A 72089-nucleotide genomic window follows, 5' to 3' on the forward strand; every position below is an offset into this window, starting at 1 on the left:
TCATTGTGTATAGTTTTCCTGGCTTTGGTACAAATATTATTGTCTACATCTTAGATGAGGAAACAGGCTTAGCAAGATCAAGGGTTTGCCCATGGTACCCACACCCAGGGTCAGTGGTATACCACCCCCTACCAATTTGGGGGTGAAATATTTGCTAAAGAAAAAAAATAGGTGGGAAGATAGAGATAATGTGCAAAAAGTTATTAAAATTAGGAACATATTATGAAATTAAGTTATTTAATCAGCTCTGTCTCACAAATGATTTCATTATTATCAACAAATTGGACTAAATTCATTCTTAAGTAGTTTGGTGCTCTCACTATGCACTGCTGTGCATTAAATCAAAAGTTCCATCATCACTACCATGTATCTTATTTCATAGCTCAAGGTTTAATACCATTGCAACATGTTACATGAGATTCTGAACCATCATGTTATCTACACAAGTAAATCAGGCTGAGCCATGCTTTCTCTCAGTAGATTTTCCTATAGGCAAAGATTACATCAAAACTCCTTTAAAACCTAATGAAATAAATGAGACATTGCTTGACAAGTTTTCTCTTTATTTTTACTATTCCATAGTGCTAGAAGACAACATAAAAAATGATGTCATATCTCCAGTTCCTAATGAACTGGAGCAAGCGGGTCACAGCCAAGCTTGCTCTTGTTCTATTCTAAGTGCCTAAATTAAATCGGAGGCTACAAGGGAGACACAGTCAAGAAATATGAGAAATTTCCATCGCTTCTGGTCCTAAAACCTGTTTAGCAGGCCATGTGGTAGTGATTTGACCCTATGCTCCACTTTGATCCTCCTACACTAATTACAGAATAAATCACAGAATCCACCCCTCTGGCAAAAGCCTTTTTAAAAAGTACATTATGTACTTCAAACAACACTTTGCCCCATTTAAAAAAATACTTTCACTTTGCTGATCGTACCTCAAATTTACTTAAAATTAATCCTCCAGATTATTTGTGGCAGGTACATTTTTATGCCATCTCCACCCGTAAAATTTAGTAAACATTTAAGCTGACAAAAGAAAAAGAGGCAAAAGATAGTCCTTGCCCTCGAGGAGCTCACAATCTAATGGAAGCAACAAGCAGCATAAAATGTATACAAACTATATACAGGATAAATAGAATATAATGTAAAAAGGCACTGGAATTAAAAGAGGCTAGGAAAAGCTTTCTGTAAAGATGGGATTTTAGTTGAGACTTAAAGGAAGTCAGGGAAGCTAGAAGGTGGAAATGAGAGCACTCCAGACATGGGGGACAGTCAGAGAAAATTTCTAGAGTTGAGAAATAAAGTGTCTTGCTTTTGGAACAGCTAGTAGGCCAGTGTCACTGGATCAAAGACTATGTGGTAGAGTAAGGTATAATAAGACTTGGATGGGGAGGAGGTGGGTAGGTTATAAAGGGCTTTGAATACCACAGCATTTTGTGTTTAATCCTAGAGACAATAGGGAGCCACTGGAGTTTATCAAGTGGAGTGACATAGACCTGCATTTTAGGAAAATCTGACTGAATAGAGGATGAATAAGAGTTGAGGAGACTGGAAGCAGGCTGACCATGAGGTGATGAGGACCTGCCCTAGTGGTGGCAGTGTCAGAAAAGAAAAGGGGCATATTCAAGGGATGGTGCTAAGGTGAAATTGATAGGCCTTGGCAGAACCCACAAAATGACACAGAGAAGCTAACCTCCCGCTGAGAACAGCCCGGCAGGCCGGCAGGAATCGGCCAGCGCAACGCTCTGGGAGCCGAGCCCAGCACCACACCGAGGCTTTAGCCCCAGGGCGGGCCTGACCAGCCGCCAGCCAGAGGGACTCCAGATCAGCAGCAGCTGTGCCCGTTTCCAGACTTATCAATACATAGATGTGAAGGACAAGGTGAGAGGCCAGTGCAGTCTGGACTTTGGGACCCATTAAGTGGTAGTGTGTGGCTTTTGCCCCCGGGGCAAGAAGCTGCTGAGAGGCCAGCACAGCCAGCCAGCAACACATGGCAGCTTCAGCTCCTGGCCTGCAGAGTGTAGGGGGACCAAGCACCAGTCTGAGGGGTAATCGCTCTTGCTTTAAGCTGCTTGGATCTGGATTGCAGTCTAAGGTGGAGGTCCTGGGGTGTGTGTCCAGTTTGCCAGAGCGTGTGAAGACCTCAGAAAGGGCACCCATCTAATACCTCCGGCAGCTGAGAAAACCCCAGTATTTGGGACGAAAACTCCCCTGTCTGGTGGCAGAGTCCTACTGTGGCAAAAAGCCCAAAAGTCAAATCATTGAGTGGCAAAATGAGCAGGCAAAGGAAACAAAGCAGACAGAAGATTCCAACATTACACTCCTATTTTGGGGATAATAAGGAGCAAGGCATGGAACAGGAGGAAATCAGTGAAGTCAGAACTCCTGTACCAAAAGCTTCAAAGGAAAATACAAGCTGGTTACAGGCCATAGAGGACCTTAAGAAGCAGATAAGAGAAGTAGAGGAAAAATTGGGAAGAGAAATGAGAACAATGCAAGAAAATTACGAAATGGGAGTCAACAGCCTGACTGAAGAAAATAATACCTTAAAAAACAGACTGACTCAAATGGCAAAGGAGGCTCAAAAAGTCAATGAGGAGAAGAATGCCTTAAAAAGTCGAATTTGCCAGATGGAAAAAGAAGCTCAAAAGCTCACTGAGGAGAGTCATTGCTTCAGAATTAGATTGGAGCAAATGGAAGCTAATGACTTTATGAGAAATCAAGATGCTGTTAAACAGATCCAAACAAATGAAAGAATAGAAGGCAACATGAAATATCTCATGGGAAAAACCACTGACCTGGAAATAGATCCAGGAGAGATAATTTAAGAATTATTGGACTGCCTGAGAGCCATGACCAAAGTAAGAGCCTGGAAAGCATCCTCCAGGGAGTTCTCAAAGAAAACTGCCCTGATGTTTTAGAACGAGAGGGCAAAATAGAGGTTGAAAGAATCCATCGATCACCTCCTGAAAAAGATCCCCAAAAGAAAACTCCTAGGAATATTATAGCCAGGTTCCAGAATTCCCAGATTAAGGAGAGAATATTACAAGCAGCCAGGAAGAAACAATTTGAATATTGTGGAAACACAATCAGGATAACCCAGGATCTGGCAGCTTCTACACTGAGGGATCAAAGGGCCTGGAATGTGATATTCCGGAGGTCAAGGGAGCTGGGATTAAAACCAAGAGTCATCTACCCAGCAAAACTGAGTATCATGTTTCAGGGGAAAATATGGTCATTCAGTGGAATACAGGACTTTCAAGCATTCTTGCTGAAAAAACCAGAGTTGAATAGAAAATTTGACATTCAGATACAAGAAGCAAGAGAAGCATGAGAAGGTAAACAGGGAAAAGAAATCATAAGGAACTTATCAAAGTTGAACTATTTTTTTTTTAAAGCAATCGGTGTTGAGTAGCTTGCTTGGGGTTGTGCGGCCAGTTGTTGTTTCTGGGTGTGGTGCTGAGTGTCTGGGCCCGGATTTGATCCGGGTCGTCCCGGCACTGGGGCCGGTGCTCTTGCTTGCTGAGCCACCTGGCCAAAGTTGAACTATTAACATTCCTACATGGAAAAACAGTAATTGTAACTTATGAAACTTTTCTCAGTAGTTGAAGGGATTAGAAATATATATATATATATATATATATATGTATGTATATATATATATGTATGTATATATATGTCTTTATATGAGGATATGCAGGCATATGAATACATATGTGAATGTGTGTATATACGTTTGCAGGTATACATAGATAGAGGGCACAGGACCAATTTAACAGGAAGGGATGATACTTAAAAGGTGAAATTAAGAGGTGAGAGGAATATAATGAGAGGAGATGGGGAGAGACAGAGTGGGGCAACTATCTCATACAGAAGAGGCAAGGGAAAATGGTTACAATGGAGGGGAAGAATAGGAAGGCAAAAGGGAATGGGTCAACCTTATTCCTATTGAATCTGGCTTGAGGAGGGAGGGAAATACACACTAAATAGGGGATCTCACCCTCCAGGAGAATGGGGGGGAAGGGGATGTGAGGGGGGATGATGGAAGGGAGGGCAGGCTGGGGGGGAGGGGAGTTGGAAGCACCCACTTTTGAAAAGAGACAGGATCAAAGTAGAGAATAGAACAAGTGCGAGGTGGGATAGGAGGGAGGGAAATATAGTCAGTCTTTTACAATACATCTACTATGTTATTGTTTTGCATTAGCCGCACATGTACAACCTATACTGAACTGCTTGTCTCCCCAGTGGGGGTGGGTGGCAGGGGGGGAAGGGAATGAATCTGGAATTGAAAGTTTTAAAATCAAATATTCAAATATATGTATATATATATAAAAAAAAGAAAGAAAAATAAGAATAAAAAAAAAAGAAATTGATAGGCCTTAGCAGAAGATAGGATATAGAGGGTGACAGTGAAGAGTTGAAAATGACACATAGGTTTAGAACCTGAGGGACTGGAAGGATGGCATTGCCTTCAACAGTAATAGAAAAGGCAGAAGCAGGGGAAGTCTTAGATGGAAAGATAATGAGTTAGTTTCAAACATGAATGTCTACTGGACATCCAGTTGGAGATGTTTGAAAGACAGTTGGAGATCAGCAGAAAGGATGAGCTGGGATAGTTAAATTTAAGAATCTTAAGTATAGGGGCAGCTAGGTGGCACAGTGAATAGAGCACTGGCCTCAGAGTCAGGAGGACCCCAGTTCAAATCCAGACTCAGACACTTAACACTTACTAGCCGTATGAACTTGGGCAAGTCAACCCCAATTGCCTTGCTTTCCCCTCCAAAAAAAGGGCAAAAATAAATAAATAAAAAGTTAAGAATCTTAAGTATAAAGATGATAATTAAATCCATGGGAGCTGGTGAGATGACCAAGTTAAGTAGTACAGAGGGAGAAGGCCCAAGACAGAACCCTGTAGACCACATGTAGTCAGAACATACAATCTAGATGAGGATCCAGCAGAGGAGACTGAGTAGTCAGAAAGGTAGGGGAACCAGGAGGGATGTCCCAAAAATCTAGGGAGAAGAGAGTATCAAGGAGAGTGTGATCAATAGTTTCAAAGGCTGTTAAGAATGCAAATGAAGAAAAGATAAGATTCTCTACTCAAACTTTTAAAAATAAGATAAATACTTTAACCTCTTCAGAGACACCTAAATTCAAGGTATTAACAAGACTTAAAATAATTTAATACAGAGCTTGTATATACAAATGCTCTAAGTGGAAAACCTATTCATTACAATTGAAATGACCCTTTATCTTTTATCCATTATTTTTTTTCTTCCTCCTTTACAAAGGCAAAATGAAAATATCAGCATGTTCTAGAACTGGGGGTTACCTCATCTTTTATTAGTCTTCTCCCAAGCAGTCCTGTGAAAATTTTTCCTAATCTGCTCTCCTCAAGCAACTTGAGGAACTTTCTTGTCACCATATACAAGCATTAAGTAACAAAAAAGAACAGGATAAAAAAAAAATCAAACCTCTATGCCTATCTAATGAGAAACTTGTATTTGAAATCAGATTTTTTTTTTGCCTTTTGGAGGGAAATTGAGATTAAGTAATTTGCCCAAGATTACACGGCTATTTTTGTGTAGGTGCGAAGTGTCTGAGGCTGGAGCTGAATTTGGGTCCTCCTGTCTCCTGGCCGGTGAAACCAGATTCTTAAGATCTGGATACAATTATGTGACTAAGCTACCATTAGACCTAGTTTTTAGTTTAGTAGATGAGGGGAAAGGGCTAATGGGCCTATGAATTCAAATTGAGAGATTAGTTATAAAAATGAGCCCCTTGCACTTTTGGATGGAAACACAAGCAGGTACAGTTCAACTTTTAGGATTTAGGGCAAGAAGAGTTAACATACTATAATGGAAGTACCAAAATTTTTTATTTAAAATTCAATCATTTTTACCAACACCAAGGAAACATCTCATTTCTCTAAACTGCCATACTTCTTATTGGAATGCGGTTGATTCAAATAATTTTTATTCATAGGGTCAAGTACTGCATTCCAATCCTGCTTAGTCATCTTAGTTGGCATTGGTTAGATGTGCTTCTCAGCACAAATTCCTTACCACTACTAAAAGGAGACACCTTATTAAGTCAACTTCCTTGAATAGGACAGAACCTCTAGTATGCTAATCCAATTGTCTTGTAGAAAGCACAGCAGCAGCATACTGATACCACCTAAACAGTGCACCAAGTGGCTGGTTCTCATCTTAGCCTCACTAAATACCATCTTTTGAAGAAATGACTTTCCTGACATACAAATTATTCCATAATTGATAGTTAAGCCCACAGAGTAATAGCAGTTAACATTTATACTGTGCTTGGAAGGTTTGCAAAGAACCTCACGTTATCTTAAACATTCCTCACAGCCCTGTGAAGTAGGTTTGTTAACCTCATTTTAGATGAGACTGAGGTTAAATGACCTAACTAGGTCAGTGTCTGAGCAAGGATTCGGGTCTTCCTGACTCCAGTCCCAGGGTTCTATCTACTACACCGTCCCCTGCAAAAAACTGTATTTATGAAACAATCTAATCATAGTTTCATTATGTTGGAACTATAGAAATTACTCCTAAGAAAATGAAATAATTTATACTCAATCCACTAAAATTTAAATTGTCAATTCTAAGCAAATCATTTTGTGGTCTCCGGCTTGAAAGTATAAGTTTGCTTTTCCTAATTAAAACCTTTGTGATGAAAACTACTTTCTTCAGTAAAAGTAAGTTAGCAGTAAAGAGCTACTACCTAAGTAGATCCTATCTCAACAACAGTTAACTTGTTATTTTTAGAAAGCTAAAATGTTACTATTTAAGACTTGGTTTACATAATCACACTAAGAAGAATGTTACTATTTATTGTTTTTAATGCTACAATTATGACAAAGCTAAAGGCAAACCCCTAATCTTTAAGTCTTTTAACTGTAATACTCCATAGAAGTATGAGATTCAAATGACTTCAGAGAATTCTTAAACACATGAAATAGTTAACCATCCATTTTTACATTTTTTATTTGGAAATGTTCATATTGATGCAGAGAAATTGGATTTTAGAGACACAAGATATCCATTTATTATAAAACAAGAGACCTGGAAATTATTTACATGATGAAACAAAAGATTTCAGAACTTCTGTGGAATGGGCAATTTTCATGACACCACTTCATTAGTGATTTCAGTCCACGTATTTCCCCAGAATGTCACTATCTCTAAATAAGAAATAGTCCTGCAAATTTAAAAAAAAGGGGTATATTAGTTAATTCTGCTAAGTAACAACTACTTAACTCATTTAAAGTTATATTAAACAAACCTTGTCTTCTATAACTACTTTGGTTCCACCATATTCTGGAAGAAGAACCTTATCTCCAACTTTCACACTAACTGGTTGAATTTCTCCACTCTACAAAATGAAAAAAAGAAAAAAGTCAGCAAAAATGTCTTATTTGCCCCACTCTCACATGAAAGTTATTAAACCAATATATGAAGATACTTTTGTGGCTAGCTTATTTTAATCTGATAAGATCTGTGATTTCAAAACTAGTTCATTAAACCTAAAAGTCAAATGATTTATCTTTAGCAGGAGAGCTCCGCACTTCAGTTACACAAAAACATTTAAATTTCAGAAGCTCTCAGCGAACTTTATACCACAAGTTAAACATTAAGTTAAACAAACTTACTCAGAGGCTCCTCTCAAGTACCCTGACCACAAATCATTTCTTTCTATAACACAACTCAAGAGCTTCAGAATAGTTTAAAAAAAAAAATCTGGTCACAATTTTAATCTACATTCTTATTCAAATTCAAGAAACTCAATTTATGTAAAATAGAGTATACAAATAAATGAAAGGATATGGGCTGAATTTACTACTTTTGTAATTTAGTTATAACAGCTAGAAGTAAGGTTAAGAGAACAAAGGAGAAGGAAATTAAGGGTCCTTATCTTCTGATCAAACAGAAAAGAACAGATTTCAGTAGGGAACAACAATTGTTGTGAAACACTACAATTGGGACTTGGGAAAAGCTTGCTAGCATTTTCTTTGTAATCCAAGTTCTATCCCTAATCAATCACTGGGATCTTGGGCAAATAAAACTTCTCTGAACCCATTTTCTCATCTATAAAATAAGGGGGGGGGGGGGGGGGGCGGCGCTGGGTGTCGCAGTGAATAGAGCACCAGCCCTGGAGTCAGGACAACCTGAGTTCAAATCTGGCCTCAGACACTTAACACAAAAACTAGCCGTGTGACCTTGGGCAAGTCACTTAACCCTAATTGCCCTCCAAAAAAAGGGGGGGCAAAAATAAAGGGGTTCAATTAGACGATTAATTTAATTAAATGGTAGTCTAGTTCTTGAAGTCAGGAAGACCTCAGTTCAAATCCATCTTCAGACACTTGTATACCCTGGATAAATCAACTAACCTCCTTCTGCCTTTCTTTCTTCAAATATAAAATTTGGATAATAGTACCTACCTCTCAGTGGTTATGAGGATCAAAGGAGATAATATTTGTAAGAAACTTAACACAGTGCCAGGCACATAGTAAGTACTTAAAATATGCTACATTTGAAATACAGCCGTAGTATAAACTCTTTACTTAAAACAATTTTTCTAGAAGAGTTGTGGTTCTCCAAGAAATATCAGTCAACATTTATCAAGAGCTTATTATGTTCTGAGCACTGAGAATAGCGAGGCAAACCCCAGGCCCTGAACTCATGGAGTCCAGTCTTTAATGGTGGAGAGAATATGCAAAAATTGTACCAAGAACTATGTAGTGGAAGGTGGATCCTGAGGGTAGGGTGAAGAGACTGAGAAATGCCTCCTCCAGAAGGGGATATCTGAGCTGAGTCTTGAAGGAACAAAGCAGTGTACTCACAGAATCAAGTGAAAAAGAAAGGGATCCTTAATTTTGATTAAGATCAGTAATGAGAAAACACAACCTTCTGGGGCTATTTCCTATGCAGTGACAATCTAGACATAGATAGTTTTTTTTTTTTAAGCAATCGGGGTTAAGTAACTTGCTCAAGGTTACAAGGCCAGTTATTTCTGGTTGTGGTACTAAGTATCTGAGGCCGATTTGATGCCCAGGTCATCCCAACACTGGAGCCGGTGCTCTTACCGGCTGAGTCACCTGGCCGCCCCCATAGGTACTTTTCATTAAAGAAAACTGTACACGGTGTGTTGAGCTATGTAATAACACTCTGGTTATTATTATTATTATATTAGCTAGCAGTCCATTCTCTATGTTTGAGCATTATAAATTAAGTTAGACCAAAGAAGCTAACTTTTATTTCTCTCATAGTAGTTAAACAAGTAGTATGGATTTACCTTTCCTTTAGATCCTGATCCAACAGCTACTACCGTTGCCTGCAATACTTTTCCTTGAGATTTTTCTGGAAGCATAATACCTCCTTTGGTAACAGTTTCAGCTGCACTCCTTTCAACCAAAACTCGGTCAAGGAGGGGAAGAAACTTTCTGAAAGCCTGCCCTGCCTGTGGATAGAAAAAAATTTGAAATTGTTTTCTTTAAAAAACAAAACCCCCGGGTCATTTCTCTTTGAAGGCAATCAAAGGAGTCAAACTTTCTGCTCAGGTCCCCCCCATTCCAAAGCAATTTCCCGGGGCAGGGGAGGTGGTCTCCCACTGTGTATTATAGTTCTCCCCTCATCACCACTCATCTGAAGAAGGCACGCTGCCCCCCCCATCACAGGTCAGAATGGCTACCAGGACGACCTACAAATTACACAAGGTCAAAGCTTTTCATTTCTCTCTAGGTGATAGGGGAAGAATGGGGGCGCTCTAGGGGTACAATCTGCACCCCATCCCGCCCCGCGCCCGCCGGACAAGGGCGCCGCGGGCCGGCAATGGGCTGCAGCCTCCGATCAGAATCCGGACCGCCCGCCTCCAGCGGCCCAAAGCACGTGCGCGGGGCCAGGGTCACCGGGCTCGCAGGGCATAGAAAGTCGCCCCCCCCCCCCCCCCAGCCCTCTCAGCAAGGAGGGAAGGAAACGGGGGCGGGGGGTAGCTCCACGTGCTCCCTGAACTGGGGGCTCCCCAAACCCAGTTATTTTTCTAAATCACTTTACTCTCTGCCTCTAAAACAAGAGCATCGATCTCCCGGGGTTATTGACTCAAATGAGAGAACTAAGTACAACGTTTTGCAAAGCTAGGGCGCTATGCACACACTAACTACTGTTCTACACCCTCACAAGTATCTTGGTGCAGTTTACAGCTTTTGCGGCTGAAAGCTGCACTACGACTTTCCAGAACTGCCGGTATCGTTATTGTTAAGATGACTGCGATTGCATCGGTAAAAGGACCTGTCCACTTGCGGTTCAAATAACTGTCAAAGGCCAGTCGGGCCGTGAGGCTGCCAACCTGCCCTGGCGGCCCGGCCCCGGGAGAAGCGGGGTACAGAAGGCCTCGGTGATGGCCGTGGCTGCCGCATTTCAAGGAGGCCGTGAGGGCCGGACTCACCATGGCTCCCGCAGTGCCCCGCAGCTGTCGCTCTTGTTCAGTGCGTTTCCTCCGTACCTCCCTGGGCACCGGTAGACTGGCGGCCCCGTCCGTGAAACACGTGAACTTCGTAAGAGGGACACTAGCTGCTACGCAGGCGCGCCCCCGCCCCCTATCTTGCCCAAGTCTTAAGTACGTGGGAGAGGGGAGGCCGCTACACGAACTGCTATTCGTCCTTCAGGCCGCTACTCAGACCCACCTACGGGAAGGGGAAACAGGAGATCTTTCTGGGCTTTTCTACACGGCGGGACTCCGGTAAAATAAATCCCTCCGTACCTCCAGGAAATGACGCAACTTCACCCTTGACCCACAGCTATAGTGGCGCGTTCCAGAAAGTTCTGGAAAAGTCGGGGTCCCCGGAACGAGCCTAAAACATTCCCTGGCGCTCTAGCTCCTCCTTAGCCTGGCCCGGAGTGTAGGGAGGGGCGGGGCCCGTGTATGGCTCATGCAGATTTCAGGGCCCATTGGGGGCGGTTGGTAGGGGGTGGAGGCGCCATCCGCACATGTGGTGCAGTGGAGGGGCGGGGCCTGGGACTGGGACTCTTTGCCGTGTGCGCCCCTTACGTGTATCCCTCACTCGTTGCTGGCGATCTGCACGGTGCGCTTGTCCGCCTGCCCCCGCAGGTATACTAGGGTCTGTCTCGCGCTTCCCTTCCCCATCCCCGCCCTGCCCGCCCTGTTTCTTTGTTTCCCCGCCGGCGAGCTTAGCGCGTGGATGGCGGAAGAGAGCCCTTTCCCCGCACGCGCCAGCCTCCCAGGGCCTCTCTTTAAATGCTCTCCCCTCCAAGCTGGGGGGCGCTGCTTCAGCGCGCGGGAGGGCCCGGACCTGGCTGCGGGAAATGGCGGCGGCCGTCGTGGAGGCGCGACCCTGGCTGGGGAGGAGCAGGGCCGGGGTGGGATCGGTGGAGGCTGGCGGAACCCTGCGGTTCTCTTTTCTTCCAAGCATCAGGCTCCGGGCTATCGCGTTCCGGGGCTAGGCCCGGCTCCTAACCTCGGTGCTTCTAGGCATCTTTTCTTTCCGGGGGACAGCGGAGGGGAACGGGGGAGGAGGGGAAGCTCCCGTCCCGGGGTCATGGGGGGGGTGGGGCACGGGCCACGGCCGGATCTGCAAAGGAACAATTCTAGTGGGGGGTTTTTGGCAGGGGGCAAAAGAGGGTGGTCGGCAGCCCGGGTCCGTGCTGCTCTGTTCCTCCGACAGCAGGGGGAGGAACGATGGCATCCTTGACCTTGTACCATGTGTCCTGATGGAAAGACATGTGGCCGGGCGTGGGGAGCTGGCGGGCCCCTTGCTCCCGTAGTCTCAAATGTATCCTCACATTGATACTGTTTCAGCAGTTCGGGTACAAGGAGACATTTCCTCCTGATGGGCATTTTGCTGTGTCAGGGATTTTCCCTCTAACCCCTTACCATTGCCTTCACCTGGAGTTTTTCTTGTGTTCCTCTCGCCTTTAATTCATTCTTGGGGCCTCTTGAAAACACGTTACCAGTTAGTGCAGAAATGAATGATTAACTGGTTTTCACCTGAGGGCCAAAAAAGGAGTGCCAGCTTAAGTGGGTGGGTCTTAATGGTTCGGGGGAGCTGAAAGCCCGTTTTAGGGGCCAAGACTAGTGTGTGGCTTTAGATGTAGCGTAGTCAGGTCCTCACTGGTGGTAATAGCAGGAATAGAGAAATGCTTTCCGAAGACCGGGAAGCTCTTGTGCAATGGGGTGCCTACTGCTTCATATTCCTTTCAACAGGTGGCACAGTCGAGCCACAAGGGAATGTAGAGTGTTCAAACTGATTGTTTAATTTTTCCAGAAATGCTCCGGTTGTCTACAGTTATTCGTCAGATAAGGCCAGTGGCTAGGGCACTGGCCCCCCACCTGACACGTGCTTATGCTAAAGACGTCAAATTTGGAGCAGATGCCCGAGCCTTAATGCTTCAAGGTGTAGATCTTTTAGCTGATGCGGTTGCCGTTACTATGGGGCCAAAGGTATCAGTATCCTTTCTCCCCTACCCCCTTAAAATGGTTTTGGATTGAAGAAGAATATATGATATGTTTTATATTGTCAAGGAAGCCATGAGTAAGGTTTTACATTAAGTGGGTAACTACAAGTAAGCATTTTTTACTGAGTTGTTTAAGTCAGGTAAGACCCAAAATTACCTCAGCCAGATTTAATTAGGTGGCTTCCTCTTGGTTCTCAGTTTTTCCATTTTCATGATTTTATTGAACTGGATAGGAGTCATTTGCATTACCATGTAACACCAAAGCAATTGATAACTCCAGGCAAAACTAATCTGCTTTGTCTGCCTGTCTAAACTTTTACTCATATCCTAATAGCCTGAACTCTCAGGGTTAGGGAGTGAGGGGGAAAAGTATAATAAACATTTGTTTGCAGGTTCTTGCATTTAAAGAAAACTATTTTGCCTTTTTTTTTAAGCCTTTGATAACATTGATGTAACTTGAGTGTGTGGTGCTGGCTTCAGGAGATGGAAGTGGGATGAGTGGAAGGACAGGTTATAGTCAAGATTCTTAGTGGAAAATGTTTTTAGTTTATAGGAAATCAGTTTTAAAGGATGATTGTAATCGTAGGCAGTTATTCAAGTGGATAGAGTTATTATCTTGAGGGAGACTTTGATTTTATTGTTTAATAAGTCCCAACTAAAATTTAGAAATTGAATTTAGTATTACTGTCTAAAGGTCCATATAATCAAAAGTGAGATAATTTAACACTCATGGAGAAGAGGGCATGGCATCATAGCATTTTCACGTATTTTACCATTAAATGTTCTGCCATACAAAAACCCTTGCAGTTCGCAGAAGAGTTACAGGTAACTAAAATTTGATCAGTTCTGGTATTAGTTAAATGCAATATAGAATGTACTCCTATGATTCCTCTACATTAATCATGAAAGGCCAATATTCTCTCAGTCATGCAAAGAATCTCACCTAGGCATGAGTGATATATAACACTAAGATAGCTGGAAAGGACCTTAAAAGTCTCATCTAGTCCAGCACTTCTTAAACTCTGGGTTGAGACCCACAATTTAAGAAGTACTGAAGGGGTTGAAAGAGGAAATAGTTTAAGAAGCCCTGAATTCCAACCCCCTTTTTTAACAGGTGAAGGAACTGAATCCTAGAAAGTGAAGTGACTTCTCCAAGTGATTCCAAATATATAGGCCAGCAGAGCCAAATGGGGAGCCTGCAAAACTCCAGTGTAGCTGAAACCAGATTAAACTGTAATTGGGAAATATTTAATAAAATAAATAAAAATACAATGTAGATAATATTTGTTTGTAGTTTTCTAAGTATGTTAGTGATCCTTTTTATTTAAATTTGATCTCACTGATATAGGCCATAAATGGCAAAGTTAAAAATCTGCCTGGTTCTTATTACTTTGCATCAGTTCAGGATTTTTCTGCCTCTTTGAACTCTTGTGTTTTTAACCAAATTAATATTCTGTTACATTCATATACCACAGAGGTTGAATTTCTGGCAGTTTCTTGATATTTCTGGAGCTGAATTTCTTCCCCTTTAAAATGAGAGTGTTGGACTAGATGGTTGACCTGGGATCATAGATTTAGAGCTGGAAGAAATCTTTCAGGTCATCTAGTTTACTCTGTAGGACAAAAAAACCTAGTTCTAAAGAGCTAAGATTTGAGCTCAGATCTCATATATCCTAGGGCATTTTCCACTATTTCCAGTTTTAAGACTAGAAGGTAATAGTCTTGAAAGTAGGGGTTGTTTCTTTCCTTTAGGTTGTTATATTTCAAAGGGATAAAATATGAATGGTTTGGGTAGGCACCTAATAACCGTGTTTCCCCGATGATAAGACGCTGTCTTATTATTATTATTTTTTTTTGGACAGAAAAACACCAGAGGGCTTATTTTCAGGGGAGGGCTTATTTTAATGAACATTGACAGCAATTTTAATAAACAGGTAAATGTGAACAAAAAAATGTACCTTTATTCAATAAGCAAATCACTGGGGAAGAACAGGATGACACGCTCACTGCTGCAGCTCTGAGCGCAGCATGTGTTTCACGGCGGGGGGACGGGGGACGGTGCATACAGAGGGCTTATTTTCAGGATAGATCTTATTATCAGGGAAACACGGAATTACTAAATACACACTTGGATACCACCTAGTGGTACTGTCCAAGATTTGTGTCTTTGTGAAGCCTCAGAGGGAAGGTCAGTTTGATTGTATGCTGGAGCTTTCCTAAACCTGTTCTTGGGATCCATGATTTGGGATTGAATTATTAGTGAGGCAGTATGATGAGACATTTTCTGGTGAGATATCTAGTACCTTGGAGTGTTTCCAAGTGGATATACTTTTACATCTTGCCCCTGTGATATTGCTCTCCATAGTTCGCATGAGATATTTGTGTTTCTGTTTGGATCTACCTTTGGAGGGAATGCATGTGACTGTCTCATTCAGTATTCTTGTGTTTGTAGGGAAGAACTGTGATCATTGAACAGAGTTGGGGAAGTCCCAAGGTAACAAAAGATGGTGTGACTGTTGCAAAAGCAATAGATTTGAAGGACAAATACAAAAACATTGGTGCCAGGCTAGTTCAGGATGTTGCCAATAACACAAATGAAGAGGCTGGGGATGGCACTACCACAGCAACAGTCCTTGCACGATCCATTGCTAAGGAAGGTTTTGAGAAGATTAGCAAAGGAGCAAATCCAGTGGAGATCAGGAGAGGTAAGACTTCTTATAAATGTTGCAGTAATATTTAAATATTAATGAGTTGTCTGTTCAGGAAAATAGTCATTGACTAATTCACTTGAAAACATGTTGATTTAAAATTTTTTTGGTGCTTTTTGGAGGGGGAAGGGCAGGGCAATTGTGGGTAAGTGACTTTTTGAAGGTCACACAGCTAGTAAGTATGTCAAGTGGCTGAAGCTGGATTTGAACTCAGGTCCTCCTGACTACAGGGCTGGTGCTGTATTTACTGTGCCACCTAGCCGCCCTTCATTTTAATTTTATCTGCAATTCTGTTTTGATTTTTAACTTTGGCTATATTGCATCAGGGCCAAAGTCACAAAAATATATATATAATAGTTGTTTGCTTTTGAATCGACTGTCCTTGAGAAGTGAACTTGAAAGGGAAGGTGGAGCTTCCAGTATTGATAAATTGGTTAGTGTGGCTTGTGATTTTTGTCACTTTTCCTTTATAGAATGAATTTTTTATAAAAAATCAGTTTTGTCAGTGCATAACTATTAAAGCAAGTGTAATACTTTTGGTTCTGCTCAGATTTTAAAACATGCATTGGGTACAAGTTACTTTATATGTGACCTTTTTTTTTTACTTTAAACTCTGGGGCATATGCCTAAATTCTGGATTCTCTGGATTAAAGGGTATAGACATTTTAGTTACTTTGTATAATTCCAAATGGTTGAACCAGTTCATGTAGCTGCCAGAAGTATATTGGTGTGCCTATTTTTCCATAATCCCTCCAGCATTGTGGCTATTTTCATCTTCTGTCATTTTTTTTCTAGTTTGCTGGATATAAGGTGAAGTTTCTGGGTTTTATTTTCATTTCTTGGATCAATCATTAATATTAAAGATTGGGAATTGTTTTTTAATAATTGTTCATATTCTTTGACCACGCATTGATTGAGTCCTTTATTATATATCTTGGTTTTTTTTATTATTATTATTATATATCTTGTTGAAAGTTGCCTTGATCCTTTAAGACTGGCACAGAAACAACTTGTAGGCTTATTAAAGTTTTTTTTTTTGCTTTCTGGAGGGTAGCTGTGCTTAAGTGACTTGTCCAAGGTCACTTGACACAGCTAGTTTTTTTTGTTTGTTAAGTGTCTGAGTTTGGATTTGAACTCAGGTCCTCCTGACTCCAGGGCTGGTGCTCTATTCACTGTACCACCTAGCAACCCCAAGATTTGAATTTCTTACCAGCTTCATGAAACTAGTTGTTGGCTCCAAATGAATATTATGATAACAAATTATTACTCTGTATTCAGGTGTGATGTTGGCTGTTGATTCGGTCATTGCTGAACTTAAGAAGCAGTCTAAACCTGTCACAACTCCTGAAGAAATTGCTCAGGTAGGTATTCTTAGTAAACTGACTCACTGTGGTCACAACTATACTCTATTAAAAGTAAAAGCCAAAATAAATACGTTGCTATCATTTTACTTTACTACCGTGTTTCCCTGATAATAAGACACTGTCTTATTAATTTTTTTGGACAGAAAAACACCAGAGGGCTTATTTTAGGGGAGGGCTCATTTTAATGAACATTGACAGCAATTTTAAGAAACAGGTAAATGTGAACAAAAAAATGTACCTTTATTCAGTAAGCAAATGACTGGGGAAGAACAGGATGACGTGCTCACTGATGCAGCTCGGAGCGCAGCATGTGTTTCACGGTGGGGGGGACGACGTTGCATACAGAGGGTACCGTAATGTAGCGTGTGGCGCAGGGGATGACCTTCACTACAGTAGCAATCTCATTTTCGGGGGAGGGCTTATTTTAGAGGAATCGTTTCCCCGAAAATAAGCCCTCCCCTTACTGTGTAAGATTCCTCTGAAATAAGCCCTATTGAGATTTGCTAGGCCCAAAATGGGTTGGTTGTTGCTGACAATAAAACTTTGCATTTGAAATACTAACTTGAGATTCATTTTAGGTTGCTACAATTTCTGCAAATGGAGACCGAGAAATTGGCAACATAATATCTGATGCAATGAAAAAGGTTGGACGAAAGGGTGTCATCACAGTAAAGGCAAGTTATGATGAGTCTTTATTGCATTGGGCCAAAAATAAAATTCTCAACATGTTTAGTAGATGGTTCATTCTTGTTAGTTTGATTCGGTAGTGTCCCTAACACTTAGTAGGTACTTAGTGAATGCTTGTTTGATAGCCTAATGCTGTCCAGACAAAGTCATTTGGAAAGTAATCTTGTTTACAGTAGTATAAGTAATGTTAGCCATCCTATACCAAGATTTCTCTTAACCTTCAGTGACACATGCATTTTTTGAGTGTCTGGGTAATGGTGATAGCTGTGTACTGAAAGAGCTATACATTTGATCTCCTTTGTGACCAGTGACCTGCAGAGCTAACATGGTTAAGACTAACTTTGATAACATTAACACGTGTTCTCTTGAAACACTGACTGGATCCACTGGTTAGAGGAAAAAGTTGTTCTTTTTTATCATCCTTATATTCCTTTGAGTATTGAAAACATGTTTTTTATGAATTCAGCTCCAGTTAGGCTTGTTAAAAGGAGCACTTTGTGAGTACTTTGCAAATGGCACATCCAGTGGATAACTCTTGCATTCTAAATTTAGTAGTCAAAAAGAAATAAGAATTCCGAAATTATGGGATATAAAGCTGTAAATGATATATTTTTTAAAATGTGTAATAACTAGAAGCATCTTTTTTTTTTGGTATTAGCTTCTGAATTCTGACTTTGTATTTTTGTATTGTGGTAAAATTATATTGTATCATTGGTTCAGCCATTCCCTAATTCTTCATGTGCAATTTGTTATTATCTCAGATAATGCTACTTAGGAATATTTTTTGTGCTGTTGTGTTTTACCTTTTAAGAATGTTCTGAAGATATAATCCGGTTAGAATCCCTGGGTCAAAGGACATAACTATATTATAGGGGGTTTTTGTATGTTGGTAACAGGAAAAAAATTGTTATTACTCTACTGCTCTACCACTAGTTGTAATGAGTGTATTAAGTCCCAGTTTTTTTTTATTTTGTATATTAACTTAAGTCAATTGTTTCTTTCTTCTCTTCCCCATGTCTTTTCTCTCCATTCTTTTTCCCTCCTCCCTTTTTCTTTCATCCCCTTCCATTTCTCCCCTTCCCCTTTCCCTCCTTCCTTAAATCTAATTTTTAATTGCATGTTGTTTTGATTTTTCTCCCTAATTTTGTTTGCTCTCTTTTTTTTTTTTTATTTTTAAAGCAATCGGGGTTAAGTAACTTACTCGAGGTTACACGGCCAGGTGTTTCTGGGTAGATGCTAAGTGTCTGAGCCCGGGATTTGATCTCCAGGTCTTCTCAACACTGGAGCTGGTGCTCTTACTCGCTGTGCTACCTGGCCGCCCCTGTTTGCTCTCTTAATTCTTGTTTATGTTTGTTTTCCACTATATTCATACTTTTGTGTTTTCATATTTTCAGGATGGAAAAACATTGGATGATGAGTTGGAAATTATTGAAGGCATGAAGTTTGACAGAGGTTATATCTCTCCATATTTTATTAATACAGCTAAAGGTAAATAATGTGTGGTCACTGACATTTTAAAGGCATGTATGTACTGTATAATCTGAACTGTGCCATATGTTGTACATAGCTGTGACATTTCTGAAGGAGTATCTTTGCATTTGGGAAATGGGGGGGGATAATACTGGTTAGTTAAAATAGTGAGCTAAGTCATTTTAATTAGGGTAAAGGGAAAGGGTGAAGAAAATGGCAGAATAAATGGGGGGGATAAACTGAGGAGCTGAAAAATGAATTCTCTTAAGTAAACTAAAATGAATTATTTAGCAGTCTTTTCCTAGGGGCATTTGCCTGAGTTAGATCATAAACTGTAACTTAATTAACATAATTTATTACATATCAAATTTATGGGGATAATAGGTAGTCACACTAGATGAGTGGTAAAATTCCTTAGTTTGCTTACATTGGTCTTACATCATACAGGTCAGAAATGTGAATTCCAGGATGCCTACGTTCTCATAAGTGAAAAAAAGATCTCTAGTGTCCAATCTATTGTACCTGCACTTGAAATTGCAAATGCCCACCGTAAACCTTTAGTCATAATTGCTGAAGATGTCGATGGAGAAGCACTAAGTACACTGGTTTTGAACAGGTAATGAGGCTTGGATATTGAAGACTTTACACATGAGGGAGCCATTAACCCAACTGTACTGCAAGTTGGGACTGCCTTTTAAAGTCTTGTGTCTTATTGCAGTTGTTCATGGTTTTTTTCTAATGGTAAAACTGAAAAACCCATAGATAGCAAAAATGCATAGGTACAGAAATAATGGTATTAACTTTTGCAGGAAAGCCTGTTTTTTATCATGTGGGGTCTAATTAGATGTTCATTCAGTATACTTCTAGTTGATGCCTTTACCTTGCCAAATTAATTTCAAGGCAGCCAATTTAATGGTTAATAAAATATACTGAGTAAATTGCTTTAACTTTTTTATGTGTTGAACATGCAAAATACTTGAGTGGGGAGGCAGTTGAGTATAGTAGAAATAATATTAGTGTTAAGGGCTTGTGTTTAGCTGAAATTCATGACTACTCACTATTTTTGTTAATAAATGTAGTATTAACTTTTTTTTTTACTAACAATGTTGTCATTGTAGAGGGGGCAGAGAGCCTTGGAATCAAGTCCTGTTTCTTAGAGGGCTAGCTAGGTAACCATGAACAGGTTATTTAACTTTGGTGCCTTGGGCAGCGCTCTTAAAAAAAATAGACAACTTCATCGATCTCTCGAAATCAAGTCTAGACAAAAAAAAATAGGTTTTCATTCTATGTCATACTAACATTTTGAGCATAGCATTCTGGACTAGAATTTGGACAAGCTAAACATGTAGAAAACTTAATTTGACTGGGACATACCAAATACATTATGTGCCATGCTATCATGTATATATAGTCAACATGATCCTGTTGCTAAAAATGGTCTTGGGTCTTCAGGATTTCAAAGGTAAAGAATCTTCCTAGATTTGCTGGTCTCACAGCTTTGGGGTTTTTTGCCTGTTTTGTTTTGGAGGGGAGGAAGGTGGACAATTGGGTTTAAGTGACTTGCCTGAGGTCACACGGCTAGTAAGTGTTAAGTGTCTGACGTCAAATTTGAACTCAGGTCCTCCTGACTCCAGGGTTGGTGCTCTATTCACTGTGCCACCTAGCCCGCCCCCACAGCTTTGTTTTTAATACCTTGTGGCTAGCAGCCCTTATTGAGAGGAGTAAGAGGCAATAAGTCTGAAGAATGCAAACTGAGTTTTACTGGCAGTCCTAAAATAGTCTTATAACATTTCTGTGTTCTCAGGCTAAAAGTCGGGCTGCAGGTTGTTGCAGTAAAAGCTCCGGGATTTGGTGACAACAGGAAGAACCAGCTTAAGGATATGGCTATTGCTACTGGTGGTACAGTAAGTAAAATAGCTTAATATCAATAACTAGGACTAGGGATACAGGCACACACGAGTTTACATTTAATCAGATAATTTTTTTTTTAAATAGGTGCATCATGATATAGTAGAGCAACTGGATTACTACGGTGTCTTGTACATTTACTTGTACGTTACTACATTTACTTTTAATTAAATTGGACTTGGAGTCTGAAGACTTGAATTTGATAAAGATCAGAACAGACTTTAATGGTGGCAAGATGCATAGTTACAGTAATATTGTTAAATTCTTTTTAGTCTGAACTTGGAACATCACTGGGTTCTTTTAGGTTAAATACATTGATGTGTTCCATGAGTGTGATGTGATAGACAAAAGTTCTACTTAATGAGATTATTTAATAGCCAGCATATTTCATAATTTTTACAGGTGTTTGGAGAAGAGGGGTTGACTCTGAATCTTGAAGATATTCAAGCTCATGACTTTGGAAAGGTTGGAGAGGTCATTGTGACAAAAGATGATGCCATGCTTTTGAAAGGAAAGGGTGAAAAATCCCAAATTGAGAAACGTGTTCAAGAAATTGTTGAACAATTAGACGTTACTACTAGTGACTATGAAAAAGAAAAGTTAAATGAACGTTTGGCCAAACTTTCTGATGGAGTAGCTGTAATAAAGGTAAGTCATATGTGATGACCTTACTCAATCCTGGAAATAGTTTGGAGTGTTTACTGATGGCAAGTTTCTTCTTTCACTGTTAGGTTAAATTGTGACTCCCATAATGCAACCTAGAAAGAGTCTAAATGGGAAATTGGTTAAGGACTCATTTAGTACAGATTGATCAGGAGTTGGATAATGAAGTATCTTATTAGAAATATAAGAAGTTTACTTTATAAATGTTATGTTTTTTTTCTTTGTGCTTTTTAATATGGTAAAATTTAACACTTGAGTTTTTTTATACTTTTAGGTTGGTGGAACAAGTGATGTAGAAGTGAATGAAAAGAAAGACCGGGTTACTGATGCACTCAATGCAACACGTGCTGCTGTTGAAGAAGGCATAGTTCTGGGAGGAGGCTGTGCATTGCTTCGATGCATTCCTGCCTTAGAGAAATTAACTCCAGCTAATGAAGATCAAAAAATTGGTAAAGAATATCCCTATAAATTTGTACTTGAACTGATGTTAGCTGTCTTTATTGAGAATATACTATTCCTGTTGACAGAAGGAAGAAAAAGTGAAGATGTAATTAGGGGTGACTAATATTCATTAGATGATTACAGTTCTTATAGTCTTAGGAAGGGGCTCAGAAGTCAATCCAACATGATACATGAAGAGGGAACCTACATCAAAATAGGAATCACTATCTCCTGATACCATCCCATTTCACATTTGGGGGAATTTTATCTTGTCTTCAGTTGTGTTGTAGCAACTTTTCCCAAAATATCTACTTATTATATTGAAATCTCATTGCATCTTATTTATCTAACATGTTAATAAGCATCTCTATCTGCAAATAAGCATTTGCAGATTTGGTTAATATACTCTATCCATCCATCCATCTGTGTTGTTAATAAAAATTTTGACTAGAACAGGACCCCAAGGCCTTCAAGTTGACCATCAATACATTCGTAGTGGGACTTGATAACTACTAATGTGCTCAGCTATTGTGTTAATATTTTTAAGACATCTTATTTCTTTGGATTGGTGATCATTTAACAATCCTTGAATACTCCTAATTGTACCTTCTAACCCACTTTTCATCTTTATCTTCACAAAGATATCAAAAGACTTTCAGGTGCTTTGTTGAAGTCTAGGTATATTGTTAACTGGCATTCCCCTGGTCTCCCAGTTCAAAAAGGAAGTGTGTGACTGGTTTAGGGAGAGAGGTGTAATCTAGTTTGTATTTTCAGATGTCTACTTTGTTTTATTATAATGGGATATATGTAGAGGTGGCATAGTGAATAGACTACAAGGCTTGAGTCAGCAAAACCTGCTTTTGATCTCAGACACTAGCATCGTGAGCCAGGCAAGTCACTCAATTTTGGGCTTGAGTTTCCTCATCTGTAAAATGATTATTATTAAAAGAATACCTATCTCTCAGGATTGTTGGGAGTAAAAAAAAATGAAATAGTGTACTTTATTTTGTAACCTTTAAGTGCTGCATGTTTGCTATTAATGTATCTGCTCTCATGAACTAAACTCAGTAGACAACCTTTCTTAATAATTTTTCCTTCTATAGGAATAGAAATAATTAAGAAGTCGTTGAAAATCCCTGCAATGACCATTGCTAAGAATGCGGGTGTTGAAGGCTCATTGATAGTTGAGAAAATTTTACAAAGCTCCTCAGAGATAGGTTATGATGCCATGCTTGGAGATTTTGTGAATATGGTTGAAAAAGGAATAATTGACCCGACTAAGGTAAACTAAACTTCATTTTTACCATATATTTCTCAAGAAATAGAGCAAATTCAAACCTATGTAGAAAATGATTATCCAGGTTAATGTTTGAAATATTTGGTTAAGGAAAATTAATACTTTTTTTTCTCCCCTCCTTTAGGTTGTAAGAACTGCTTTGTTGGATGCTGCTGGTGTAGCTTCTCTGTTAACTACAGCAGAAGTTGTTGTTACTGAAATTCCTAAAGAAGAGAAGGAACCTGCCATGGGAGGGATGGGTGGCATGGGCGGAGGCATGGGAGGTGGCATGTTCTAATTTCCTAGAATAATGCTTTATCATGATCTGTGATGCAAGCAAGACTCAAGGCTAATTCTTCGCTAACTTCAGAGAAGTCAGTTGGAGAGAGGACTGAAGTAAAGGCTGATGTTTGAGAAAATCACTATAACCATCAGTTACTGGTTTCAGTTGACAAAATATGTAATGGTTTACTGCTGTCATTATCCATGATAAAGATAATTTATTTTGTATTTTTTTGAATAAAGACATTTGTACATTCCTAATACTGGGTGCAAGATCCATGTACCAATGTTCTGTTTTCAACTTAAACCAGCTGAGGCATTTTTACTATTATTCTGCTAAGTCAGAATTTTAGTATTTGCAATCACTAGAAGGAAAGTTCAGAAGCAGCCTTTCTGTGCAGATGAAGATTAAAATTGTGTACAAAGTAGAGAAATATCCAATTATGTGATGACCTTTGTGTAATAAAATTGTTTAAAGTTAATAACTGTATTATCTTATTTCTATGTACTGGTGGAACTAAAACCATAAGAAAATAAAAACCCACTGACCAGATGTTGAAGTCTAAAATCTGACCAAAATGTTGGTTTCATCTAAATGATGGAAAGTTGAGGGTGAAATTTCATACTATCCAAGACTGGGAGCAGAACAAGCCCTGGATTTGGAGTCAGAACAGAAATTGTTCAAATAATGATCCTTCTACTTAGATGTCATTGGGAATAGTTCATGATGTGAGCCATGAACACAAGGTTCTCTACAGTATGGTCCAAATACCTATGGTCTTAATGCTCCTATGATATTCTAGCCACATTTAATGTCCAACACAACTTATTCTCAACTCTCCCTTGGACTCATTTCCTTTTTTACATGTATTACTAAAACTGCCTGATGATGTAAGAGGACCTAGGTGAGACTCTTGGCTGTGCCCCTAAGCAATTCATTTCAATAATGTGGGCTTCAATTTTTAAATAAGAAGGATCCTTTTTTATTTTGGGGGGGGAAGGCAGGGCAATTGGGGTTGTGACTTGCCCAAGGTCACATAGCTAGTTAAGTGTCAGGCCAAATTTGAACTTGGGTCTTCCTGATTCCAGGGTGCTCAATTGGTACCACCTAGCCACCCCTATTTTTTTTTTAAATAAGGAGAGACAACATGTAGCTTCTCATGTAACTTATGCAGTCTCCCACTTTGAGAAAATTAGCCTTGCTTTCTTAAAGCACTTTATTTTACTTTACCTTGTTTGTAAATACTTGCTGGTCCCTTTCTCTTCCTATATGTACTAAGTTCCTTAGGGTAAGGAAGTGAACTTGATTCTGTGCCTTGCAATGTAACCTGAAATAATTACGAAATGTACAGGTACTAACAACCCTATACCTTCAAACCATAGCAGAAGGATTCAGAAGCCAAACCATCTCACATAGTAGCATTTATGTAGCTCTCTGAGGTTTGCAGAGCACATTTGTAAATGTCAATACATTTCATCCTCAAAACAACTCTGGGGTGTAGGTATTTTGTCTGTTTTAATGACGAAGAAACTGAGGCAGTTAAATCATTTGCTCAGGGTCACACAGCTAGGAGATAGCTGAGCCCAGATTAGAACTTGCCTTTCTGATTTTGGGCCCCATGCTCTCTGCTATAGCATTTAGCTGCCTCGTGCATACATACATGAGAGTTTTTGTAGTGGTAATGGTCATGTAATAGTGGGTTAGGGAAAAATGAGAGCATTTTCTTTTCTATAAATGTAGAAATAATAGGCTATTTTCCTCTACTGCACCAAAAAAAGCAGCTTTCCTTCTCTTTCTATGACTTTTCAGCCTTGGCATATTACTGAAGCTCAGCCACATTTGCTTACCTTTAAACTGAGGATGGTATCAACCTAAAGGAAGGTGATGGGTCCAGTGCTGGTTTCATCTAAATTTTACCAAAGTGATAGTCAAAGAGGAAAAGATTAATGGTATAGTTATTTTCTAAAACTAATTTTTAGGTTTAAGAGCTATGAAAAATTGTTTTATTATGCTCATAGAGTCTAGAACCTTATTGTGAAATGATGGGAGTTATTAAATATGGGGGTATCTTAATCTTAAGCCATCAGAAATGAGTTTTACTTAGTTTGTTCTTATACTATAAAGGTGCATTTATAAAAATAAAGGAATAAGGATTTTAATGACTACAAAAAAGTAAACAAATTGCTTTAACTTTATTAAGTTACCTCTTCAGTGCTTACATTGATTTGTTTAAAAAAATATCAGTTAAAGTTTAAAATACATTATTGAAAATGAATACACACTATAAATAAAAATATGGGGATGCAAACTGCCAGAAATGTCAACCAAACCTCTCAATCTGTTGTCAGCTGTAGTAGATGCAATTTGTCACTCAACAGTGTTGAAAGAACAGCTAAGTCGGTAATTGGGGGAAGAGCAGAAGCTACCAGGAAAGTATCTTAAAGCTCTGGACCACTGACCAAAAAAAAAAAATCAGGCTAATAAAATCACTATGAAAATCCATGAAAGTATGCTACATACCCTCATAAGTAATATTTGTAGGTCACAAAGTTTTTACCATAATGATGCACTGATGATTATCAAATATCCCAGGCCATCAAGGTAGGCCCTATAACAATAAGTTACAAATATTTTGGATTTAATAACTTAAACTTGATATATCATGAATATATTACACAGAGCAGAAATACAACTAATATTTTGGATAAAGTAGTAATTACAATTGCTTTTTCATTTACAATTTGAAATTGTGCTGGGAAAAGTGGTATCAGGATTCTAGCAATAACTACATTTCATTATTATAAGTACAGAACATGCTAATGTACAAATTACCTTGAAGTGCACTTGATTGAAGCAAATAATTCTATGTCTAGTTGCATATTTTCAATGGTGTCATTTTTACACTCTAAGCTAGGTTTAACTACTGCTTTGTCTTGAAAGCACAGTGATGAAAACACTTTTAAAAGTGAACTAGATTAAAATCATAATTATAAGCAGGCAGCACCAGTTCTTTTTTCATTTATGTGTGATGAACTTCATGTAGCATCAGTTCCCGAGGTATATTAGTTTCTGGACCATATAGTTTGGATGCTCTTCTTTCAAAAGCAGCTACCATCTGTTTCACAACTTCATCAAAAAATAGTGTGGCAAGCTGAGAGTGCAGAAGGGAACGAAACTCAAAAGAAATCTGGAAAAAAGTCAAATTGTTTTAGGTAAAATACAATTATATATAGAAAATCAATAAGCATTTGAGTGCCTACTATATGAGAGGCACTGCTAGACGATGAGTATCCCAAAACAAATATTAAACAGTCTCTGTCCTCAAGAAGCTCACTTTATTAGCAAAACAACATGTTCATGTGAGTACATGTACAAAGTAAATACGGGACAGATTTGGTTTAGGGATAGAGTTCGCAGCTAGGGAGGAGGTAAGAAAAGGGCTCATGTAAGAGGGTGATTGAGCTCTGAAGGAAGCTAGGGATTCTAAGGATCAAAAGAGCAGGAAGTGCATTCTAGGCATGAGGTGTGCAAAGGTAAGAGAGGAAATGGAATTTTATGTCTGGGGACTAGCATGTGATTATTTTGGCTGGACTGTACAGGGGCATGAATATAAATAATGGGTAATAAATGTGGAAAGACCAGATAAAGCTAACTGTGGGAAGCTTTAAACATCCAACAGGAGTTTACGTTGATCCTATGGATCAAAGGAGCTATGGACAAGAGCTTTTGTGGGAAGAAGGTGAAAGAAAAGCACTGCTTTGGCAGCCAGGTAAAAGATGGACTGAATAGAAGGACATAAAAAGTAGGAAAACCAGTTAAAAGGTTTTTGCAATTGTCTGGGCCCAAAGTGATGAGGACCTGAACAAGAGCTTATAGCCCTGTGAGTGGAGTGGATTGAGGCAAGACAAACTGTCAAGTGGAATCAACAAGAACTGGCAACTGAATAGTTTTAGAACTATTGTCTTAAGGAAAATCAAAATCTCTTTAACATTTGTTCTCAGTTTCATTTATTATCAACCTTAGTTCATTCTGCGTTTAATATTCCTGACACAACTCTTATTGTTGTTCAGTTGTTTCATTTGTCCCTGGCTCTTCATGACCCCATTTGGGGTTTTCTTGGCAAAGATACTGCAGTGGTTTGCCATTTCCTTCTCCAGTTCATTTGACAGATGAGGAAACAGGTCAACAAGGTTAAGTGACTGCCCAGGGTCACAAAGCTAGAAAGTGTCTGAGGCTGGATTTGAATGCAGGAAGATGATTCTTCCTCACTCCAGGCCTGGCACTTTATTCACTGTACCACATCTCACTTATTTATCTTCCTTTTCCCTCTCTCCTCCCCCCAACACGCCTTCAAAATGTGAGTTTATCGAGTACTCCATGAGTCAGCAATATTTCCTGTGATGGTTCCATTTTTATTCTCAACGAAATTATTTCTGCTCGTGCCTTTAGAATTTTTCTTAAGAGCTTCCCCTTCTTCTTGGGCTAACTTCCCTGGCAAAGCATTATGCCATTAAATCCTCCCTATTCTTCCTCTGAACCCTCTGAAAATTCTAGTATGAATGTTAAACTTCACTCTTTCACTTTCACAACGTCTGTGGAGAGTGGTCCTCAGTTACTCTCCTTTCTACTTCTGTTATTTATTGATCTAAAATCAGCTCTTGGATAGCAGAGTGCGTGACATATAGTATTAAGGGGTTAATAAATATTTATTCATCCATTTATCATCAGATTCCTCCTTTTGCCTTGGAGTTTGTTGACCTGTTTATCTACACAGAAAAGACCAAGTGGATGAAAAATGTCCACTGCCCAAGATCTTACCATGCATTTGGTTGATAACCTTGTTATTTCTAGGACAGTACAGATAAATAATGAGTTTATCTCACAGATGAACAGGAAAAGGCAAAATGGAGTGGAGTACTTTCAATGAATTACAGGTGCACATTTACTGATTACAGTAAAGAAGTAAATTTCTTTCCATAAAAAGCAAAGGCCCTTCTTTTCAATACGAATACACTGATGTTGCTATATGTACAAATATATATATATATATATATATATATATATGGTTGGTTTTTTTTGGAGGAGGAAGGCAACGCATTTGGGGTTAAGTGACTTGCCCAAGGTCACACAGCAAGTAAGTGTCAAGTTTCTGAAGCCGGATTTGAACTTAGGTCCTCCTGACTCCAGGGCCAGTGCTCTATTCACTGTGCCACCTAGCTGCCCTGCATATATGAATTTTTAACATCTGATGCTACTCTAACCTCAACCGCCTCCTAATCTAGTCTGATTTTTTAATAAATCTTGCCCTTCCTATGCCAAATTCCTGTTAGGAGTTTCATCTCACCAAGTCTTAGTGATATCCTTTGGAGAAATTTTGTCTCCCCACCCAAGGATATTCAGTTAACCCTATTAATTTTTGCCCTTGAAGGTTATTTTTCTTTTCCTTTTTTTTTTTTTTGCATTTGTATATAGATCTCAGAGGTCATGGGTTTCCTTCTGACTCTTTTAGGAGACTGTTTAGGGTGAATTACCCATCCCATCCTCTGTTGCTCTTCATTCTATTGTGAATACTCACACTCTGGGAGTGCCAAACCTGTTGAATCTACATGGACAGTTTTCTCTTTCTACTTCTCTCTCAAGATTTTAAGCAAATCAAGATTTCAAGCTGTAAGGCTCACTAAACCCTTCTCAAAAGCCCATCATCTTTCCTATATTTGAAGTCATTATCCAGAAATCTACAACCTACTCTCAAGTACTGTGTTATCCTTGCCAACTTGTTCACTTCTTAAATATGTCTGTCTTCTCAATCACCTATTTTTATCTGGCAAAAATTTGTGCTTCAAGTTCCATTTTTTGCTCTGGTTTTGCTAACCATAATCCTTATTGAAGCTTTTTAGGTTACTTCCAGTTGTATCCTTTGTCCTCACAACAATCATCAAAGATCGGGTTTGACAATTCTTGGGAAGCTCTCTGTCATGATACAAATACATTCAAAATAGCCAACTAGTCTATTTACTTCATTTCTGTTGACTTCACATATCTGACTTTGAATAATTCAAGTACTTTATTATATATACATACAGAAAAATCCACTGTACAAGTCCTTGGATATCCAGGAAGGCCAGGGCTGAAACGCCAAACTGTTTCTAAGTGATTAAAAAGTTTCCCATCTGTGCAGGATGCCTAGAATGATATAAAAGGCATAGTTAAATGCATCCATTTGGTACTGGCTAAGGTTTATTAACTGAAATAAGCATATGGAAAAAGCTAAAACTTTTACATATTAGACAACTGAAGGCAGGATAAGATTCAGTGGATAGGTAGAGCATTCCACTAGGGGAACAAGCACCACCATTCCCCTATTTATTCAGAGGAAATTAGGCTAAATGAATATCGGCACCCTTAAAGGGGGAAAGATGGAACCAGATGTCCAAAGTCCAACACCTGAATTATCTCGCCCTCTGCTCTATCTATGACTGTCTTCCTGAGTTACTGTCCAGCGGCTGGGTGCTTGGTTTCTAACAGCAGAACCTCAGAATTCTGTCTTATCCTACGCACACCCCAGTTTCTAACATACAAAGAGATAAACTATGTCAGAATAAAACTTGGTTTTTAAGTTTGGTTTTTGCTTTCCTCTCATCTAAACCCCTTTGAATCTATAAACCAATGTGTAAAATATGGCAACTTACTTGAATGAAATCTGAAACAAAAATATATTTTATTTATTCAAGTTATGAATTTTATGCAAAAAATGTTAATGTTTAGTAACTAATATTTGAAGTGAAAACCTTCATCCAAGGACAAGATGCTGGAGCTTAAAACATTTCTTTTTGTAAGACTTTTAAAAGTTTATTCTTTTCATCACCTCCAAGTTAATAGCCTGACTTAGTGGTAAATTATTGGATAGACTTTAGGATTTTCTTTAATGATTAAAGCACTATAATTATTATTCAAAAGTCCCATACTAATAGTCATCTTTACTAACAACTGCCTCAACTTAATCAACATAACACAATTTATAAGTTAAAATAGGAAGCTGATATGACACAATGCACTATTCATTAACTCATCCAGAGAAATATGTACTGAATGTTTGCTGCATGGAAGGCACTAGAATCTACAATCTAACTGATGGATTGAGTAGAGCAGTAGTGTCAAATTCAAATAGAAACTAGGATCCTTAAACCATATAAGAGGATCCTCTGTTTGCCACAATGACTTAGAAATTTACATGTTTAAATATTTCTTTTCTTTTTTTTTATAAAGCAATTGGGGTGAAGTAACTTGCTCAAGGTTACGCGGCCAGTTATTTCTGGGTATGGTGCTAAGTATCAGAGCCGGGGTTCAATCCCACGTCATCCCGACCCTGGGGCCGGTGCTCTTACTCACTGAGCCACCTGGCCGCCCCAAGCAATTGGGGTTAAGTAATTTGCTCAAGGTTACACAGCCAGATGTTTCTGGGTGGGTGCTATGTGTCTGAGCCCAGATTTGATCCCAGGTCATCCTGACTCTGGGGCCGGTGCTCTTACTTGCTGTGCTACCTGGCCGCCCCTAAATATTTCTTTTCTTTATTAATACATCAACACATTAAAATCAGGCCACATTTGAGAGTGTTGTGGGCCACATACATCTCCTTCCCCCAAGTGTCTGTCATTTCTGAAGTGGAGGATAAGCCATGCAAAATAAATATAATACAAAATAAATGTCTTAAGTGCTTAAAACAAAGAGATACAAGTATCATCTATGAGATCATTATCAATGGGGAGTGGGAGTAAGAGTGAATGGAGGAGCGAGAGGGAATATATTGCATTTCTTACTGTCTATTTTTATATAAATACAAGGGTACTTCACCTATAACCACAACAACTTATAACCTAAGGAAACACTATCTACTGGTATATTTCATCTGAAATAAAATCTTCAAATATTTCATTCCCAATAGCTTTTGGCTGAATATACTGAATGCTATGGAGGATATTATGAAGATGTTGTCAACTGCTTTCCCTATGTGAACTAGGGAAATATAAAACCACATCCCTGAGATCATAACATAAATAAAAAGATCAGATCATAATATAAACTGAACTTTTGCCTCTTTTGGAAATGTCTGAGTATTTTCAATTTTTTTTGGCTGATGGAAAATTTCAGTGTAAAAGAAATGGCTCAAAAAGTCACAAGAAAATTTCTGGCAGTTCAACTCCCTGAAAAGTATGTGAACAAACAATGCCTCAGGTGTTCTCCTTGATCTTCCTAAATATTTATTACATTATTAGGCAGGAAATTGGACTCAGGTCATAAAACTATGATTCCTCATGATCTTCTGCAGTCATATTCTGCACTGCTGGATTCCCTGAGAGAATGGTGTCATAATTTTAAGGTTGAGAAAAGATTATCAAGGTACAAGAGAAATGTCAAAATCAAAACTCACAACAAATACAATCTGATTCATATTTAACAATCTTTCTAAAAAGATCTACTCTGATGCTTTAACATAATGCAAAAGTAGTCCTGGGTTCTTTTTTTTTAGATTTCTCTTTTTTTGCTTTTTGGAGGGGGGAAGGTAGGGCAATTGGGGTTAAGTGACTTGCCCAAGGTCACACAGCTAGTTTTTGTGTTAAGTGTCTGAGGCCGCATTTGAACTCAGGTCCTCCTGACTCCAGGGCCAGTGCTCTATTCACTGCGCCACCTAGCTGCCCCCCAAATCCTGGGTTCTTAAAGGTCATGCCAGTAGAGTGAAAATTATGGAACTTTTACTCAACTTGACAAGTTTCAAATAGTTTCAAGCCTTCACACCAGTAGAAGGCTCATCACTGCCCAGTGATGAAGCTTTTTGATTAGTACAATTCATCAATATCTACTAAGGCATGGAAAGGCCATGAGCTACATTGGTGGAAGGACTGATCAACACCAAGGCAGTCACCCATCTTTCAAAGTACCCTAGAATTCAACGACAGCCATAACAGTTCCTATTTTGCAAAGCAATTAGGCATAATTGATATGCAATTCAGATCAGTGAACATAATTCTTTTTATTTTTAAATGACCTAACTAAATATTTCTAGAGTCAGCTGCGGGGAAAGGACAGGGGAACTCACAGGAAAAGACACCTACCCGAAGGTGCCTCTGAAGGTGCTTAGATCAGGACACTAGTGGAGGAACCCAGATATCTAAGCTTTTCTACTTCACTGACATCTGCTTTGTCCTAGACTATTCCAGGACATGGCAGATGAGAGCTGTGCCTATTCCCAAGTATTGGCAAGAATACTCTTCAGTCACTGAAGTCTTGACTTACAATAGTATACAACCTTTCACTCTGTTATCAAAGAGTTGCTCCCTTCCCCTGCCTTGGCTGAATGTCAAAGATGGGAGTAATAAAGCATTTGGACTGTAGAAAAAGTACCAAGTGAAAATGTGCTAATTGTCACAAAAATGCAACACATTCTGATTTTAATTCTAATAATTCTGGAAAGTCACAAGATGCTTATCCCAGTAAAGTCCTTTTCTCTGATCTGTAAGTACTTGTCTTGTATCTTTTTTGTATGTTCATAAAGAACAAAGTACACTTAAATGCTTGTTATGTGCAAGGCTGTGCACATAAATCTCATATTAAAACAGAAGGGTACAAAACATTTCTATTCTCCTTTGGCTCTTTTCTCAAGATGCACTTATTTTCTAAATAATCTTCTGCTTTCTTAAAAATGGAATGTTTTCTTTCTAAAAAGAAGCCCAAGAACTAACCTGTTCTCACTTGGCCTTAAACTAATGTTTTTCTCTATGGAACAGTGGTCTTTAGTAGAAAAAAAAAAAAGGTTCCCTACTCCAACTGTATACTAACATCTTAGAATTGGGCTCCTTAGATTTTTTTTTTTTTGGCGGGGAGATGGCAGGGCAATTGGGGCTAAGTGACTTGCCCAAGGTCATATGGCTGGTAAGTGTTAAGTGTCTGAGACCGGATTTAAACTCAGGTTCTCCTGACTCCAGGGCTGGTGCTCTATTCACTGCGCCACCTAGCTGACCCAAAGGGCTCCTTAGATTTTATAATAACAAGATATCTCCCCAAACTTTATTAGCTTTGAGAAAATCTTTTAAAGCTATTATTTTGACACATCTGAACAATAAGAAATGATAGGAGATCCATATTAGGGAAAAACTACATACGTGAGCAAAAGTTACCTTGACCAAGTGTGGCTTCACTAAGGTTACCATAGATGTGTATCGTTCCAACACTGGTGGGAACCCAATTTCTAACCGTGTTTTGCAGTATCCAGATCTCTTTGATATGATATCTGATTTTTTGCACCAAGGAACAAAATGTTTGTAGTCTTCCACACCAGATACTACATCATACATTTCTTGCATAGAATATCTAAAAGAAAGTACAGAATTGAATGTTTTTATGTTAATATTTTAAAGTAAATATAAACAAAAACATATATGAAGTAACATTATGGATATAGACATTAATTTCTGGAATGAACAACTTCAAAAGTGAATTAAGAGATGGGAAACTAAGTAAATAAAATATACTTATGTTTCCAAAAATTGGACTAAAAATCCATGGGACTTAATTTGCTGATTGTGTTGTGACCTTTATTTCCCATTTGTCTATTAACAGGCTATTCAAATATCACTTTAATAGTTACACTTTCAAAAACATTCCCATCTTTTACAAAGGGATAATGGATATCATCACGTTAGTGACAGTCTAGTACCTTTTTGTGTAAAATGTTTTACATTGTGTAAAACAGAGTAGAAACTGTTTCTATTCTTCCTTTGCTCAAATGCAAAATTCTACTTGAATTTCTAAAAAAAAAAAAAGTCATGCATTTTTACTTTACATATTACAAGGTAAGTAGGCTTGTGTTACGTTTTTCAGTTCCTCTGAAGCATAAAGAAACAAAGAACTCATTTCAGTAATCATTTCATTTTCATATTTATTGAAGCTTCTCCTTTCTAATTACTGCACAGAGGGAAAGGGAGAGTAAAGTGAGCTAGTAGTACACAGTCAACCTTCAATCAACTATTGTCCATTCCCTCTACTGCAGAGGGAGCTAGAAAAGACAACTATCATGGGAAATGCTATCTCTGACAAGTGCAAGGACCCTTGACATTGTGAGCAAGTGTATCTTTTTTCCATTTTCTTTTTTTGGAGGGCAACTGGGGTTAGTGACTTGCCCTAACTTAACACGGCTAGTTTTTGTGTTAAGTGTCTGAGGCTGGATTTGAACTCAGGAACTCCTGACTCCAGGGCCGGTGCTCTATTCACTGCACCACCTAGCCGCCCCTTTCCATTTTCTTAGTAGCAATAGCAAAATGCATTCCCTCTTTAGCCCTCCTGCTACCTGCATCTCCCTAACTGGGAGGGGCAAGAAGAAGCAGAGTGGGAAATAAGAATGCATCAGTAAAGAACTGCCCATAAGACATGTCCTTCAAAATGAATCACCGAGGAACTCTTGCCATGAGGACAGAAAAGTCAAATATCTGCCAACATCATATTAACTCTTCAGAGAAAGAATAAGCAACACATCTACACACTTTAAAATAACTCATTAATTGTCTTATTTTTGACATGGATTGCCATAAACACAACAGATGCACATAATTCTCAATCCCTTAACTACTACTCTACTGTGTGGAGGTCAATTCTGGACTATAAATTACCTGCACCATGAAGGCTGGAATAAATAAATAAAAACATAAATATATGTGTGTGTATATATACTACCTTTACATAGCATAGTGGATAGAGTGCAGGACTTAAGAGTCAGTAAGACCTGAATTCAAATCATGCTTCAGACACTTGTTAGATGTGTAACCCTGGGTAAGTCACTTAACCACTTTCAACCTCAGTTTCCTCACCTACAAAATCAGGAAAATAATAGTACCTACCTAACACAGGGTTGCTGTAAAGAAGAAAGTAAATGTGAAATGCTTTGCAAACCTTAAGGTAATAGGATAAATGTTAGTTACTATTATTAATTGATTAAATGCAATACGTAAGCAATGCAACTACAAATATACAAATAATGGACATTAAATGTTTCTGGCTAATGATAACAAGCAACAAGCCACTTGACAGGAAGTCATTATACTTCTTGGTGTTTTGATTTACAGCTCTCTGTATAGACATTTTTAACGAATGCCCTTCTCCTCAAACTAGTTTCTTTTTTTTTTAGAGACAATAAAATGTAGTATAAAAAGCCCTTGAGCTTGGAATGAGAGGCTCTGGAGATTTCATTTCAAGCCCAGCTCTGCTACTTACTAGCTGTGTCATCTGGAGGCAAGGCCCTTCCCTTCTCTGAGGCTTAGTTTCCTGTAAAATGGGGACAATGATCAATGTGCTGCCCACTTCCCAAATGTTTGTGAATTAAAAGAAGAAATGAAGACACTAATCACTACAAAAAATATTCCAACAAAAACAACTTGCCAGCTTTCTTTAAGCTAAAGTACATTAAAAAGTTTTTTTTTCAAATAACACTGTGGGGAACTAAAGCTCTGCTTTCAACCAAGAAGGAAGCACAGTTAAAATAACAAAATATATTTCTAATTAAAAAAATTTATTTGAAGTCCTGGAGTTTTAATTTTTTGTAATAAATCTGTTTGGAGTGTTTGAAACTTTAATGTATTTTTTTTCCCCAAATTAGGGAACTATATTTTTTGAATTCCCTAATACTTAATTTTCCATACCTAATGCTACATTTTGTTTGGTCTTGGAGATAGCAGGTATTTAAAACTTTTTTTTTCAAATTTAATTTTAAAAATTATAAAAAGATATTCTAGTCTAGAGATATTCTAGTCTAGGCCCCTCATTTTGTAGATGAGGAAACTGAGGCCTAAAAGGGGGAATTATCTTAACTGAGGTCATCCCAGTTAGTGTGTCAGAGGAAGAACTACAATCCTGACTTCCAGTACAGTGCTTTTTTCATTATATGAGTCCCTGGAAACATTTTAAAACCACTGAACTAGAGCTGGAGTGTAGCCCCTGAACTTATCCTAATGGCAAACCTTCAGTCCCTGCTAGTTTCATTATTTTATTTCCTTAGAACTGCTGTTTGACTTTGCCTTATTAAGGTCAAAGAAAAGGGAGTTTTTTAAAAAATCAAATTATTACAGTAGGCAGCATGAGAAAATTAAAACTATGTTTTTATAGTACTTTGGAAATTATGAAGAATGTAAGTAAAATGCAAACTTCTTGAAGGAACTGTTTATATTTTCATCTTCCCAAAGCCTAGCAAATGTGTTTTGAACATAGTAGTAATCAATGAACTAAATTAAATGAAGTTATACAATCTAAACAGATTCCTATCAAGACGAAAATACCTTAGGAATTAAAAATGAATGAAACTTTCAGAAAATATTATGACAAAATTCAGAGAGAAGATTCGATTATGTTAAATGATAGAAAATAGAGAGAAATTTGAGTCACTGGACCGCTTAATGACAAGTTGGTGATTTTTTTCCCCTTTTTTAAAAAGGTAGATTTAGTAGGATAATTTCCATCTGTCAGCTCAAAAGTATCAATGATTTATGTGAACTAGTAGTTTTTTCTCTCCATCCCCGCACCCCTTTTGTCAGATCAACAGCTAGCCAATAAATTTCTAATCTGAGATCAGAGGTAAAGGTAATGAATAAAATAGTCTATAAAACAAATAAAGAATTATTTCTGAGAAACTCAAAAGGGAGGAGGAAAACTGTGACCCAGATTTCATAAACATTATAGAAATCTTTATTTAATTTGTAAATTCCTAGGTTTAAACCTTTATCATAAAGAGTACAATGTAATTATACTTTTTGAACGTTTACAAATCACTAAAAATTTTAAGAAACACCTAGAAAATGAAATAAAACTTCCTAGGATGGTTAGCAGAAAAACTTGACAAAGTAAAAATCAGAGAATCTGTAGGAAGCTAAAAGAAGGGGAAAATGAGCTTCTATTGCCAGAGAAGTGACATTTACTTGTCACTTATTAGAACTATTTACTTTATACCAACCCTATAATTCTCCTTTCTGAATATTCTTTTCTTTTGTTTATTAATGGGGCAGCAATTTTGAAGAAAGTTCTTGCAGAGATCTCCTTAGGCACAAGTGAAGTGTGTAATGGAGGCACTTTGGTCATCAAAATACCACAGGAAGCCAGATGTCTGAAAATACAAAAAATTGTCTCATTAGAGTGACTGGACTACTATCAAGAAGCACACAATTAGAACTAGGGTCATATTCTGGAATCATTTGCAACTTTAGACATTCTGAAATATGTAAATATGAAACTATAAACTTCACAATACATTTTGTAAGCTTATTATAAGATTTGTGGGTTGTTGGTTTTTTTTACACCTAAGGGAAACTAAAAATAACAACTCTACTGTAGTCATAAGAAAGAGTATCTGGCACACAGTAAAATACAAAAATGCTTTCTCCCTGAAAACTTGGCTTTTAAGTCAGCTTACAGTCACATGATACACTATGCACTTGCAACAGATTCAGTTTATCCCAGTGTATCCACTTTCTAGCAACTAGAAAAGGAGGAAGTTGCAAATGCATTAGTATTAGATGGATTTGCATTAGATGTATATGAAAGTCATGTTTATGAATTTCCACCAGATATTATCCCATAAGATTTCAACCTATGCTTAATTTATTACATTACAGTGCATTACTGCTATTCCACTAAACTGAATGATTTTTTACAGTCCACAATATATAGACAGCATTAAAAGGGGAGTGTGTATGGCATGAGGAAGGAAGGTAGGATAGGGAGGGACAGACAGACTTCATATCCTTTACATTTTTCTTTAAAACGTTGGACTGCTGGTTAAAACCCTCTCAATGTAAATAAGTATAATTCTTGTGAAGAGTTTAAGATTTATGAAAGAAGACTGATAGCATGAAAATTTTCTCAGGACTGTTTTTCTCAACAAAAGTAGGGCAGTTTTTTATGCTTTTCATGTCTGAAAGGTCTTGGCCACATGTCACAGGTGAACATATTGGAAAATGTGGAATAGGCTTCTGCATGGGAACCCACAATATCTCACAGCTTTAGTTTCCTTATCTATGAAAGCAGGAAGCTGGATTGGCTGATGGATGTCTATGATTATGTACTCAATGATTATTTAAGAACTTTACAAGTGTCTTGTATAATTTATTTCCACCTGCCTTATTGTGATTGTCATCATTCCATGGGCTTTTAAAATTTTGTATGCATTTAACTGCTGCGGCTACTACTCCATCCCAAAAAACATCTGAAATGTCTTCTTGGTCAACAAGTGATATTTTGTTTCCAGAGGATGACATATATAGTATTTTTTTTTTTTTGCTGATGCCACTCATTCACTAGCGGTTTGGTATATGCTCTTCTGTTTCAGCTGGCTCACTTTTTGAGATGAAATTTTCTAAATTCTTCATAGTCTCTACATAGTTTTATTTATGGCATCACCCTTGTGTACGTTTCCTTTTTGATCTTTCCTTCTGCTTTTATTTGTGCTTTTTCTTGAGATTTGTTTTATGGCCTTACTGAACTTCATTTTTTGCACAGGTAAAACTCTTAGCTGCCAAAAGCAAATCAAGGCACTTGAAATGAAATGGGCTTTTCAATGACTAATTTAGTCTTCAACTTATACAATAAATACACAGTGAATGTCACATACAAAATATTATTCTACTCATTATTGAAAGGAGGATAGTCACAAAGCACATAACAGGGCCCTGTACCTTGATACAAGTAAATTAAATAGGAAAAAATACACAATTAAAACTTAAGTGTATTGTGATGCCCTAAAGGGACTAATAGCCTTTCAAGCATGATTTACCAAGATCCCGACTTTCTATTCTGGCATAGGAGAGTAGCTGAGAAACCAACATCTCTCATGAACTTCAGGAACAGGAAGAGGGAGTAAGGAATTTGTTACTGAGTTTTTAAATGTAGTATGTTGGGGGGAATTTGTTATGCATGACTATACACTTTTATAATAGGTTTTATTTTTCTTGCCTCCTCTATGGGTAAGGGGGAGGAAGAAGTTAGAAAGAGAGAATTCAAAACTGAAAATAAAATAAAATTGAATTTAAAAAGTAGTAGTAAACTCTGATAGCAGAGACTTACCCACAAGGGTTTTCGTTGTATTAAATGCTGACAGAAACTGGAGAAAAGGAGTGATCAGGATGGGTTAGTTACTCAGGGAAAGCTTCTTAGAGGAGGCTAAGTCTTAAATCAGTTCATGAAAGAAATGATAAATGCTAATTAGTAGAGAGAAGACTGAAGAACACTCCAGAAAGAAGAATTAGTATGACCAAAGATAAAGGCACAAAACCAAGCCCTCTACTGGGAAAAGAAAGAAGACTTGGCTTCCTTCTGGGGAGAATAAAAAAAGATTAAATTAGACAAGAAGAACTAGCTGAAGGAAGAATGAATATGTGTAAATAATTATATATTAACATAAATGCATATATTCATGAAATATATGTCAATCATGGATCTACCAAAATACCAAAAGTATGTTGCATATATGTTTATATATACATGGAAATTAATTTGGAAGACTAGTTTGGATTACAAGAAAATTCTCATTACATAACATTAGAAAAGCAATTTTGTTATTTTCTTTTCTGCTTTTTGGAGGGCAATTGGGGTTAAGTGACTTGCCCAAAGTCACACAGCTAGTAAATGTGTCAAGTGTCTGAGGCTGGAGTTGAACTCAGGTCCTCCTGACTCCAGGGCTGGTGTTCTATTCACCGCACCACCTAGCCACCCCACAATTTTGTTATTTTCAAGCATTTATTGTAATCTACATTAAACCAACAATTTTTTTTATACTGATCATTTAAAATGACATGAAGGTACTATATCAATTTATACATATGCTTCTGATGTGTTTGAGTGCTCTCTTTTTAAGATACTCTCTGTAGAGAAGAATTTAGGACCAAACAAGATATAGAAAGCATTATGAAACATAAAATGGATAATTTTGATTATATAAAATTTAAAAGTGTTTGCATAAACAAAAACCAAGGATACCAAGATTAGAAGGAAAGCAGAAAACTGGTGGGAAAATTTTATAGCAAATTTCTCTGATAAAGGCCTCATTTTTCAAATATATAGAGAACTGAGTCAAATTTATAAGAACACAAGTCATTTCCCAGCTGATAAGTGGTTCAAGGATATTAATAGGCAGTTTCCAGACAAAGTAATCAAAGTTATCTATAGTCACATAAAAAAGGGTTCTGAATCACTATTAATTAGAGAAACGCAAATTAAGACAGCTCTGAGGTACCACTATCAGACTGGCTAGTATGACAGAAAAGGAAAATGATAAATGCTGGAGGGGATGTGGGACAACTGGGACACTACTGCACTGGTGGTGGAGCTGTAAACTGATCCAATCCTTCTGGAAAGCAGTTTGGAACTATGCCCAAAGGGCTATAAAGCTGTGCATATACTCCTTTGATCCAGCAATACTACTACTAGGTCTATATCTCAAAGAAATAAAAAAAGGGAAAAGAACCTACCTATTCTGTACAAAAATATTTATAGCAGTTCTTTTTGATAGCTAAGAATTAGAAATTGAAGGGATGCCTTTCAACTGGGAAATGACTGAACAAGTTGTAGTATGTGATTGTAATGGAATATTACTGTGCTATAGAAATGACAAAGAGGATGATTTCAGACAAACCTGGAAAGACTTACACGAACTGATAGAAAGTTAAGTGAGCAAAACCAGGAGAACACTGTACACAGTGACAGCAGTATTTTACAACAAAGGAGTATGAATGGCTTAGCTATTCTCAACAATACAATGATACAAGACAATCCCAAAGGATTCATGATGAAAAATACTATCAGCCTCCAGAAAAAGAACTGATGGAGTCTGAATACAGACTGAAAGTCATGTACTTTTTTAACTTTCTTTCTTTGTTTGAGTTTTCTTGACCAAAATGATTAATATGGAAATGTTTTGCATGATTGCATATGTATAACCTGTATCAGATTGCTTACCATATCAGAGAAGAAAGAGGTGAGAGAGAAACAGATCATGGAACTCAAAGCTTGAAAAAAACATTAAAAATTGTTTTTACATATAATTGAGGAAAAAATAGAATATTATTAAAAAAAGACACTCCCTGGAAAAAGCATTAATTCATCAAGGCCTTGGCTATGGGTTGTTGTCCTTTATTCTTGAAGAAGACCAAAGCGACATCACTATGGGGGAGTCAAGGTACAGTGTATCCAACTGTGACTGATCAGACCAATACAAGCTCAGAAGGCTCTACCTCAGGTGGGGCACAAATAGTCCACATGAATATTTGGAGTGGATATGTCTCTAAATTTGCACACCTCATGTTTCTTTTGAGCTACTGCAATTCTGCTTTGCTCACAGAGCACAGATCCTTCTTTGATGAAGACCCACCATGGACTTACTGCTAATACAATAACTCAATGAATGAATTTTATTAAAAAGAATTCATGTCAAATTATACCCCCCAGTACGTTTATAGCTTTAGAAATAGTCATATTCTCCTATGACCCTGACTAATATAAGAAGTTGTCTTTCATCAGATTTGGGACTTCCTCAGTTTATTTCCTTCACCAATGTAAACAACTGCAATTTGACACCTTCTCAGCCATTGTGATTCTTGTCCATTTTTTTCCCATAAATCTTCTACAGAGGACTGATTCAATGTGCTGGAGGCAGACCAAATCAGAGACTTTTAATTTATTGAATCCAGTTCTCTTATTTTCCAGATGAAGAAACTAAGGCCAATGAAAGTGAAATGACTTTTCAAAGGTCACAAAGTATTTCTTATTCTTTTAGCATCTTGAAGGTCCCAATTTACCATTTTGGTTATTCATTTACTGTTTCTTGTTCTCATCACATGCCTAGTCCACTATATTTTCAAGTCATATGTATTTTTGATGCCAACAAGTCACTGCCAATAATGTGCTGCTAATAATATGGCTTTATATCCATGTTGCCTCTTATCCAATGTTGCCCAAGTTATTTATAATTTTAAAAAGTCATTTTATGCTGTTCCATGATTCACAACATATATAGCATCACGATATGTTAAAGAAATAAGCCAGTTTGGTGGCACATGCCTGTGATCCCAGCTAACCAGGACATTGACATTTTGGAGGATCTCTTGAGCTCAGAAGTTCATGCAGGGGCGGCTAGGTGGCACAGTGAATAGAGCACCGACCCTGGACTCAGGAGGATCTGAGTTCAAACCCGGCCTCAGACACTTAACACAAAACACTAGCCATATGACCTTGGGCAATTCACAACCCCAACAGCCCTCCAAAAAACAACAACAACAAACAAACAAAAAGAAGTTCATGTAGCAGGCTATGCTGATCAGATATCTGTATTAAGTTTGACACCAAACTGGGGGTGGGGTGTAGCACACCAGATTGCCTAAACAGAACAAGTCCTGTGCCAATTAACAGTGGGATTTAGCCTATGACTAGGGCCTATACTTTCAGCTTAGATGACACAGGGAGACTGAGTCTTAAAAAAATTAAAATATCTGCAAATACATTTTTTGTTGTTTTTTGTTTTTTTAAAGCAACTGGAGTTAAGTAACTTGCTCAAGATTACACAGCCAGTTATTTCTGGGTGTGATCCTAAGTATCAGAGCCCGGATTCGATCCCAGGTCATCCTGACTCTGGGGCCGGTGCTCTTACTCACTGAGCCACCTGGCCGCCCCTTACAAATACATATTTTTAAAACATCTATTTTTTTTTCAGATGCTATGCTAGATGCTTGAGGTACAAATAAAAAAGTGACAAAATCCTTGCCCTCAGGAAGCTTATAGTTACTACAGGGATACACCACTAAGGAATGGTGGCCAGGAACGTGGTTTAGGCCACTTCAAGAACTGCAAGTGCCAATACAAAACAGACAGCAGAAGACTGTATTTACTCTTTCTGGTACCAATGTCAATATAAATTTGATTAAATTACCTAGAGCAATAGATGGAGAGAGGTAGGGACTGGTGCACAAAAAAATAGATGGCAAGATGCATATGTTGAATAAGCTCCAATGAACTGGTGGACAGTTGAATGAATGGAATGAGATGACATTTTGTAGCTAATGGGGTCACTGTACAAACAAAAATCACAGACCTAGAGCTGAATAGGACCTTAGTGGGGTCATCTAGTTCAATTCCTTCATTTTATAAATGAGGAAACTGTAACACAGAACAGGTTAAGTCACATAGTCAACCCATTATCCACCTGCAGCATTCATCAAAGATACATATTGACAGACTACAGAAATGAACCACCCTTCCATCTACTTAATGATCTAGGAATTGTGTTTTAGATTCACTTTGTTTTTGCAGTGTTCATGGTTAGACCAATTTCTTACATTATACCATAGACTTCTTTGAGGAAGTTCTGAAATGTTCCAGAGCAACAAGTAGATTATCTATGAATCAGAACATTTGGAGAACCTCATCATCATAAAAGCTTCCTGTCTAATTAGATTTTATTATACATAATCTTTATAATGTATACCATACATAGGGCTCACTAAAAAAATTAGTTGGCTAATACATTTCTTCAGTGCAGACAGGTATGTGCCATCCACAGTCACATCATAATACAAGAGTTCATAGCTTAATGAATAGTTCAAATAGTGTCTGTTTCAGTCACACTGAAATTTTGCTCTAAAGCCAAATAATGGACATCATTTCTCCTGGTTTCCCTGAAATAATTATGGAAATTATGCCTTTTAAGTACCTATTTGAGAGAGACTTTTCATGACAGCTTACATTTTACCTTCAACTGGCTGGAATTAGATATCCTAATAATGCCTCTTGAGTTTAACAACCTTCTGACATAATTCTATAAATGCGAATAATTGAGGACTGATTGTCAAGTAAACACATTCATTCAAAGTTGCCTGTCAGGGAAATTTCTGTCAAGTAAATGCTATTTTCACACCAATTTCTCATTTTAAAGTCAGAGATAAATTCCAATGTAAAAATACTCTTAAAAACAAACTGAAAGTTGTCCATGGAGAAGAAATTAAGAAGACCAACAAAAGGTCATACTATATATTGTATACTATGTATTGTAGCTACTAGAAACTGCAAATTCTCACCTAACAGTTGACATTTCCTTTGCAATACTTTTAGCCCTCTACGATTTCTCTCCCCTGATACCTAGATAAGCTATAAAACATTTCTCCTCTGCTTGCTCAGTGTATAGAAATAGAGGTATGCTAAACAAATTTCTAAAAAATTAAATAATTTTAAATCTACTAAAGGAGGCTGGTACCTAAAGAAATACTATTGTGAAGTGTTTCATAAATGAAAACTCCTCTAATTGGATAATGATAATTTATTTCATACTTTGTGAATAGATTTTCATGAGTTGGGGGCAGCTAGGTAGGACAGTGGATAAAAGTGCTAGGCCTGGAATCAAGAAGACCTGAATTCAAATCTAGCCTCAGACACTTCTTAGTTATATGACCTTGGGCAAAACCTCTCTACCTCAGAGAAGGTGCACTGGTATCTGTTATCTGTTTCGGTGAAGTTCCCTATACCAGTGGAATCACAGTCCAGTCAGGGGGATAAACAACAACCATAACAAACTGACAGTGAGCAAATGAATAGGAATTATTTAAATTTCTCTCAAAAGTTTTAACAGAGAGGGAATGATTCTTTGCTGTAGCTATATTTCTAGAGGCCTCAATAAGATTCATATTTGTTTCCCCACTGGGATGAAGTTCACACTTACCCTTCATTTCAAACATAAGCTTTTAATACTTTTACAGTACAAATTTAATCCCAAACTTCCTGTGACCTTGTGAAAGTCTCTTAACTTATGCCTGCCTCAGTTTCTTCATCTGTCAAATGAGAATAATAATAGCACCTATCTGCCAAGGTTGTTGTGAGGATCAAATGAGATAATAATTACAAAGCTTTCAGCACAGTGTAGGCTGTGTAGCACACATCAGGCTCTATATAAAAGTTACTATTATTACTACCTGCAAAACAGGAATCAACATCACCTGCCTCCCTGAGTTCTGAGGATGAAATGAGCCGATTTCAATAAAACGCTTTTACCAACCTGAAAACGTTCCATAAACATACTATTATCAATTATGATCACACATCGGTGACAGGAGACAAAATAACACAAGTGTTACAGGGAAGTCCTTTTGTTCTTTCAAAAACCTAAAAGTCAAAGACGCAGGTGCTGGGCTTTCAAGGTTACTGAACCCGCCGAGGGGCAAAGGGGCTGGGGTTGGCCCGGGTGTGCGGGTCAGCCGGGTCCAGGCCCGCTCACCAGCCTCACCCCTCACCCCCAAGCTGGCTGCGTTTCGTTTTGCAAGCGCCAAAGGGCGGGGGAGCAAAGGGCTCTAACCCCAAACCAGGAAGGCCCCGTCAGGGCATCTGGCAGGACAGACAACGGGAGGATTAGCGGGGCTCCACGTCAGGCTCCTGAGCCGCTGCTGCCCGCCGCCCCGCAGCCCCCCAACCCCGAGCTCCGGCTTCCCCAGAGGCAGCAGAGCAGGGGCCGGAAGAGCCCCGCAGCAAGTTATTTCTCCACCACGACTACACCAGCGTCAACCAAGATTCACCGCACAACCTGAGCCCGCGGCGGGCGGGGTCGTCATTCCTTCGAATTCCAATTCCACCGCTGGGACGTGTACGTCCCGGCGGAAGGGAGGCCGGGCCCGAATGTCCCCTCTCCGGGCCCCTCCTCCGCGTCCCTGCTCCCCCAGTCCAGGCAGCCGCCTCCGAGCGAGGCAGCGACGACACGACAACAACAACGAGGAAGGCTGGGTTTCTCGGCAGTTTTACCTGACGCCCTTCGAGGGGCCTCGCGTCGGGGTTGGGCCTCCAAGCGCTACCGTAGACTTCGGGCGGTAGCCCGCGACCACCCTCTTTAAGGCCCCCGGACCGGTACGTGCTGCCATGATCTTGCCACTGGACCGGTTCACAACTCTCCCCCGGATGGAGCCTCCCAGCGAGCCCGTCAGGGAACTTGGCTGTGACCCTCCCGCCAATCGGCGGGGCCCAAGAGGCGCAAGGACACGCCCCTTTTCGTCTTCCCGCCGGTGACGTGAGGAGCTGACGCAGGCTCACACTCCCCTCAGGGAAGGGAAGGGAAGAGCCTGGGAGGGACACCCGGCATCCTCACTTGGACCAATCAGCGAGCTTCTGTCGCCGCCGAGTCCCGCCTCCTCTGCCCGCCCCTCCAGAGATGCACAAATGGACTCGGGTTTTTAGCGCACACCCTTTCCTATTCCCCACCCCCACTTCCCTAGAGAGTTTCGCGAAGTTTTTTTGATACAGACGCTAGAGTTCGGGTCCTCCCCACCTTGAGCGTGCGGCTGGGTAGTGGATTTGAACTCGACCTCAGACAAAGGGTGTTCATTATGTAACTGTCCCAGCCTGATAGCTGTTGACCAGGGGAAAGAAGCGTTTTCTCTCAGTCTGCAAACATTTATTCAGTACCAGTCATTGTGATAAGTGCTGTGCATGCCAAGAAATGCAAAAAGCAAAACAAAACAAAACAAAAAAAAAACAAAACCCAGCGTCCTTTGCCTTCAAAGAACTTACATTCTGACAGAGGGAAAAAAATCACTTAAATAATCGTGCTTGTACGAGATACAAACAGTGTAAATGAAACGTAATCTCAAAGGGAAGGTTATGAAGCCTTTGAGGAAAGAATAATTCAAAACTACGCTTAAGGCATATGGTTATCATTCGATCCTCAAAACAGCCCGGTGATGGAGAGGAGGCACTTCGAAGCTTACTAACTTCATCTTCAGAGAGGTTAAATGACTTCCCATGGTCACCAAGCATGGCTGGAATTCAAGGCTCAAGTATTTGACTGTCAGATCCTGAAGCGCTGTATACCACACAGTCTCACAGCTGAGTTTCAGGGGGGATAGTCGCAGGTATTATTATCTCACCTGCCTACCTCAGGGTTGCTATAAGGGGAAAAGTGAGGTAATAGATGGGAAAGCACCTTGACAAATTAAAAACACTAAGCAGATGGACGGTTAGCTCCCTGAGGACAGGAGCTCTATGTCTTTCTCATTTTTACATGCTTCTCTGCATTCCCTGAAAATAGGCCTTGAAGGCTCGCAAGTACAGTAACATTCTATTCATATTTCTTAAATATAAAAAGGAATCCCCACTATAACATAACTGAAGACTGCTCATCCTCATCCTGTACCTTATAGTGGGCATTACTTTTTAGACTAGCTGGCTGTTAAGCTATCTTCCAGCTCTCAAATTCTGCAATACCATTAATTGTAGCATGGTTCCTAATACACCAAGACATGCAAATCACACAGGTAGGTGGCCCAGTGGATAGAGTACTCGACCTGGAATCATAAATATCAGAATTCAAATCTCTACACAGACATGTTCTAGCTGTATGACCCTGTAACCTCTGTTTTTTTTCTCTCACCTGTAAAATGAGGATAATAGTATCACTTACTTCCCAGGGGTTTTGTTAGAATAAAATGAGATAATATACAGGTATCAGAGTGGTTAAAGGACAAAACTGGTCCAGGGCTAAAGTAGAGAAAAGCTGGTCCTGTCTGAAGATGTAAAGAAGGGAGCCCTTTAATATAATGTGTATTATCCTTGCTGCTTTCCTGTTAAGAATACATTATTTTATGCAAAGAGTGATACCATAAGCAAATTATGAGAGCATGGAACAGTTTACCTGACAGATCAATAGATAAGGAAAGAATTTAGGACCAAACAAGATATAGAGAGTATTATGAAATGTAAAATGGGTCATTTTGATTTTGTAAATTTAAAAAAGTTTTGCACAAACAAAATGAATACAATCAAAATTAGAAGGAAAGCAGAACACTGGGAAAAAAATTTGCAGAAAGTATCTCTGATAAAGGCCTCATTTCTCAAACATATAGTAGAGAACTGAGTCAAATTTGTAAGAATACAAATCATTCCCCAAATAACAAATGGTCCAAGGATATGAATAGGCAGTTTTCAGATAAAGAAATCAAAGTTAGGGGCGGCCAGGTGGCTCAGTGAGTAAGGCACCGGCCCCAGAGTCAGGATGACCTGGGATCGAATCCTGGGCTCAGACACTCAGCACCACACCCAGAAATAACTGGCTGTGTAATCTTGAGCAAGTTACTTAACCCCGATTGCTTAAAAAAAAATAAAAAAAAAAAGAAATCAAAGTTATCCATAATCATACGAAAAAATGCTCTAAATCACTGTTAATTAGAGAAATGCAAATTAAAACAGTTCTGAGGCTCTTAGATTGGCTAGTATGACAGAAAAGGAAAATGATAAATTTGGAGGGGATGTGGGAAAATTGGGACACTAATGTTGTGAATTGATCCAACCATTCTAGAAAGCAATTTGGAACTATGCCCAAAGCGCTATAAAACTATGCAAACTCTTTGATCCAGCAATACCACTAGTAGTATCCAAAGAGATTTTTTCCACAAAAGGGAAAAGGACCTATTATTTCTTTTTATTATTATTTAAAATATTTATAGCAGCTCTTTTTTTGATAGCTAATAATTAGAAATTGAAGGAATGCCAATCATTTGGGGAATACTGAACAAGTTGTGGTCTATAATTGTAATAAAATATTATTGTGCTTATAAGTAATGACAAGCAGGATGTTTTCAGAAAAACCTGGAAAAGACTTACATGAACTGATATTGAGTGGAGTGAGCAGAACCAAGAAAACAATGTACACAGTAACAGCAACACTGTTCAAAGACCAACTTTGATTGACTTAACTCTTCTCAGCAATACAATGATCTAAGATAATTCCAAAAGACTCATGATGGAAAATACTATCCACCTTCAGAGAAAGAATTTTGGAGTCTGAATGCAGATTGAAGCATACTATTTTCTCCTTTTTTTTTCTGTCTTGTGGTTTTTCCCTTTTGTTCTAATTCTTCCTTTATAACATGACTAATGTGGAAATATGTCTAATAGGATTGTACACATATAGCCTATATCAGATTGAATGCCATCTTGGGGAGGGGGAAGGAGAAGGAGGGAGAAAAAATTTGGAACTCAATATTTTATAAAACTGAATGTTGAAAACTGTCTTTACATGTAATTGGAAAAAAATACTATTAAGTGAGGGGAAAAAAAGAAATGACAAGCAGGATGATTTCAGAAAAATCTGGAAAGCTGAAATGATACAAAGTGCACAAACAGAACCTGGAGAACACTGTACACAGTAAAAGCAATATTAAGCAATGATCAACTGTGATAAACTTAGCTCTTCCAAGACAATCACAAAGGTCTCATGATGAAAAATCCTGTCCACCTCCAGAGAAAGAACTGATGTTGTCTGAACACAGACTGAAGCATACCATTTTCCTCTTTCTTTATTTTTGTCTTCTTCCTTCCTTCTTTTTATCTTTGAGATTGACACAAGCTATACCAGACACCTGCAAAGAGAACAATGGAGAAAAGCTACTTTCCTATCTTATCCAAGATGACCAGAAAACCCAAGAAGAACTAAGAATGATCCAAAACAAAATATCATAGTCATATTCGAGTATCTGAAAGGCTATCATGTGTAAGCGGGATTAGACTTGTTCTGTTTGACCCAAGTGGGTAAAACTAGAAGTCATCAGTGGAAACCACAAAGAAGTAAATTTAACTAGGGACACCTAGCTGGATAGAGTGCTGGGCCTAGAAAAAGACTCATCTATCTGAGTTCAAATCTTGCCTCAGATATTCACTACCTGTGTGACCCTGGGCAAGTCACTTAACCCCGTTTACCTCCAGTTTCCTCCTCTGTACAATGAGCTGGAAAAGGAAATGGCAAACCACTCCAGTGTCTTTGCCAAGAAAACCCCAAATGGGGTCATAGAGTATCAAACATGACTGAAATGACTCAATGTCAACAAAAATTTAACTCAGCTTCATAACCCCTGCCTAAATTTCCCAACAATTAGAACTATCCAGGGAAGGAATGAGCTCCCTTGAGATGTGATGGGTTCCCTCTCACCTGGAGGTCTTCAAGCAAAAAAATGAATTATTACTTGTCAAGTCTATTTTAGTGGAAATTTTTTTAGGATATGAGTTGGACTAGATGACCAATGATGTCCCTTTCAGCTCTACATTCTTTGATTCTGTAATATTCAGGTGCAATAGGATGGTTGCCAAAATGATGCTTGGGTTGTTCTTGTGCAAGGCCATGTAAATAAATAGGACGTCCAGGGTTCATGTTTGAATGGTGTGATGTGAGGGAGGAGCAGCAATTGAAAGGAAAATGAGAACTGGTTTAATGTAATTTATAAGGTTCTATGATTAGGAAGGTAGCTGGACTGGAGCTATCTATGCCCTGCTCCAATAAGAGTTATATATGATCAATTAAGTACTCAGATAAATTCAGGTTCTCTTGTATCAAGCTATTACTCCAAAGGCCATGAACAGGAAGGTGAGCAACAATAAATATAAGGCAGAGAGTGAAGGGAGACAAAGTGCTCCAGAAATATATAAGACAGATCAACCTTGTTCCCCCCCACCTGAAGGCCAGGGATATTATATTTCTACTGTACTTCCAGGATTATCTGGTCCCCTTATGAAGGTTTAGGGTACCTAGGGTCTTTGCAAATGGCTCCAACCTCCATTGATTATGTTCATCATGTCTAAGGAATGGTTCTCTGCACCCAAATTCCATTTAGTCACTAACAGATTAGCTTTTTTCACAGAAATGTTTACTTCAAAAGGTATAATCATAAATATATGAATTTACTCCCCCAACACTGGGAGAGACATAGTCCCTTCCTTTCACCCCACCCCCACTACATCAGTCTCTGGGGAGAAAGAGATTAGGTTTATAGTTTAGCTCTTTTCTCATAGAGGACTATTCCAATTCTGAGTCCAAAACCTGTCTCTGGCCAGAGTCCCAAGCACCTGGCTTCTCTGGGCTTCCATGCTGGGCTGGTGTAATGTAATGCCAAGGAAAGGCAACTTCCCAAGGTTCAAAATACCAGCATAGGTGCTCTCCATTTTATTCAGTGACAAATTAAGAACAGAGAAGATCAAAATATGACATCATTCAAAATACAGCAGTTACTAAGTGTGATTAAATAATCTCCAAGTACTACCCCACCCCAGGACCTTACATTCCTTCAATCAATTACAAAGTCCCAGTTCTAAATACTACTCCACCCCTAGGCTGTACCTTCATTTAGTCCATCACAAAGCCCCTCTTCTCAAATGGAGATTAGTTTCTAATCATAAGTAAAGTACATTCATTTGTTCAATCATAGAACACAAAAAGGTCAAAAGTTCCCCACCCCTGGATCACAATTGAATCTACCCCAGAGTTACAACAAGTTTAAGCACAGCACTTAATACCCAAATGGAGGTCTTTTCTTCATCTTGACAGAGGCAAGTTCTCAGCAATCTTTGTTCCTGGGGAGACAAAGTTTAGCAAGGCCACAAGATACATTGCCAGTCTCTTCATTAATTCATTCTCTGTCTGCAGAACAGTCCTAGGACCCCTGAAAACATTAGCAAAACCCCCTTACAGGATTTCTGTAAACATACAACAAGAAAATCCTTCTTCAGGGCTTCTGAACCAACAGAAAGGTTCCCAGACCCCTGCAACAACAGTTCTGTCCTTCACCAGTGGACAGTATTCACTCTCTGTCTGCAGAACAGTCTCAAGAGCTCTGAACCAACAGAAAGGTTCCTAGACTTCTGCAACAACAGCACTGTCTTTCACCAATGGACAAATCTGGCAAAACAACATCAAAACAGACAAAGTACCAGCATAACAGCCATATGTCTCCTCAGTCTTTGGCAGCTCTGGGTGGCAGGTCTCAAAAGTCCTGGGCAATTCAAAGTGGCCCTCAGCAATCCTCTCAGTCTCTCTCTGCCTCCATGATGCTGCTTCCAAAAAGTTCTTCTGCTTCTCTCTTGTGTCTCTCTAAATCTAAGTCACCAGCTCCTCCCAGTGCAGCCCTCTCTTTTCACATCAACAAGTCCATCCCACAAGTGGGATTAACAAGCTCTGGGTTTTAACACAATCAAACCAAAAACCAAGCCAATACAGGGGAATCTTTAATTGCCATTACTATTACAGCTGGCTGGGTGTACCATTGTTCCCCTTGTAAATCTGGCTCCAACGTCTCTATGGCTCAAACTCCTGGTCCGGGCCCATTTCTCAAAAAGAGTCATCCAGTTCATGCTGGGTACAGTAGATAAGACAGCAAAAGAAAAATAACATTAAATGACTATCTCGGTTTTAAAGATTCAGACAATCAAGAGAGGTTACCCCTCACCCATTCAGTTGGGTACCAGGAGACTGTATGTTAGGCAAAGTGGGCATGCTCAGAAGGCCCCTCAAGATTATCTCCATGTTAGAACTGAGCATGCCCAAAGGAGACTGGGTTACAAATATTTGAGTAGGGAGAGAACACTTTCATCTAGAAGAGTTAGGGAAGACTGCACAGAGGAGGAAGCATGTGAGTGGAGCCTTGAAAGAAGTTAAATCTTGTGAAAACAGAAGAGTATGTGAATGACACAATTTGAGAACACAGAGAATCAGGAGTTGGCATGTTAAGTTTGAGAAATGAGTATAGTGGTTGACATACAGTCCCTGATGTTATATGGCTTTAATTTTTAAGAATTCTGGGTTGTAGTAAGGTTAAAGTCAAGAGGGTGTCTACACTAAGTCTGGTGTCAATATGGTGAGCTCTTTGGAGCAGAGGGTCACCAGACTGCCAATAGAGAGATGAAGCAGACCAGTTCAGAAAAACAGAGAGGGTTAAAACTTCTGTGCTGATTAGCTAATGCTTTGGCCGGGATAGGAAGCCCAGACAAAGAAAAGAAAGAAGGAAGAAAGGTAAGAAACTATTAAATGCTTGTAATAACAATAGTGATAGCAAGCATTTCTGTAGTCTTTTAAAGTTCACAAAGCACTTTATAAATACCATCTCATTTTTTATCCATGCAACATCCCTGGGAGGTAGGTGCTAATATTACCTCATTTTACAGTTGAGGAAAGGAGGTAGACAGAGGTCTATTGTTATATGACTTGCCCAGAGTCATAAAGCTAGTAAATGTCTGGGGCTGGAAATGAACTTAGATTTTCCTGACTCCAGGTCCAGTATTCTATCCACTGGACCACTTAGTTGCCTATTTTGTTGCTTCATTGGGTGCCATTGAGAGCAAGTCCAACAAAGTCACTACACAGGTTTGCCAAATACCACTCTCAATATCTAATGGTCCTATCCTGGTTACATATTATTGCTATGTATTTTTATCAAAATAGCATTATACCAAAGAAGCCTCATAAACAGACAAAATCCTTGTCCTGGAGGATTCTGGTATTTTATGGTCATATAATTATATAGACATTAACAAATACATATGTAGATGGGAGTAATTGGTCTCTAACTACTTGATACTCCTCCACCTTACCCCAGTTGATATAATCACAGCAGTATAGAAAGCAAGATACAGATAACAGAGATATTGAACAATATTATATTAATACATTAACAAAGTGAAAATATTTGTTAACACCCTGTCATTCCAAGTGTGAAAGCATTTTCCTTGATTGAATTGTAAGAGGCAACAACATTGACTGGACACAAAGGTTGGTCTCTCACCTGTAGCCTAAAATGAATATGTTTCATCCATAAAATGAAAATGTTGGACTAATCAGATAATCCCTAAGGATTCATAGGAATTTAACCCCCTCTCCCAAAGCCCATTGGTATGGGACTGTCTCCTTATTGTGGAGGTGAAGGCCCTGCCCTGTGTGAGGGGTGTGGTGGAATTGGAGAGAGTGAGAGAGACAGGGACAGAGCAGTAACTCTTACTTTCACCTGTCCCTTTGAGTTCCTCTTTGGGATTCTTCAGGATCAGTCCCTTTGGGACTCTTAGAGCAAGATTTTTCTAGGAATTTCAGACTTGTCCATTTTCTGAGGATAAGAAACTGCTTAAAGACATAAGTATCCCTGTAATCAAAGGAGGCATTCCTACAGAGAGACTGAATGTTACAATTATACCCATATACAATATACCAAATATACAATTATACCAATTGAATGTATACAATTATATCCATTCCAACTTTGGGTAACTTGGAGGCTATATCCCTGTGGCCTACAATTGCCATAGATGCAAGTTTGGCATTTTCTCTGAATGTGAACTATGTCCTCTAGAAGAGCAAGTCTGGGATACTTGGGTTGGATGGGAAAGTGTGTACCTAGGATCTGCTCTTCAGGTGACAAAGTGATGTGATTGGAAAATAGCTTAAAGGGGATAGCTGCAGAAGCACTGGATACCCTCACAGCAGCACTAACCAATTATAGTTTCAGCATACATTATAGGCCTTCCAAGACTGTGAATGCAAATGATTTTTGAATGAAAATGAAAAAGAAGTATATGAGAAACTATATGGTTATCCTTTATGATATGGAAACTATAGCAATATATTTGCAACATGGAATTATTTGAAGATAGCATAATAAGACTTTGCATTGAAGGACCATTAAGAGAGTATATTTTCATTCTTACATGAAGAATATAAAATCTTCGCGGAGCTTAAAAACAGGAGAATGGGAATGTGAAGCCTTCATGTAAAATCCCTTCAATTAAAAAAAACCTACAGAAAATAGTTTTGTGGATGCCCCCTAGAAAGGTGAGGCCACCCTCTTTAAGTATTTGAGTAGTCTTAGGTTGAGAAAACAAAAATAATTGATTTGGCTCTTGGGTGATTTAAAAGGAAATAAAGAGAAAATTATAGAGAGCTGAGAGTGTCATCATGAATCTTTGAAATTGAGCTAATTGGTAACAATAGGTTCTAAATTTTGAAGTGCTGTTGACTTAATAGCCCTTTGGATTTTTTTTTAAGTTTTAAATGTTACCATTAGTGATTGAAAATCCAGATTTTATTTGGACAAAATTTTGTTCTGAAACTAAATAGGATGATTGTGGTAATTTAGAACTTAATGCAAGCTACAATTACTGCTTGGCTTTACTGTTTGATCATTGCTCAGAAAAAAAGGGGAAAAAATCCTGAGTCAAAATCTGGTCAAAAATTTGACCTTTTTATCTCAATTTACCTCTAACCTGTAAGGGGAATGATGACCCACCTCCCAGGGTTGTTGTAAGGATCAAAATGATATAATAATTGTGAAATGCTTAACACAAGACCTGGGCATATAGTAAGTACTACATAAATGATAATCATTGTTATTATTATTTACTTAGTTGAATATAATCACCCCATACTGGATAACTGTATATTGGGTTTTAATTGTGATTAATATAAAACATTAAAGGTAATAAAATGAATGATTTTCTAGGTAACATCATTTGGAAATGCATTTGACTGAATTGATGTCATCTGACTGGTAATAAATTTTGTTTCATGTTTTAAATGCATGGGATGAAAAACCCCATTAAAAACTTAACCAAGAACACGGAGACTTCTTAGGATAAAAACAGGAAATTTTTATTCTCTTCCCCCATGGGAAGAGGTCGGTTCTCTCCATTACAGATCAGTGAGAGGAGGCCCCAAAATGGGGCAAAATGGAGTTTTTAAACCCTAATACAGCAGGGTCATATTTCACCCACTGTCCCTCACTCCCATTGGTTGGGGGGGTGAGGTTGGGCTGTCCCTGGCTCTCCTTGGCTGGGAAGCAGGGCTTACAGAGGCAGGAAAGGAGACAAACAAGGGAGACTAGGTGGGGGTCAAAAGACTCCTAAAAGGGCTTAATGCTGATTGATGGCAGCAATGAAAGGGGAAGGGTAAAATCGACACTCAAGCCTGCCACTAGATTCCAGGACACAGTCTGAGCAGTTTTCACATCCCATTCATGCATGATATTGTATAAGTTATTATTGTGTTTCTAAGTTTTTATGTACTGTGATTTTGGGGAAACCATTGTATAAGAAATGTGGTTTAGGAAGATAATATAATTGTATCATTAGAAAATTTAACTTCTTTTAATCTGGATACCATGAAATCATTAATTGTTTAAGTTATTAAAGGTTATAATATTTAAAACCTATCAAGTATTTAAATGGGTATTTTTGGAAAGGGAAGAATAATAATTACTTTGTGGGAAAAGAAAAAAAAAAGAAGACCTTGTAAAATCTCCTTATTTGTAAACTTGCCAGACTCCTTGCAACCATCTGCCTGTCCCTAGGAAAAATTAAGGGGATGATCTTAACATGGCCAATGGCAAGATCCTCTTGATTCAGTTTCCTATTGTGTTATTTTCTTTTTGAAAAGGACTGTTTTTTAGCTGATTAATCTTGAGTCTGGCTATGATACCCTGTGAATAATGTGCATCTTGATTGGCTGCTCCAAAAGGTTAATTATGACTCTTACTTGAAATTAAACAGAACTAAGAATGTTGTATCCTATTATACCTATATTAAGTCATTCTTTGCCCTTAGGTTTAGACCTGATGTTCTGATGCTATTATAACCATATCCCTGCATCTTTTATAACATATCTATCTAACCATGACAGATAAAGCTGTAATTTTTTCTAACATAATGAGTCTTATTGTTGCAATACTCCAACACTACTGAGTTACTGGAATAGGTTGCAAGTACAAAAGATCGTACTTTTTCCCTTTAAATTGGTAGTTAAATCCATATCTTAAGCAACAAAGTATCTAAGTTCTTGGGTTTACCACCCCTTTGTTAATAGTTATGGTATGGGGATAACATCTTCCTAGGGGGGGAATTAAGATGCAAAAAAGACAAAGATGTAAAAGTTTTCTAATTAAATAGGGTAATAAATTTTGAAAAAGCAACAGGATCAGACTTTTCTCTAAGAACTAGAATATACAAATACATATAATTGACTTCCATATGCTTCTAATGACATAATAAGTGTTCAAAATTGGATCAAGGGTTTTTTATACAAAATTGTATTGATAAGTATAAACACATTTTAAATCATATTTTTCATATTTGAAGTATCTATCTGATAATTTTGAGAGACAGATGGGCTCATTTTACAAGTCAGGCCCTAATATATTATTTTAAAAAAATTCTTCAGCTTGTGGTTGGCAGTGTCTATATCAGGTACAGAGTTTAGGTAAAAATAGAAATAGCAAGTGGTATGTAATAACTGAAAATCTCTGAAGTTTTTGGTGAATTATGGGTTATTGTTCTCCTTATAGCTCTATTGTTAATAAGATCAAAACCTTAAAGCTTGAGCTGGTTATCAGAAAAGCGAATTATTGTAAATTGTATTGAGTCTTCTTCCTGGCAGATTTTTAAAAGTTACCTAGTATTCTCTGTGTGTGACTTAGAACCAGAGAAGCAAATCTGTTTAGGAAGAGTCCCCTTCAGAGCTGCCTTGAGAATGTGGCCTATTCCAGAATATCCAAGAGATGTTCCCAGACATCTGAGACATCTGGGACATGGAACATCTGGGATCCAAGATGAAAAGTGTTGATTAAATGGACATTGGATGTGGTTTACCAGGATACAAGGAGACTCGATATTAGTGAAGATTGATGACCATCATTGTATTACGTTAGTTTTTTCTTTCATGGTATTTGTTTGCTGAGTTTTCTTGGTTTCTTTGGTGACATGTAAAACTCCCCTTTAAAATTAGTACATTGGTTTTGGATATTCTTACTGTGGCTTGTGCTATGATTTTTCTTATTTTTCTTACATAAACCGATCAGGGGAAATTGTTACCAGCCTTCAGGTCATTCAATAAGTTATAGCAGAGACACAACTACCCATTCCAGGTGACCCCTGATGGCACCCTTCTTCTTGGTGTACTGAATTGCGGGGAAATGGCTTGCTAGCCACCATTAGTAAATGGACCCTTATTGCCCTCTGTCTTATTATTTGTTTTAGATTTTGACTTAGTTGCTGTGTTAAAGCATATTCTCAACCTGCACTAGAAAAGCTTATGTTAATAGATATGGCTGATAATGACCATGTTAAAAAAAATCATAGAATTAGCTGATAAATAGGTGATCCATGGTAGATATATCTCCCATTGATCAAAGGAGGAATTGAGAAAATAAAATTGATATTGTTTCCATTTTTGTAATTGATTCTATTTTGTATCACCACCACCGTTTTGTATAACTGCCTAAGTCATATTTCCTTGTTTTTGAGTTAAGTGCAGAAGGTCATAGGTTTAGAAGTTCAGTCTTCCTCTCTGAGTTAAGTTTAAAAGTTCGGCTTCCCTGTAAATCACTTTAATTAAAAAAACCTGTCATCTCTATGCCACTAGCTGTCCTTGACAAAATAGAGGAAATCCGTTACTTACATTCCACTAGTTATTCTTGCAGGTGGACTAAGTCAGTCAGAATTTTCTAGCAACAAGACCAAAGGAAGTCTTGTTAGCCCCATGTAATGGAAATGCAAATTTAGAAGATCTTCCCTGCCCCTAGGCTAAAGTGCACCTGAAGCCTTGGGTGGGAGGCTTGTTTTTCAGTAGATACTTTTTGATTGGCCAGTGGGTCCAAAAGGTTGTTACATTCTCTGAGCCAGGAGAAGGCTATATAAGCCCTGATGTGTAGCTTTGTTTTGGGACTCACTTTGAGAAGTGTTCTGTGATTTGATCTGAATTCTGGGAAGCCGTTGTTGAGAGTCCCCCGGCTTTGAAAAACCCAGATGTGGAAACCCAGATGTTGACTGGGTATGGATGTAATGGTTGGACAGTTTGGAAAACTGTCTATTTGATCTGTTTCTGTCTTGATAATTCTGTCTGTATGTTCTGAAGCTCGGGGTGCTGATCTTTTTCCCCTGAACTAGGTAAATGATATACATCTGACTGATTAAAGTAAGCTTGTTAACCCATTTTGAGTTGCTTTCCTTTATCAAAGCAGATCCAAGAACCTGTGGTAGCAGCAAACCCTGAGGACGCATTTGGGGTGCTTGCCGCTACACCCCACAATCTTGATTTCCCTCCAATAATATTGTCCCCTATGCCTAAAAAAATAGACATGGCTTTGAAACCAATCACATTTTTTTCCTCCTCTATGATACTGCCTTCAATTTTTTTTTATGCTTCTTTTGTCTATAAAAATGATCTGTCAGCCTTCATTCAAGGTCTTTTGGTTTGCTGAATAGTTAAAGACTGCTTTTATTGGTAACTGCCAGACTTACCAATATGTTGAAGCTGCTCAGAGCTTTGTGCCTCAGTTTGCCTTCTTTTCAATCTCAACAGAACAAAGGATATGCCCATTGATTTGGTAATAGCTAAGTAAATTATGTCGTATAAATGCAAGGGAATATTACTGAATAGACAAATATGAAGAACTGATCAAAGAGTTGTAAGAATTAGATGAACTGATACAGATTAAAATTAACAATTCCAGGAAAACAATATAAATTTCAGGATGGGAGTTAATTGAATAAATCAATCAAATCTTCCCATACCACCTAAAGTAAGTGATAAGCTAGTATGCTGATACATTTAAAGGATAAGAAAACATTTCAGTTGTTCACTAGGTTTAAACAAGTCCTGGATTCCTCTGTAAGTGTGATAGGAAGTCCTTTTGGATTGGCTGGGGAACTTGATCATAATTTTTGGTACATATATAAAACTGGTAGCTTATTAGAATTAGATATTTCCAGTGATCCAAGATAACCAAGAGCAAAAGAATTCCAGCAAAATCTTTGAAGAGGAACTCCTTGGGCATTTTGGGATGAAGGGAGTAAGGGAGGAGAACACGTTGGCCTTTACCTTAGTCTTTTCTTCCTTTCCCCTTGGTCAGAGGAGGATCTTATGAACTTGGAAACAGCAAGAGGGTTTTGGACTTCTGTCTTCCTATCAATATACTATCAGCATCCTCAAACATCTGGTAGCAGGATCTGCATTAGAAGCCAAGGACAGACTGAATGAGATGAGAGAAGCAGATTCAAGATTCTACAAAGAGCCTTAGAGAAAAAACTACATTGTACTTCAGGGGAATGTCTTGAGCAAAAGCACTTCCAGGAGATATGAGTTCTCCCTTTGCACAATTAGGTCTCTAAACTTGATCTCATTTTCCCCTGGACTCTGTATATATTTGTGAGAGAATGTCCCAAACTTTAGGGAAGAGGGAATTTTTTTTTTTGAAGAGGGAATTTTTTTAAAATTTTATGTTTATTTTTAGTATACAACATTCATTTCCACAAGATTTAGAGTTACAAATTCTCTCCCCATCTTTCCCCTACCCACGACCCCAAAACAGCGATCCCACTGAATACCCCCTCCCCCAGTCTGCTCTCCTCTATATCCTCTCCTGTCCCCTCTCCAACTTTCCAGTAGGGCAAGATGGATCTCCATACCCCAGTGCCTGTATATCTTATTTCCCAGCTGCATGTAAAATAATAATAATAATAATTTTTTAAAACATTTGACTTTAAAATTTTGAATTCCAGATGAAGAGGGAATTTTTTAAAAGACTGTATTTCTCTACCTTGCCTAGGCTGGAAATGTAGGGGCTACTCATGGACTACTACTATGATCTGCATGAGAGCTCTGACCTGGGCTGGTTTACCCTTGTTTCGCAATCTGGTGCCCACTGCCCAATCTGGGACTCAGCATATATATGATGAACTTTTCTTTCTTTTTCTTTTCTTTTGGGAGGGCAGTTGGGGTCAAGTGACTTGCCCAAGGTCACACGGCTAGTAAGCGTGTCAAGTGTCTGAGACCGGATTTGAACTCAGGTCCTCCTGACTTCAGGGCTGGTGCTCTTTTCACTACACCACCTAGCCACCCCTGATGAACTTTTCTAAAAGCTAATTAAGTCTAGGGCAGCTAGGTGATACAGTGGATAGAGTGCTGAACCTGGAGTAAAGTAGACCTGAGTTCAAATCTAGATTCAGTTGTTTATTAGCTGTGTGACCCTGGGCAAGTCATTTAACTCAGTTTGTCTCAGTTTCCTCATCTGTAAAATGAGCTAGAGAAGGAATGGTAAACCCAGTATCTTTGTTAAGAAACCCCCAAATGGGATCACAAAAAGTCAAACACTACTGAAACAACAGAATATTATAAATAAGTCTAACTGAATAATTCATATCAACTGATAATCAAGGTAGGAAACACACTTATAGGGATTCAAGACCTATAGCATTAGGAAAATAAACTCTAATCTTGCTGAGGTATCCTTTAGAACTTTATATCAACTCTTAGAGTTATGTATTTGACTCACTTAACACAACTGTTAAAGAAAAATACTATGTAAATTTTAAACTGCTATATAAATGCAAGTTATTATTAAATACCATTATTAAGGAGAATGATAATTTTTAATTAGAAAAGTATAAATATGCTATTTATGTAACCATAGATTATGTGCAAATCACATGCAAAAAAACTTGCAAGCTACCTGTTTCCAAAACTTTGCTCAACAAAATTCTATCCAATATCATGATTTAATTGAATTGAACAAATATGAAGTAACTGACTTTTACTTATGTAAGTGTAAGGCACTGTGCTAGGGACTGGACATACAAAAATGGAAGGGATGTAGTCTCTACCTGCCAAAACTTTATTTGGTAAGAGTTGAATCTTCAGGATTAATATTTTTAGTAGATTTAATACTAATTTTATAAGTGTCTTGATTTAAAAAAAAACTTAAATCAGAGTATAAGAAACTATACCCTTGGAAAATTAGACACATGTAATTGAGTATCATGTAAACATGGCTGCATATCTGACAAATTCGATGTAAAAATTGTATTAAAAATTCATCAACATCCAGAATGAGAGTATTACATCAAATTAGGGATTCATCCACTCAATAATCCTCCCTAAATTTAAGAGATGATCAGACTTTCCTTATATATCCTAGAGATGGATGAGGTAAACAAGTGTACCAATTGAAGATGCCTAATAATCTCTCTTTAGAGGATCCTTGTATTTAGAATTTCTTTTTCCTCTTTCTTCAAAAAAGAATTAATCAACAAACAACAAAGATTTGTTATGACAACTATGTGCCAGGTATTGTGCTAAATATGAGTTCTGTCAACATAAATACTACCAGGTTACAGTAAAATACATTTCTTTTAATTTCCCAGTGTTTCAAATTATTAATATCCTTGGAAAAGAAGTATCTCTTTTGCCATATGTCTTTCCTTGTTAATATTGCTGAAAGCTGAAGGCAAACTTAAATAGATGTTAAAAGATATGACCTTTTAACAAATATATGAAGATCTATCTTAATAATATTATTCCACTCACACACATACCCCTAAACAGAAAACTTCATAATCTTTAGTACTTTAGATGGCACGAGTCCTCCACTTATATGTAATGGGTGACCATAAGGTAGTGTGATTACATTTCTGACAATCCAAAATTTATACATCCATCCACTCAAAATTGCAAATCACAAGGGAGATATTTGTGTCCTTTCTAAAAGTGACTTTGAAAAGCTATACTCTTAATCTAGTCATGCTATATTTGTTCAGAATATTTGGGGTATTTCTTTTTGGGAATCACCTTTAGAGTCTTTTTGCCTGTTGACAGTTATTTGTCCTCTGAGCTTGACTTGAGGGGGAGGAAGCTGAGGCAGCATGGAATGGTGTGTGGAGTTTAAAATTGTCCAACCAACAATAAAAAAAACAACTGACGCTGAGCTCTGAGCCAATGGCACTTTTTAAAAAGGGTCTATGGTCTGTTCTAATGAAGTGGAACTCAGATCTTCCTCATGATCTGAGATGCCCCCTTCCTCCACAAGGGTGGGAAACCTTCGGCCTTGAGACCACATGTGGCTCTCTAAGTCAAGTGTGGCCCTTTGACTGAATCCAAACTTCACAGTACAAATCCCCTTAATAAAATAATTTGTTCTGTAAAACTTGAACTCGGTCAAAAGGCTGCATCCAAGGACCTAGAAGGCCACATGTGGCCTCAAGACTGCAGGTTCCCTACCCCTGCTCCAGAGTCTTATTTTGATAAGGTTTGATACTAGGCTTGATACCTGATAACTCGAGAGGGGCTCTACAAAATACAGAATCTCATTGATTGATAGATCTTGCTCTTCAGGGCCAAAAATGAGGTATCAGTCAAAAAATGGTATATCTGCAGGAGGGGTCTTGGGTTGGGTGAAGCACAGAGCATCTCCACTGAGTAAGTAATCATAAAATAGTCACCTGCTCATGTTGGATAAGAGAGAGTGGTCTGGATTTACAAAAATAGCTGGGGGATTTTCCATGTAATTGAGTCATCTCCATCATGCTGGGCTTGGTTACCATAACAATGAAAAACAAGGGTGGAAGTCTTCCAGCTAGTTTCCTATGATTAGGCAAGTGAATTTACAATCTGCTGTCCACAGCTCTGATGCCTACTCTCAGGACTTAGAATCATATCAAACGGATTAATACTAATTGGAATAGGGCAGGGCTCCAAATTAATCATTTATCACAGATAGAAAGAATGCTGGGCCAGACAACCTGGGTTTTAATTCCAGCTAATTACTTGCTATCTTTGGGAACTTGGGCAAATCATCTACTTTCTGTGGGTCTCAAGTTCTTCATCTACAAAATGAGGGGTTTGGACTAGACTATAAGTTGTCTTCCAGCTCTACATCTATGATCCCATGATATCATGCAAAACCTAGTCTGGTGAATAGGGTGGGCAGTATTAATTTGGGTGGAAAATGATTTAATAAATAGTCAAAGGATAGGCAATTGTCAGAGGAAGAAATCTAAACTATCAAAAGCCATTTAAAAATGCTTTGAAACAGTAATAGAGAAGTGAAAACTAAAGCAGCTCTGAGATTCTACCTCACACGTACAGGATCAGCCAGTGTGACACACACACACAATGGCAAACAGAGAGGGGCTGTCAGAAAACAGTGAATTGATAAACATTTATTGACCACCCACTGTGTGCCATGCACTATGCCAAACTCTGGGATGCAAAGATAGGCAAAAGACAATCCCTGCTCTAAAGGATCTCCATCTAGTCGGGGTGACAACATTAAGAAGATCCAGCAAAAACCACTGACCTGGAAAATAGATCCAGGAGAGATAATTTAAAAGAAGATCCAGCAAATAAGACAGAGGAATGGTTAGATAGGTAGGAGGAAAACCAGGGGAGAGTCCCCAAAGGCTTAGGAAGAAGAGAGTATCAAGAAGAAAGTGGTCAGCAGTGTCAGATTCTATAGAGAGGTCAAGAAGGATGAGGACTGAGAAAAGGCTCATTATATCTGGCAACTACCCATCAGTAGTAACTTTTGGGAGAATCAACAGATACGTTAATAGGATATTGGTGGAGCTGTGAATTTGTCCAGTTATTCTAGAAAGCAATTTTGAACTATGCCCCAAAAGTTGTTACACTCTTTTACCCGGGACTATTAGTAGTTGTAAAGGTTATGGGATTTAAAGATCTTCCATGCCCCATTGGACTTGCTGATGTAGCAGGAAGGGGTGGAGCTAGAGGAAGCGGAAGTCAAGCTAGAGTTCCTGCAGTGACTGGCGGCGGTGGTGGTGGTGGTGGTGGTGGTGGTGGCGGCGGCGGCAGCAGCAGTAGTAGTGGCCCAGGTGGAGGCGGAGGGGCGAACTCCTTTATTTTGAGCCAGACAGAATTTCTGCTAAGGACACCTGCTGAGGACTGCCAGGGACTGGAACTGCAGGGGGGCCAGAACTGCTGGGAGCATGCTTCCTGGATGCCGAGCAGTGGCCGAGAGTGGGGAGAGGAGGATCTTTGCCTGAGGTTGCCTGTTCTGTTTTAAAGGCTTGAGAATGTGAGTGTTTACTACATTAACTATGTGTGCCAACTTCATAACTACTGTGGTGGCTTTGACTTTCTGGTTTTGGGACTCAGTTATTTGGTATTTTAATAAATTTTCTAGCTTTATCCCCCATATAGACAGCCTGGTATATTATGTGATAAATAACCACATCAGCATATTTATAATTGCCATAGGCATTGTGAATATTGCATTGTTGATGCAGTAGTAGGCTTTGGAAACTGAGGGAATGGTTGAACAAGTTATGGTGGTAGATGGATATAATGGAATGCTATTGTGTTGTAAAAAATGATGAAATGGATAAAATACACACAGCTGCTTCCCTGACTACTATCTTTTAAAGGAAAAGTGCACACCAAGTTTGTATCCACTGGATTAGCTCCTTCCTACCAAACTCTGGTTATACAAAATACCTTTGCAAATAGTGACTAGAAAGTAAACTCATTTGTTCAAGCAAGATAGCAAACAGAAAAATTGTACAAATTAGACTATACCAGAAAATATATAATAGTGAATAAATTCTTTAGATAAGAGAAAAAATCTCAACCAGAAGAAAGAGACCTTGATCTCAATCTAGGGGTTGTTATTCAGTTATGTCTGACTCTTTGTGTCCTTGTTTGGAGTTTTCTAGGCAAAGATACTGAAGGTTTGCCATGTCCTTCTCCAACTCATGTACAGATGAGGAATCTGGGGCCAACAGGGTTAAGGGACTTACCCAGGGTCACACAGCTACTACATATCTGAAGCCAAATTTGAACTCAGGAAGATACGTCTTCTTGACTCCAAGCCCAGCACTCCATCCACTGTGCTGCCCTGTCATACAGGGCCACCTTTGCTTTCTCTTCACCCATACAGAACCAAGTTCTATAAAGCAGTTTTCAATATAAGGCTGCCCCTCCTCCACTCTGTTTGGCTAGGAGTCTGGTTACTCTGATTCCCAGACCTCAGGTAGAAAGCAGGGTGGAATTACATGGGATGTGAAGCATGGTAGAGGTTAGCTTGATAAAATATCTCTGAGTTTGCATTCATCAATTAGTGTAGCGGCAAGCACCCCATCGTTCCCAGGGTGGCTGCTAGCAATACAGGTTCTTGGATCTGCTTTGTTAAAGGAAAGCAACTCAAAATGGGTTAACAAGCTTACTTTAATCAGTCAGACATATATCGTTTACCTTGTTCAGGGGAAAAAGGTCAGCACCCCAAACTTCAAAATATACAGACAGAATTATCAAGACATTAACAGATCAAGTAGACAGCTTTCCAAATTGTCCAACCATTACATCCATACCCAGTCAACATCTGGGTTTCCACATCTGGGTTTTTCAAAGCCGGGGGACTCTCAACAACGGCTTTCCAGAATTCAGATCAAATCACAGAACACTTCTCAAAGTGAGTCCCAAAACAAAGCTACACATCAGGGCTTATATAGCCTTCTCCTGGCTCAGAGAATGTAACAACCTTATTGACTCACTGGCCAATCAAGAAGTATCTACTGAAAAACAAGCCTCCCTCCCCAGGCTTCAGGTGCATTTTAGCCTAGGGGCAGGGAAGATCTTCCAAATTTGCATTCCCATTACAATTAGAAAAGGCAAAAGGGCAAGAGTTTGCTCTAGGGCAAAAATTCCAAAGCTGAATAGATTAGTTCCCCCCAAGACATGGTCCTTGGTTCCAAGGGTATGAAGTAGGGCAGATAGCTGAAGATGGCGGGGCGGGGTGATGGGAACTTTCTCCTTCCCACCCCACCCTCCTGTTTTTCTACCAAGCACTTCATGGTAATTTCCCTCCTCACTGGTAGCTTTAACTATCAAACTCACTTGTTTCCAGGGAGACTTGGGAGGATTCAACTAACACTCAGAGAGAGATTAAATATTTCTTTCAGCTGTAGGATTTGTGTAGGCAGTGCTTATTCTCACACAGACAAAAGACAATCTTTGGGTTCCTGAGGGAAGAAAGATCAATCTTTTAGAAATCTATATCTGGAACTCAAGGGATTGTGGGATTGTGGAACTGAATGTTGCAAAGTATAAGTAAATTAATACATTTTTAAAAAAAGAATATATATATATATATAAAGTGCTATATCTAAACCTGGTGTCCCTGACTAAACTTTCTTGGAGATAAAAATGGTAGTGGGTTTCTGGTCCCGAGATAAAGACTGTGAGGCCAGGAGAAACACCGGAACACTTACACATACATTATTAGTCCCATTTCCTCTGGGATTACCTCCCATGTCCACTATATGTAACTTGTATGATCGTGAGTATTTGTGTATTATCTCCCCTAATTAAAATGTGACCTCTCCGAGGAAAAAGACTGTTTTTGACCTTTCCTTGTATCCCTAGTGCTTAATATAGGACCTGGTACATAGTAAAGGTTTAATAAATGCTTATTTCATTGTTTGGCTGATTAAAAGCAGAGGTTCCTTATCTGACATTTCATTACACAGGAAAACTCTGTTTCCTGCCAAGACAAGGAAGCCCTGGAGTATTCCCCTTTTAGTGCCTGGATGAGAATTATAAAAGGGAAGCATTTCTCTCTGTCAGATAGCTAGCAACACCGACAAGCTTCACTGTACAGACTAGACAGAAGAGCTGCAATGTCAAGTGAGGTCTACACTTGATGCTGTGTTGAGCACTACTTTGAAAGCTCCTGACTGAGAGGAGACATATCTTGGGAGACTTTTGGAGTACGTAACTCTAAGTAACTCATATAAGGCTCTGGGGAAAGGGTTGCTCATTAGCAGGTCTTTTTATTTTCCATCAGCTCTGTTGTAAGTTCTGTTTGCTTTTCTTCAACTTGTCAGTTAAATTTCCTTCTTCAAGGTTTGTATAAAAGGGGCTGGTGACATTATATTGACTGATGCCATATAATGTTTCCCAGATATTTCTGGCAGTCAGAGGAGAGAAATCACCCAGAGTGTGCGCTTTAGGTCATGTGAAAGCCTCTGACACAGAGATGATAGAGATTTGGCTCTTAGGGAAAGCTATGATAAGATGAGTTAATGCAAAGCTGAGAGATCCTGAAATCCAGGGTAAGAGCTAGTAGATGCAGCTAAAACTGGTCAACTCACTGCAGTTTAGACAGGTTTAAAAAGCAGATGGTTTCCAGTATTTCTTGAACAAACAGGTATCCTCTGCAAGAGCACACTCCACATACTTCTCTGATGCTGCTACATTTTCTTAGGGTCTTACATTTAGAGTTGGAAGGGACCTTTAGAGGCCATTTAATTCAACCCCCTCATTTTATAGATCAGGAAACTTAAACTCCTACAGGGTAATTGTCTTGCCCTAGGTCCAGTGGATAGTAAATAGCAGAGCCAAGATTCAAGCCAGTTAATCTGACTCCAAATTCAGTATTCTTTCCACTTTATGAAACTGTCCACCGGTGGAAAAAGGTATAGAAAAAGGTGTGCATTTTTCGGCATGGTCAATATGTTGGTTTATTTTGTCTTTATGTTTTTTAATTTAAAGAGAGGGTTCTACTGGGACAAAGGAGCACCCTATCATTGAGAAGCAATAGTGATGCTAATAATAATTTAGCAATAAAATATTTAAAAAGAAAAAGTTTCTGCTGAAACTACCCAGATAAGTGCAATTACAGTGAGATTTTAAAGTTGTGTTATTAAATGAATAAATCAGGTCCAGAGATGGAAGATGTCTCAGGATGAGCCCAGGTCTGGAAATATACTAGTAGGTATGGTAGTAGCAAGAATCTAACCTCCCCCAAACCCCATACAGGTTAGGTTAGATTTCTTTAAAATGTATTGAGTCATTCCTGGTTGGTTCAGAGAATTAAGGTGTTGATATCACTTCATTGTTTGAGTACCAAGCAGCCAAGAGTAATTGGAGGAGCTCCAAGGAACTTGACTGATGGGACACTATGGGAAATGCATTCAGCTGAATCAACTCAAAGCATTCTATCCTTGTTGAATATTCTTCTACTAAGTAACTCTTCTTTTGTTAACTGTTGAATAATCTATGAGTGTCTCCTTTTGCTCCAATATCAAACCTAAACTACCAACACACAGATCTGAATAAGGTCCAGCCTAGAATAACAGACTGGCCACATGGTAAATAATTTTTTAGTCTCAGCAAATCTTGAAGATGCCTAAGTTGTTGAAATGTAGATGGAAGTAGTTCAAATGCCTGTATCACAGATTTTTAAAGTGTTTTCTAAATTTAAATGCTTTCTAAATAAGCTACACCTTCATACTTACTACAATTTGAATTCCCCTTTCACTGTCTTCAATTGTTCTCTCCTTAAATAATCCTTTTTGAACTCCTTGACCCAAACTTAGAAAATCAATTGATGCTAATGCTATGATTTTCTTAGATCATATTTTCATATCTGTACTGTTAACAATAACAATAATAGCACAAATTTCTATACTTCCTTAGTGTTTACAAAGCACTTTAGAAACATTTTAATTTGATTCTCACAACAACTTTTTAAGTTAATTTCTATTGTTATCTTCACTTTACAGATATTCCTCCTCAGTGACAAGGATTTACTTCTTGAAAAAGAGCTTGATATAAGACTTGACAAATGCTTTATACTACTTCCTTTTTGGTACCTTTCATTCCTGTTTCCTTCCTTATTACTAGTGGAGGCAAACTATTAGCTAGACCTTGGGCTATTGTTGTGGCTCAGAGGTTGTAAAGATTCAGTTAAAGCCCCAACTCATTTCCTCCTCCTTCCTCCTCCTCCCACCGCTGATTGTTTGGGTCTTGGATTTTATGTATTTCTTAAATTTGAATATCTCCATGGAATAGCTGTCTCATATGCCCTTGGATGACTGTGAGTGAACTTCTCAATGTCTCCATAACAGGTGTGAACACCTTCATGGAGTATATATTAGCAATAGGATAGAGAGAGAGAGAGACAGAGAGAGAGAGAGAGAAAGAGAGAGAGAGAGAGAGAGAGAGAGAGAGAGAGAGAGAGAGAGAGAGAGAGAGAGAGAGAGAGAGAGAGAGAGAGAGAGAGAGAGAGAGAGAGAGAGAGAGAGAGAGAGAGAGAGAGAGAGAGAGAGAGAGAGAGAGAGACAGAGAGAGAGAGAGAGAGAGACAGACAGACAGACAGAGAGACAGAGAGAGACAGAGACAGAGAGACAGAGAGAGAGAGAGAAAGAGAGAGAGAGGGAGGGAGGGAGAGGGAGAGGGAGAGAGGGAGAGGGAGAGGGAGAGAGGGAGAGGGAGGTCTGAGTTTGTGTGGGAGGGGTAGAGGTAGAGTTTAAGCATGCCTCTTCTTACAGAGCCACCAGAAAAATTTCCTGAAACCACATCCTTCTGCCTGAAGTGTCCTATTTCCCAGTATCTAATACATATATGACTGATATGAGTACTTTGACATTGATAGTTGGGAAACTCTAATACCTATGTGAGAGATGACACTGAGGTTTCCTCATTTTTTTTAACTCCTTGTTACATTCCTATCTCTTCTTCATACTTTGTAAACCAGTTCAATCTCCTGAGTAACTCATGATTTCCCCAAAATGAGGTAATTTGAAAGAAAACCATATTAGTCCACTTCTGATTGGGCACTTCCAAATTTGGTGAAAGGAAATACATAATGAAGGATTGAAACTGCTTTGCACCAATTAGTTAACACTAATGAGCTTGCCTCACCAGTCAATGGTAAGGTAGGACAGGTGTTAGAGGTGGAGTTAGGATCAGGACAAGAGAAGCTGGAGAGCTTCCACATTTGAGTGACAGGGGCAGTGCCCTTTCTCATGAGAAAGAATAAAGACCTTTTCTGACCTTGGACTTAAACTCTGAACTTTTTCATCTCACACATCTAGGACTGTTTGGAGAATTTGGAACAATTCTATATTGCCTAGATGTGACCTGGCTGAAAAAAATGTAGGTTTTCATTTATGACCATGAGATAGAGGTGAGTCATTTAGAAAAAGAAGCTGTACTTTGGAGCAATCAAGACAAGACCTTCAATTTGAAATCCCTCAGATCTAAGCAAAAGAAGATCTAGAAAATCTCTACAGATCCTTGGCTTAGGGTTCTTTTGTCCAGAAGAGGAGTGGCCTCACCTATCAGTGAATTTGTACAGACTCTTCCTGAACAAAATAATGGACATCAAATCTCCATAAGTTGTGAGTTCTCACACTGCAATATCTCCCTGCTGTGCCCACCCCACTGTAGGTGAGTTCCTTCTAGGGCTTCCATTTTGGGTAGGTGTTATGTCTAGTGAACCTTTATTATGGTTTAGACTCATGTCTACCCAGGGACGACAAAAACTGTTGAGGTTTTATGATGTGTTGTAGTAGAACCGTCTCAAAGAATTCAGTCAGATCACTTCTATTCCAAGTTTAGGCATTTATTGAGATTGATGCCTCTCATGAAGCAAGCTAAATTCCAAGAGGAACTAGCAACTTCAGAGAAAGCAAGATGAATTTTTATAGTGTAAAGATGCAATTATATAACAGAAATTATGAATATTAAAAAGGCAGGAGGGGTTTGTTAAGTGATTAGGTAATAAGGGAGGGTCATAATAATATAATAATAAAGGAGTCCCAGTCACAATGGAACTATTCATGCAATTACCCACAATGCATACAGAAAAACCCATTGGGGGGGGTATATATGTATGATAATGATAATCAGGCTTTCTAAATTGCAAGTTCACCTAAAAGACAACTTTTCCTATTATTGTATAGGTGCCTACTTAGAGAAAGTCCCTTCTATTGTTTTGGTACCCACATCCTGCTGCTGAGTATTGTGGTCCTGTCTGAGACTAGATGGATGTGGTTTTGGTTGAGTGCATGGACACACCTATTGTTTCTGTGGGAAATATGAGGAATGGGTCTGGGGGCAGTAGTGAACTAGAGACAGTGACTGGGATCCCATCACATGGCCATGCCTGCTGTTTCTGTGAGAAATATGAGTTCATCGGCACACCTGTTGCTTTAGTGTGCAGTGAGGCAGATATGAAGTAGTTAGTATATTGAGGCGGGGAGTGGGATGTGAGTAGTGAGGTAGGTGCAGTGGGCCTGTTGTTCAATGGGGCCCATAAGGAAGTTAGAATACTGGGGCTATGGGCAGCTTTATTAGGATTCCATCACCTTCAACTTTTATTCCCCTCCTGGCTATGCATCTGACTTTCTGAATTTTATTTTTTTTTAAT

The 72089-nt window shown here is 38.6% G+C and overlaps 3 protein-coding genes across 7 annotated transcripts in view; 1 reads left to right on the plus strand and 2 right to left on the minus strand.

Annotated features, from left to right (window-relative positions):
• The window catches only part of MOB4 (MOB family member 4, phocein), a 74926-nt gene extending 64229 nt beyond the window's left edge, over positions 1-10697 (minus strand). Inside the window, exons 1-2 of the mRNA XM_069070150.1 lie at positions 10466-10697; positions 9317-9481 (exon numbers count right to left, since the gene is read on the minus strand). Of these exons, the coding sequence (XP_068926251.1) occupies positions 9317-9481; positions 10466-10468 (168 nt within the window). The 5' untranslated portion in view covers positions 10469-10697. The remainder of the gene's footprint in view (positions 1-9316; positions 9482-10465) is intronic.
• The window catches only part of HSPD1 (heat shock protein family D (Hsp60) member 1), a 349976-nt gene extending 326132 nt beyond the window's left edge, over positions 1-23844 (plus strand). The window contains exons 2-13 of one of the 3 annotated variants that reach the window (XM_069070144.1): positions 11080-11128; positions 12303-12478; positions 14945-15197; positions 16479-16561; positions 17143-17238; positions 18646-18739; positions 19169-19337; positions 20526-20625; positions 21032-21277; positions 21567-21741; positions 22837-23015; positions 23155-23844. In XM_069070144.1, the coding sequence (XP_068926245.1) occupies positions 12305-12478; positions 14945-15197; positions 16479-16561; positions 17143-17238; positions 18646-18739; positions 19169-19337; positions 20526-20625; positions 21032-21277; positions 21567-21741; positions 22837-23015; positions 23155-23307 (1722 nt within the window). In that variant the 5' untranslated portion in view covers positions 11080-11128; positions 12303-12304 and the 3' untranslated portion in view covers positions 23308-23844. Of the gene's footprint in view, positions 1-11018; positions 11129-12302; positions 12479-14944; positions 15198-16478; positions 16562-17142; positions 17239-18645; positions 18740-19168; positions 19338-20525; positions 20626-21031; positions 21278-21566; positions 21742-22836; positions 23016-23154 lie in introns of those variants that run through there. The other 2 variants (XM_069070143.1, XM_069070145.1) reach the window with 2 other exon arrangements.
• A 1621-nt stretch (positions 23845-25465) lies between these two features.
• COQ10B (coenzyme Q10B) lies at positions 25466-46323 on the minus strand. Of its 3 annotated transcripts, none has more exons than XM_069070146.1 (5): positions 46096-46323; positions 37283-37432; positions 33450-33657; positions 29374-29475; positions 25466-26479 (listed from the first exon to the last, which is right to left on the minus strand). In XM_069070146.1, exons 1-5 carry the CDS (start codon positions 46209-46211, stop codon positions 26312-26314), a joined length of 744 nt encoding a protein of 247 aa, XP_068926247.1. In that variant the 5' UTR covers positions 46212-46323; the 3' UTR covers positions 25466-26311. The 3 variants fall into 3 exon arrangements, with proteins under 3 accessions (XP_068926247.1, XP_068926248.1, XP_068926249.1); XM_069070147.1 differs by having other exon boundaries at positions 33465-33657; positions 46096-46313; XM_069070148.1 differs by lacking the exon at positions 46096-46323 and adding an exon at positions 45881-45903.
• Positions 46324-72089: the final 25766 nt, after the last annotated feature.

The sequence above is a fragment of the Petaurus breviceps genome, unplaced genomic scaffold, assembly GCF_028583685.1.
Source record: "Petaurus breviceps papuanus isolate PSGF00001 unplaced genomic scaffold, PetGlider_PUasm1.0 90804, whole genome shotgun sequence".
Classification (NCBI taxonomy): Eukaryota; Metazoa; Chordata; class Mammalia; order Diprotodontia; family Petauridae; genus Petaurus; species Petaurus breviceps.

Bases quoted from the DNA above. Each gene is read 5' to 3' on its own strand.
- COQ10B (XM_069070146.1), bottom strand. From the start codon at position 46,211: ATGGCAGCACGTACCGGTCCGGGGGCCTTAAAGAGGGTGGTCGCGGGC. The intron at 37,433-46,095 runs GTAAAACTGCCG...TTGTATTTTCAG, and splicing joins GGCCCCTCGAAGGGCGTCAG to ACATCTGGCTTCCTGTGGTA. The intron at 29,476-33,449 runs GTATGTAGTTTT...ATATCATTCTAG, and splicing joins TCAAGGTAACTTTTGCTCAC to GCATCCTGCACAGATGGGAA.